The sequence below is a fragment of the Apium graveolens genome, chromosome 4 (genome assembly GCF_009905375.1).
Source record: "Apium graveolens cultivar Ventura chromosome 4, ASM990537v1, whole genome shotgun sequence".
In the NCBI taxonomy this organism is placed as follows: domain Eukaryota; kingdom Viridiplantae; phylum Streptophyta; class Magnoliopsida; order Apiales; family Apiaceae; genus Apium; species Apium graveolens.
The window spans coordinates 297,977,836-298,049,924 of record NC_133650.1 but is presented as its reverse complement, the minus strand read 5'-3'; the positions used below and the strand labels follow the sequence as shown (position 1 = coordinate 298,049,924).

The 72,089-nt window shown below is 33.8% G+C and overlaps 4 protein-coding genes across 4 annotated transcripts; 1 reads left to right on the top strand and 3 right to left on the bottom strand.

Moving 5' to 3' along the window:
- Window positions 1-15,440: 15,440 nt before the first annotated feature.
- LOC141719882 (GDSL esterase/lipase At5g55050-like) lies at window positions 15,441-17,891 on the bottom strand. The gene is made up of 5 exons (XM_074522246.1): window positions 17,615-17,891; window positions 16,580-16,713; window positions 16,215-16,448; window positions 15,856-16,105; window positions 15,441-15,658 (listed from the first exon to the last, which is right to left on the bottom strand). The coding sequence occupies exons 1-5, from the start codon at window positions 17,889-17,891 to the stop codon at window positions 15,441-15,443; spliced, it is 1,113 nt and encodes a 370-aa protein (XP_074378347.1).
- Window positions 17,892-37,910: 20,019 nt separating this feature from the next.
- Window positions 37,911-40,087, bottom strand: LOC141721317 (GDSL esterase/lipase At5g55050-like). The gene is made up of 5 exons (XM_074524181.1): window positions 39,666-40,087; window positions 39,440-39,573; window positions 39,086-39,322; window positions 38,722-38,971; window positions 37,911-38,623 (listed from the first exon to the last, which is right to left on the bottom strand). Exons 1-5 carry the CDS (start codon window positions 39,919-39,921, stop codon window positions 38,406-38,408), a joined length of 1,095 nt encoding a protein of 364 aa, XP_074380282.1. The 5' UTR covers window positions 39,922-40,087; the 3' UTR covers window positions 37,911-38,405.
- Window positions 40,088-40,385: 298 nt separating this feature from the next.
- On the bottom strand, window positions 40,386-43,955 carry LOC141721316 (GDSL esterase/lipase At5g55050). The gene is made up of 5 exons (XM_074524180.1): window positions 43,502-43,955; window positions 43,259-43,398; window positions 42,286-42,522; window positions 41,654-41,903; window positions 40,386-40,778 (listed from the first exon to the last, which is right to left on the bottom strand). The coding sequence occupies exons 1-5, from the start codon at window positions 43,770-43,772 to the stop codon at window positions 40,561-40,563; spliced, it is 1,116 nt and encodes a 371-aa protein (XP_074380281.1). The 5' UTR covers window positions 43,773-43,955; the 3' UTR covers window positions 40,386-40,560.
- Window positions 43,956-54,461: 10,506 nt separating this feature from the next.
- On the top strand, window positions 54,462-55,298 carry LOC141719881 (uncharacterized). Its single transcript, XM_074522245.1, has one exon. The coding sequence runs from the start codon at window positions 54,462-54,464 to the stop codon at window positions 55,296-55,298; it is 837 nt and encodes a 278-aa protein (XP_074378346.1).
- Window positions 55,299-72,089: the final 16,791 nt, after the last annotated feature.

The window sequence follows — 72,089 nt, the reverse complement described above, 5'->3', positions numbered from 1 at the left end:
TCAACTAAGGGGGAGAAGAAAGGGAGTAGTGCCAAAGGGAAGGAAAAAGATACCTCTGCTGGAAACAAAGGAAAGGCTGATGATGTCTACTACAGTGGAGAACAGGATGACTTTGACATTTTTGACATTCCCACTGAACCAGTTCAGGAAGATAAAGATGGGTTATTTGAAGCTGAAGAGGAAAGTGATTTTGAAGATTGGGAAGAAGAAGATACAGTGGATCCTATGTTTGAGAAAGAATTTCAGAAAGAGCAGTCAGAGATGCTAAGAAAAGAAGCTGAACTTAAGAAGGTCTCTCAGATCATTGACAGGAGGAAAGACATACAAAGAACAGAAACTCTTCAAAAGCAACGTCTTCATGACATTAAGGCTCAAGAAAGGAGAAGAGATGTCAGACTAAAGATTGGTGAAAAATGGGATGAAGCTAGGAGAGTACTCGATATGCCTCAGCTAAGCACTAACAATGATAGGCAGTTTTTACATCTTCTTGACAAGCTGGAAATCTCAAATCCTAACAATGACATGTACATGAATGTTATCAAGACTGAAGTCTCAAGGATCACAGCTGCTTTTGATAGATCCCTAAATGAGATGAGCATTTTTGTATATTGTCAGAGTGAAGGATCATTCAAGGTGTCACTTCATCTATTTGAGAATCGTTCTTTGTCAGAGATTTGGGTTCTTTTAAACAAAGTCAAAAGAAGCTCAGAATTGAATGAAGTTCTTCGAGAAAGGCTTAAAGAGTTTGCCAGCAGGGCTAGTCCTCAAGTGGTCAACAATCCTCATCAGGTGAGATTCTTTAAGTCTGATTGTCTTCAAATCTATCAGCTAGATGTACAATCTCTTAAAGACTACTCAGCTAAGCATCTGGTCTGGATGGAACATCATTTGAGAACTGCTGGATATTCATCCATGTTGAAGACTCAAGCTGCTGACTTGATTCAAGCTTATTGTGAAAAGAATGTTAAAAGGTACAATCAACTCAAGAATAAGCTGAAGTCAGTTGGAGTTCAACCAGTCAGACCAGCAAGCTTCACTTCAGAAAAGGATCGTGTCTTTGACAAGGAATTGCTTCAAGATTTAGAAGAAGGTGAAGTCAGAAGAGAAGACAACTGAAGTCAATTAGCTCAAAACTCAATGTAATATGATTAGAGCTTTATGAATCAAGATAGACTAATGTAGTTATATGTTCAGGCTAGAGGAACATCTATCTTGTATTCACTTGTAAATTTCATTTGGAATCTGGAAAATGTTAAATATAATCCAGAACTTTTCTGCTATTTACTTTACATTACTGTTTATATCTTTTTCTTATTTGTTAGTTGAGTTATCCTCTAGGTATTTGTTGTTATTGTCTAACAAGCAAATAGGGGGAGATTGAAAGGCATATGTCATAGCCTACTCGTTTATTCGAGTATTTAACTCAACTCAAATAAGAATGTAATAAGTAAATAGTGGATCAATCATCAGAGAGATCTCACAATGTAACATCTGTCAAAGAATAAAGAAACATTGTTCATCTGCAGACTTGAAGATTCACTGGAAGAAGTTCAAGAATTTGATCATGCCTCAGTGATATAAATCAAGATCATGGATTTAATCAAGTGATAGAGATCTCGTCAAGGTATCATTTATTACAAGGATTTAATCAGAACATCAAAGTCAAGACATGAAGAAACGTCACGAAAGTTAGTCACTCATGAACCAGACAGTACATCGAGTGTCAGCATTGAAGTGGCGGAATTGATTCATAAGTCTCAGTGACTTTCAGAAGATTGTCAGAAGAATGGATGCTGCTCAGGGTTAGTATTAATTCTCTATTAATTAATTAAGTCATATAATTTAATTATGAAAATAAATTATATCTGCAAAGATTAATTTATTTGATTAATTAAATTAATTGATTAATTAATTCTGAATTAATATTAAGGTTTTTCAGAATTTTAATTGGTTAAAGTCTGTTTTAATTCTAAAAAGACAACTGATTGTACTAGTATGACAATCGGTATGACAATTGATAGTCATACCGAATGTCATGCTAATTCAGTTGATTGTCTTGATAAAATTATTATTTAGATTAAAATCACTTATTTATTCAGTAAAACAATTTCATTTGAACTAATATGATAATCGGTATGACAATCAATAGTCATACCGAAAGTCTTGCTAGTTCATTTTAATTGTCTTGCTAGCTCTAATAGATTGTCACACCGAAAGTATTATTGGACAAAGGATTGTCATACCAGTTCATTGATCTCGGCTGTGTTGATTAAAAAGAAGCAGAAGCATCCAATTTACTTACTTACACAGAAAAGCAGTCAAACAGAAGCCAAGAACAAAACAGAGAACAAGCAGCCAAATATTTCATCTTATCTGCTAATTCAAGATCACAATTTCTAGCTTGTAAAGTTAAATCCAATCAACTAGAAATCACTCTCTTGTTCTTGTGTAACAATCTAGCGGATCAAAATCCCTAGAACTTAATCTCAAATCGCATTTAGCATTTGATCTTTTAATTATAAAAATAGAAAAAGTTCATGTCGAATTTATTCTAAATTTGTAATAATTGATTTGAGATTAATCCCTTGTAACCGATACCGTAGTTGTAACACCTTTCAAGTTTAATAAAAGTTTTATTTAACTTGAATTTTGTTTCACAATTTTATTCCGCATTTTATTCGACTAAACGGTATTGTTTGCATTCAACCCCCCCTTCTACAAACAAATTGGGACCTAACAGATAGTTTCTTGTGCCATAACCAACTTTCATCCTGACTTGCTTTGCTGAGAAGACAAGTAACAGATTATGCATTTGATGAGTTGAAGTCAGCTAGGTACACATTTCCTTTCCTCACACCAGTGAGAACCACTTTGTTGCTTCTTTTGTTAGTCACAACACAGGCTTCTGAGTTGAAGGTTACTAAATTGCCTTTGTCACACAGCTGGCTGATACTCAATAGATTGTGTTTAAGACCATCTACTAATGCAACCTCCCCAATGATGACATTTTCCTTTGAAATCAAGCCATATCCCACAGTATAACCCTTGCTGTCATCTCCAAAAGTGATACTTGGGTCAGCTCTCTCCTTGAACTCTGTGAGCAGGGTAGAATCACCAGTCATGTGTCTTGAACAGCCACTATCCAAGTACCATAGATTTTTGTTGTTTCCCTGTACACATCAAAATCAAATCAAGTTGATTTTGGTACCCAAGTTTCCTTGGGTCCTGCCTTGTTAGCTTTCTTTTTCTGTTTCTTAGGCTTTATTTCATTTGACTTGGGGATATCAGATTCATCCTTAGTCATTTGAGTTGGGCCTTTGAAACCATTCATTGCAACAGAATTATCATGCATATTATAATTAACAGGGAATGGCACGCTATTAGTGAACATGTTATTCCAGTAAGTCATGCTAAATGACATTTGTGGCATACTAAATGCAGCATAATAAGAATTAGGTGCAAATGGCATATTAGCAAACTGTGCATTCATATTCTATATAGACATAGCATTCATAGGCATGTGAGGCATGACATTTATGTTGGGGAAGTGAGGTGGCACAGACATGGAAGTAGGCATGGCAGATTTGCAATCAACAGACAAATGGTTTACACTACCACACTTGACACAGATTTTTCTAGGAGCATATTTATCAGGTGTGTAGTTATTGTGTTTGTTAATCCCTACTTTACCATTTCTATTATTTTTCTTTTTAGCCTCTGTTTTCACCTCAATCTTTTCAAGTCTGTCACTTAATTGTTTGACAGACATGTGACCAACATTAGCCTTTTTCCCTTTCTTAACTTGACTCGATTCTCCTGGAACAAATTTCTTAGAAACAGATCCATACTTTTCATTCAACTTAACAAGTTTGGCTTTACTAATAGGCTTGCTTACAGCCGACGGATGAGGATTTTCATCAGTCGACGGATAACCCTTTTGGTTATCCGACGGATGACCCTCATCATCCGTCGAGTCTACATCTGTTAGCACTCCATCCACCAAATTTGGTTCTAGTTTCTCCTTGTTCTTTTTCCAGGCTACATCACAAAAAGACTGAATTCCTTGAACTTTGGTGATTTGAGCATGGACATCTCTAGATGATTTCCATGCCTTAATCACCTCCTGTTCACGATCAAGCTACTTCTTCAAAATTTCTTCTTTCTTCAAGGACTCAGTTAATTCCTCATTGGCAATCTTACACTCAATTCTCAATTTTTCAAATTCAATGAACTGAGACTCTAACACATTATTCCTCTCACTAAAAAACAAATTATTTTCTTTAAGTTTAGGATTTTCTTTAGTGAGTGACTTAAGTGTAACACGCAAATGATATAATTCAATAGAGATGTCATTTATTGCATCATTACACTCAGCTTTAGATAAATGTGCTAGGTTTGTTATAATTACATGATTACTTGAAGAACATGTTTCCGTCTCATCAGACTTGGCCATTAGGGCTAGATTGACATAGCTGACATCTTCATCTTCATCTAAACCATCAGCTGCCCAGTCATTCTCTTGAGTAATGAAAGCCATTTCCTTTTGTTTGAGCAATTCAAAATATTTCTGTTTATAATCCACAGGCTCAAACTTTTTCTTGTTGAAAACAGACTTTCTACACTCACTTGTAAAATGCCCTGCTAAGCCATATTTGAAACATTTAAATTTTGATTTATCCACCATGTTTCTATTTGTCTTAGCTGCTCCAAAGTTCTTCTTGAACTTGAGCTTGGCAAATCTTCTTGAAAGGAATGCTAGGTGTTCATCAATGTCATCCATGTCATCTTGGCTCAAAGAATCTTCATTTTCTGCAACCATCCCCTTGCCCTTGTCTTCACAGACCCTTGAAGTTGACTCAACAACTTCCATCTTCACTTCCCTCTCTTTCTCCAACTCAGCAACTAGTGCAATGGAACCTCCTTTCTTTCTCCCTTTCTCCATTCTTTCATCTTGCTCTATTTCAAGCTCATATGTCTTAAGAATGCCATACAGTCTCTCTAGTGTAAAATCCTTGTATTCTTGTGAGTTTCTCAAGGAGACTGTCATTGGTTTCCATTCTTTTGGTAGGGATCTTAGAAATTTGAGGTTAGAGTCTTTGGTTTGATGAACTCTTCCATGCAACTTTAGAGCATTTAGTAGTTTTTGAAATCTACTAAAAATATCAGTGAGGTTTTCACCTTCTTCAAAGTGGAATTGCTCATATTGCTGAATCAGTAGCTGCATCTTATTTTCTCTAACTTGTTCAGTGCCATCACAGATAATCTGAATAGTATCCCAAACTTCCTTGGCAGTTTTGCAATTGATGATGTTGTCAAATATATCACCATCAACTCCATTAAACAGAATTTTCATGGTCTTCTTGTCCTTCCTGACTTGTTCAATGTCAGAATCTGACCATTCATGCCTTGGCTTGGCAACTGATGGATCATTCCCAGATGCAGCTCTAATTGGTACATGAGGGCCTCTCTCTATGCAATCTACATAGGCCTCATCTTGAGAAGGCAAATGAAGATGCATTTTTACCTTCCAATGATGGTAATTGTCTTTATCCAGAAAAGGGATCTTGACTCCAACATCCTTCTTGTTCATCTTGCAGTTTGTTGTGATCTTTAAACTCTTTGTTCTTCAAGAGCTTGCTCTGATACCAATTATTAGTCCCTTAACAATATAACAAGAATTACAGAAGGGGGGTTGAATGGAATTCTTGAAACTTTTTCTTGAATAAAACTTGTTCTAACTCAAATATATATATCAGTGAGAGTTGATTAGCAGAATGCGGAATAATCACTTGAAATGAATCAAAACATAAGTAATTAAAAACAAGAGTCTTTAAAAACTTTCTGGTGGATTTGAATGTATCCACCAGAGATATATATTATATATCGAGAGAACTCTGTGTGCAAAAAGCTCACAATGTGACTTACAGAATCTATGTACAATTAGTCAACCTATCTGCATATCTAGTTAAAGTCAATATGACTTGAGTACTACTTACAGAATCTAAACAATGTGTATGCAGAAATGTGCTACAGACTTATTGTTACATAAGCTACTCACTCGATGGATAATAAATCATCATCCGTCGGGACTATATTGAGTCATCCGTCGGGACTATAATCCTTATCCGTCGAGTTTTACATTTTTCACTAAGTAAAATCTACCAAGGTGTTTTGTTAAAGAAATCATCAAGTACACAACATATACACAACAGGTACCTTACATCAATGTGCGCAGTTCTAGAATGATTACCTGGATTAGCAACAATAGATATGGCACTAGTATTGTCACACATGATTGGAATTTTGTGTAACACTAGGCCATAGTCCATAAGTCGATTTCTAATCCAAAGCACTTGAGCATAACAACTTCCTGCAACTATATATTCATCCTCAGTTGTAGAAGTCAACACAAATTGTTATTTCTTACTTTACCAAGATACAAGTCTTTGACCAAGGAATTGACAGCTTCCACTAATACTCTTCCTGTAAACCCTGCATCCAGCAAAATCTGCATATGTGTATCCAACAGCTTCAAAACCAGTTCCCTTAGGATACCACAATCCCAAGTTTGTTGTTTCCTTTAAATATCTGAAAATTCTCTTTACTGCCATCAAATGTAATTTTTTGGGATTTGCTTGAAATCTAGCACACAGACATGTTACAAGTATGATGTATGATCTACTAACATTTAAGTATAACAAAGATCCAATCATTTCTCTATAGCCAAATATGTCTACACTTTTTCCTTTCTTATCTTCATCCAACTTGGTAGTTGTAGACATTGGTGTAGATGCAGGTGAGCAGTCAACCATTCCAAACTTCTTCAATAAATTTTTAACATATTTAGTTTGACTGATGAAAATGCCATCACTTCTTTGACTAACTTGAAGGCCAATGAAGTAACTGAGCTCTCCCATCATGCTCATCTCATATTCACTCTGCATGAGTCTTAAAAATCTTTGACATAACTTTTCATTAGTAGAACAAAAAATGATATCATTCACATAGATTTGAACTAGGATAATATCACCACCATGCTGCTTGTAGAATAGAGACTTATCAATTGTGCCTCCTGTGAATCCATATTTGATTAAGAATTTTGACAACGTGCCATACCATGCTCTAGGTGCTTGCTTCAATCCATTAAGAGCCTTCAACAGTTTGTAAATAAATTCTGGAGATTCTGGATCTTTAAAGTAAGGTGGTTGTTGCACATAGACTTCTTCTTCCAATTCACCATTAAGGAATGCACTCTTTATATCCATTTGATACACCTTGAAATTTGAATATGCAGCAAATGCAAGAAGGATCCTTATTTCTTCAAGTCTTGCAATTGGAGCAAAAGTTTCATCATAATCAATTCATTTTTCTTGTGAGTAGCCTTTGGCAACCAGTCTTGCTTTATTCCTTGTCACAATTCCATTTTCATCCATTTTGTTCATGTACACGCACTTTGTTCGAATGATACTTCTGTTCTTTGGTGCAAAAACCAATTCCCAAACTTTATTTCTCTCAAATTGATTTAGTTCTTCCTGTATGGAAGTTATTCAATCAGGATCAAGTAGAACTTCCTCAGTTTTCTTAGGCTCAATTTGTGAAAGAAAGCATGCATGCAAGCATTCATTTGCAGTTGCACTCCTAGTCCTCATTCCAGCATTTGGATCACCTATTATAGCATCTCTTGTGTGACTCCTGTCCCATTTCCTGGTGTGATTGTTTACTAGAATTGTTTGTATTTTCTTCATTGTTAGCATGACTTGCAGAACCACCATCTCCCCCCCCCCCGAGTTTGTGCCATCAAACTCATGTGAAAATATTTCTTGATAAGAATTTTAATTTCCATGGATTACTTGATCAGTTGTTTCTTGCTCCATTCTATTTTTTGTGTTGATCTCATCATCCTCAGAATCACTGTCAATATTGAGATTTTCAAACTTCAAAGCTTCAGCTTCATTTTCATCAAGGCATTCCAAGCCTGAACACTTGTCATCATCAAAAGTTACATCTGTGCTTTCAATAATTTTCTTCTGTTCAAGAACATAAACTCTGTAGGCAGTTCACTCTGATGAATATCCCAGAAAAATTGCTTCAAAAACCTTGGAGTTAAATTTTCCCATATATTCAGAATTGTCCTTGAGCACAAAGCATTTGCTTTCAAACACATGCAGATGCTTCACAGTAGGATTCCTTTTTGATAAAATTGAGTAAGGTAATTTGCCAAGGTTTTTGTTAATCAAATATCTATTTTGAGTATAGCATGCAGTGTTCACAACCTCTTCCCAAAACCTTGTTGGCAGATTGGCATCTTGCAGCATTGTTCTGGCATCTTCAACTAAAGTTCTATTTTTCCTCTCAATAACACCATTTTGTTGAGGTATTCTTGTAGCTGAAAATTCTTGAACAATGCCTTTGTCTTTGCATAATTCACTCAATGCTGCATTTCTGAATTCTGTTTCATTATCACTTCTTAATCTTTTTACACAATTTTGATCTTCAGTCTGCTTTTTAATTTTTTTTATGTGTTCAATAATGATGTGTGGAGTTTCATGTAATATATAATAGATGATGTCAAAGATTACTGGAGCTAACAATGTCATTAGCATCTATGATCTGAGTAGAAGATTAATGAATAGTTATTTTCAGTAATCAGTTAAGCTTGGGGTCAACCCTAAGTTAGTTGTATTGTTATCTAAATTTGTATTATGTACTTGTAACACTTAAAGTCTGTAAAAATGCAAAGGAGCAGACCGGAGTCTTTTTCCTAAAACAGTATCAAGCCTAAGGATTCTATCTGGAAGAAGATCAAGAATATCATGCCTCAGAAGAATTTTGAAGAAGCTTGGAGTTGAATAAATCTGTTTGGAGAAAAATGTTCTAAGTCAAGATCTCTACAAGTCACAGATTTAATGTTATAGAGAAATCATTCGAGAACTCTAGAATGACTTATCGAGAAGTCATTCAAACTCTAGAGAGTACCGACGGATAAGCAATATCTACTCGACGGATGAGCTATATATCCACTCGATGGATGAATAACATCTACTCGACGGATGAGCAATATCTACTTGACGGATAAGCTATATATCTACTCGACGGATGAGCAATATCTACTCAACGGATAAGCAATATCCACCGGGAGTAGAGAAGTCAGGAAAGCTACTCGAGAACTCAAAAAGATATCGACAAGTCATTCTTTCACTAGAGAACTCAGAGTTATCGACAAGTCTATATCCATTCGAGAACTCAGAGATATCTACAAGTCAAGTGAAGTTATGAAGACTAGAGATCTCGATGAGCTGAAGACCTCTACAAGTCAAACTTATTATGGAAAACTAGAGATCTCGATAAGCCTTTATACTTATCGAGATATCAAGTGTTCAAATGAATCAAACTGGAGATCTCGAAGTACAGTCTCAAAGTACAGAATTGCAGATCAGTTTAATATCCAAGATAAACAATCAACAAACAATCCAACAGCTGGATTGACAAGTCTACAAAAAGCAGCTTAAAGTGTGTACAAGATTAATGGCAAAGATTAACTGACAGCGGAAGATTAAAGTAAACACGGGATACTAAAGATATGCTAAGCCATAAATGGAAGATTTGTTTTTCTATAAATAGAAATGACAAATGACAGTTTAGAAAAGCTAATAGCATGTTTATTATCCACTGTGTAAACCAGCAGTTAACTGAACTATAAAGTTAACACTGGTCCTCTAGTTAGAAGTAACAATTTAGATCAAAATTCTTGTAACACTCTCGAGAAGAAGCTGAGCTCTTTAACTTCGAAGAGCTTAGAAATTTTGTAGCAAAGCATCTTAATTTTTAATACAAAAATTAAGTGAGTTTTGAAGATCTGTGTTCTTTATTTTGTGCAAGTTTAATTTCTGCATGAACACTTTTCTATACAAGATTTAATTTACTTTGTTCAACCATTATCTTTCAAGAAAAGCCTAAAATCAGAAAAACACATTCACCCCCTCCCCCTCTGTGTATTATTCATTAGCTAACATTTCATCATTTGAATGTATAAATTCTACCCAAGTATACCTTGATTAGTCATCCACCATCACCAGTGCATATTTCTTTGTAGAAATAGATAAGACATTAACTGGTCCAAACAGGTCCATGTGAAAAAGTTGCAATGGTGCACTTATGGAGTTCACAGTTTTGCTCTTATGACTGGACCTCTTCATTTTGCCTTTCTGACAAGCCTCACAGACTTCATCTTGTGCAAATTCCAAATTTGGCATGTCTCTCACTAATTCCTTTTTCACCAAGGTATTAATTGCTTTGTAATTCAGGTGAGAAAGTTTCTTGTGCCACAACTAGCTTTGCTCAATGGATGCCTTGGTATAGAAGCATCAATTTCATCCTTGTTTGCTGAACTTAGATCTGCAACAAACAAGCTTCCTTTTCTTACTCCTTTCAGAGCAATTTCACCAGTCTTCTTGCTGATAATTGAGCAGTCTTCTTTTTCAAAATTCACCTTGAATCCCTTGTCATTAAATTGAATGACACTTAGAAGATTTACTTCAAGTCCAGCAACTAGTGCTACATCATCTATGACAACATTTCCTGAAACTAGCTTGCCATATCCCATTGTGAATCCTTTGTTGTTGTCTCCAAAATTCACCAATGGGCCAGCCATCCCCTCAAATTATGATAGCAGGGACTTTTCACCTGTCATATATCTGGAGCATCCACTATCAGTGATCCATATGTCTCTCTTCATCTTGCCCTGCACACAATGAGGAATAAGTGTGTTTAACTACCCAAAAGGTGTTGGGTACTTTCTTCTTTTTCACAGAAGTTGCAGAAGTAGAATTTGATGATTCAAAAAGAACAGGGTTCATTGATTGATTTGCATTTTCCTTTTTAGCTATAGATCCAAGATTAACTTCTTTGAGATCTACTCTCAATTTATGACAACTTGTCATCACTTTCATATTACAAGAAATACAATCAAATTTGTCACGGAATGAATAGGGATCTTCAGTCAATGCCTCATTGTATTTGCAAGCTCTCAACTTTGGCTCACTAACAGTCTTTTTACAAAGGTGAGTTAGGTGATTTGTTGAGCCACATTTTTGAAACTGCTTCCTGGGAGCATCTACAACAAAAACATAGTTGTTGCTCTTGTTCACACCTATCTTTCCATTCTTGTTCTTTTTTTCCCAGCATTCTCAGTTTTGACCTCCTTGGTTGGTGTTTTGATAACTTGATTGACTATTGGCTTCTTTTCAGTTTCATTTATTATAGTGGTTTCTGCATTCTTCTTTTCACTGTCTTCATCTGCAAGTTCTTGCTTGATGACCAACTCAACCTCACTGAAATTAACCTCACATGCTTTGAACAAAGGTGCATTTACTTTTCTCAGCACAACTGGGACATCTTGATCTGCAATTTCTTTTCCTTTGTCACCTTCATTTTTCTTGTTTTTGTTCAAGGCATCATAGTCCAAACCAATAGCTATATTAGAAACATGGTTTGTTTTTCTCATGGTATTGTCCTACCAACTGAGATGCATTTTTAAAGGACTTCAATTTTACTTCATTCTTTTCCAATTTTTCCATCAGCACTGTTTCAATTTCACTTGCACACTTGAGCTTGTTTTTAAGATATTCATTATCTTGCTTGACTGTTTCAAGCTCAACAAGTTGCAGCTCCAACTCTTATGTTTCAATCTCAAGCTTCTCATTGATTTTTGATAGTTTACTAACTTTCTCAGTAACTGCCACCATGCTTGTGTGGATGTGAAACATCTATACACTCATCTTTTCAATAGTTTCTTTATATTGGCTTGTATTTATCAATTGTGGTTAGAGTTGGTACCTCTGATTTTGATGTGAATTATTCTCCTTGCTCTAAAGCCATGAGTGCATAATTTCTAAATTCTTCATTATCATCATCTTCATCAGTGTCATCCCAACTCTTGCCTTCAGCTATGTAAGCCTTTCCCTATTATTTTCTCAAAAGAGCTTCATACTTTGCTTCCAATTCCAAGTAGGTTTTGTCCTTCTTCACTTTTTTTGGCTTCCTACACTCAGTTGTAAAGTGGCCCAACTCATCACAGTTGTAGCATCTAATTTTTGATTTGTCAACATATCCAGTTTTGTAGCCACCTTTTCCACCTAAGTTGTACTGAGTTTTTCCTTTCCAGTTGTTTTTGTTTGAGGTTTGTCCCTTGTTCTTAAAGTACTTTGGCTTTTTCATCCTAATGTTAGAAAATTTTCTAGCAAGGTAATCCATTGATTGATCCATCTCATCTAGTTTTTCAAGGGTGTAATATTCATCATCTTCTAGCTCCAATATGACTTGTTTCTGGGGCTCCATGTTCTTTTGCTCAACAACATGAGTGACTGGAGTTTGAGCTTCTTATTCATCTTCAAGCATTGAACTGTCATTGACCATTAAGGCACTAGATCCATCAACCACATATTTTTGGTTTGCCTTCAATGACTTTCTTTGCAACATCTCGAGATTATATGTTTTCAAAATCCCATATAAGACCTCCAATATCATTCTTCTTAAGTCTCTTCCTTCTCTAATAGCAGATATCTTTTGTTCAAGATGGTTAAGAAGGGTAAACAAAAATTTTAGGTTAACCTCCTCAGCTTCATAATATTTATCATGAAGTTGCAAGTCATTAATCAATTTGTTAAATCTTTCAAAAACTTCAGAAATTCCTTCTTTAGGTTTAGCCATAAAACCCTCATACTGAGACACCATTATTCTCCTTTGATTTGATCTGACTTCCTCTGTACCCTCACACATAATTTCATTTTTCTCCCAGATCTAGTTAGCAGATTCACAGTTGATAATATTATTGTACATCACATTATCAAGTGACTCAATTAGTATGAGCTGTAAACTACTATCCAGTGCAACCTTTTCCTTTTCAGGCTCTGTGTATGTTGAGGGATCTTTAGGTGCATAATGAGCTGGTATGACCATATCTCCATCAGTGACTTCTGGAACCCTTTCCATAGGTATGAATGGTCCATTTTTAAGGATTTGAATATACATGGGATTGGCCATCCTTATGAACATCATCATTTTCTTTTCCATAAATTATAGTTGGTCTTGTCAAAGACTGGTATCTTAATACTGCTTAATTTTTTAGCACTCATCCTTCCAAGATCTTTATCTGTTTACTTTCAGATTTTACTTCCAAGACTGGTATCTTAATCCGTTTTCTTGAAAATTAAGAACTCGGCTTCTATCTTGAGAGAATACAAGAAAATCTAGATCTGTTTATTACTTCAAAACTAAGGACCTGTGCATGCTTTATAGACTGGCAAAACGGGTTTACAAAACTTGAACTAAAAATATACTAAAGCAATTTATAAAGCAACCTTGTCTATTTCCTTTTCTGGTCTTAGTAAATCTGTGCAGAATCTTATAGGTTTGTGACAACCCTTCGTTCAGTGAATCTTGGCCCTTGATCTTGTATTCTTTAAGCTACTTGTGTAGACTTTCCAATTCAGTGAATGAATTATTTATTGACTGGTAATCTTGAACTTGCCTGTATTTTGAATTTGAGATAGTATGTCGAGATCTCCAATTGTTCTATAGTGAAGTGACATATCGATAAGTATAATGACTTATCGATATCTTGAGTTCTCTATAGGCATATTTGACTTGTAGAGGTCTCCAGTTTTCCATATGTGAAATGACTTTTCTATATCTCTGGGATCTCTACATGTAGAGGTGACTTGTCGATATCTCTGAGATCTCTATATACACCATTTGACTTATCAATATCTCTAAGATCTCTATATGAGAAATTGACTTGCCGATATCTCTAAGATCTCTGCATGCAGAATTGACTTGCCGATATCTATAAGATCTCTACATCCAAAATTTACTTATCGATATCTCCAGTTCTCAACATCTTCATTTGACTTGTCAAAATCTCCAGTTCTCTACATCTTCATTTGGCTTGTCGATATCTCTGAGACTTCTCTATAAGTCATTTTGGACTTCTCTACAAGTCATTCTGGAACGATTTCTCTACAAGTCATTTTGAACTTCTCGATATACCTTGATATGTGACTTGTCGATATCTTAACTTAGAACATTTTTCATAGAACAACATTATTCAACTCCAAGCTTCTACATCTTTTCTCTGGGGCATGATCATGACTTGATCTTCTTCCAGAGTTTATTCCTTAGCTTGAAACTTTTCACAGAAAAATTCCCCAGACTAATTTACTAATCATTTTTACAGACTCAAGGAATACAATTAAAGAATACAAATATTGATTATGATACAAATTAATCTTAGGGCTGTCAATATGACTTGGTTTTGTTATTATACATGCATGTCTTGCACATCAATATGTATATATATTATAATATGTAGATCTATAGATAGATTGCAGTTATTAATAGTATTAACATTTGATATAATTCTTGATAATTTAAATTCATAAATTTGAGATGCGTATCATTTTTTTAATTAGCTAGAAATGTTCGTATTTTGAAATAGGTAGGAGGTTGTAGTTTAGTTTTTGTAGTGAATAAATATTTAAATATTGCAACTCATTTGGAGATTTACTTTCTGTCTATTTTAATACACATCCTCTTTTAATACACATTTAGTGAAAGAAAAAAATTAATAAAATAATTATGTAACATTTTGTAAAGTTCAAATAATTTATTAATAATTGAGTGATTGAACATATATTATTTTATTACTTAATAATTTTAAATTCGAAACTTAAAGAATCTTTTAATTATTAGTTATATTTGTAGATTTTATTTTTGAATTTTAAATTTTGAAAAATGTTGTTAAATATCTGTTATGTATTCGTGTTATATTTGGTGACTTTTTTGTGTATGCGTGACTCGTGTCATATATGTTGATTCTTATGTATAGTTGATGGAAATTTTTTGCCACATTAGGCGACTCTCATTAGTTTTAACATATTTGTTAATATATAGTAACAAGTTAATTAGTATTCTAAATGCTTATTCATATCATAAGTTACATACATAACATCATGATGCATTTACAACCTTATTTTACATATTTCAAATTTAATTCAAATAAACTTGATACAGATAAAGTGACGTACCCGGGTGTGAAAATGTCAATTTGATAAATTTGGAATTCGCATCTATCAAATTAAAAAATGAATAATTTACTATATTATTTTATTTGAATATTAAAGCCACCTTTTAAACATGTTAATATCATTTTTTCCTCTTAAATTGTATGACCCATGCTAAGGTATACGCAAGATATGAGTATTATATAAATTATAACGTGCAATTTTTATTAGATCTTTACTCTAACAATGCTCATGTTTTCATGAATCCAACTAAAATAGCATACACACATCAAGTCTCCGTCTTTCCAGTATTACTATAAAAGCGACTGAAATTTTGCGAGGATGGTTTAAAAATTTCATGTTGTTAATATTACAATGGTATTAAAGAGAAACTAGTTGGCTTATGTTGGTAGAAGTTACATATTGTGAAGCATTATAAAACATGTCGATGAACATGCTAACAGTCTTTTGTGTTGGATGATAAAGATCCCAAAAAACGTGGTCATCCCTGTTTGGACAATATTCTGATATTGGTAGGCATGCCACATTGGCTCTTAACTTTCCAAGCCCACAACAAGCAGATTGTGCCTCTGTAAAACCTGAAAAATATTTAATTACATGCATACTTATTATTATTATTCGACGAAAATAAGTTAAACTAGTGATGTTTACACATTCTTCTTCTTGATATTAATTAATTAAAAATTAGTATTTGAATCTTATCGGACATGAATGTTTAGATTTTTGTCATAATTTTTATGAAGGAAATGATAAATGAATAAGGTGTAAAAAGTACCATATTTATCTGGATTTTGAATAAAGTCAGCCAAAGCACTGTATGTATCAAAGTAAGAATAGTTTGTATCATTGAACTCAGACTTGAACATCTCCAATGAAGACTTAAGGCCATTGTTGTACTTTATAACCCAAAAATTCAGTTCTTCGTGACATGTTAATTTTTCATTTTGAATCCTTTCCTTTGGAGTGCATCCTACCACTGGAACTCCAGCAAGTATAAACTTACGTGCACTAAGGCCATATAATTGCTAACACATTGAAAAATTCACATGGTAAGCTATAAGTGGTTATAAAATTTTAGAATAACGAATTTAAAATTTTGTATTATGTATATTTTTAAATACTAATTTTATTTACCTTTAAAATTTCATTGATACTTGAAATCATGGAGTCTACATAGGCTTGTGGTGTAATAGTCTTACTAATTCCAGAGTCGTAGAAATACCTCTTTAAATCATTGCTTCTGATGACAATGATAAAAAGAGACTTTGATAAATGTTGCTGAGTGGCATCAGATCCCAGTTCTTGTATTAAGATTTTATATACATTTGTGTAGTAATCCACTTGTTTTGACAAAGAAATGGCTTGTCTCTGTCATTTATGCCCACAAATATTTAATACATCAGTGTATACGATATAAGAAGTCTAAGAAATTTTAAATCTATGCATGCAACTGAGACACATGTAACTATTAAAAAATAGTAGATGACATAACATCTTACCAAAGTTGAATATGTGCCATTGAGAATACCAGCTCCTCCGGAGGCAAAACTAACACCGGTGAGTATTGTCTTGTTGATATTGGGATCAGATAACGATAAATATGCTGGAGGACTTGGCAAACCCAGTTTTTCAGCTGCAAGGAGAATCATATTTTTCTATTTATATTACATATTTAAATAATTTGAGTTATTCATAAAAAACTTAAAGACATCTATAAAAATAAAACACCTTTTCCAACAAAATTCACTAATACTTTCAATTTTTTGGGTAAAAAGTAGATGAATATTTAACCATGCAACAATAAATTTAAAGAAAGTAGAATTTTCAACACGTATACAAGAGTTATAACTTATTATAACTACAACAATCTAATCTAAATAATAATATCCAAAAAGAAATAAAAAAAGTATTTCAGTCTATACCAATATCAAACATTTAATCACAAAGAAGCAAATTTAAAATAATGTTGAAGGGAAAGTAAATAAATTATTAATGCTTTGCGGGCCCTTTCAACTAATTTGTATTTTAGTGTTTTTGGTCAAACTAAAGATATATATATATATATATATATATTACTCATTAATAAGGAATTATTTAAGGTAATTAAAATTTAAACATTGTTTCTAATTATTAATTAAATATAAATTTTAATATATAATTTATCTCAATTTCATTTTATGTATTATTAAAAATATGTAATTTAATTAAAAAAAATCAAATAAGAATATGCTAGAAGGATAACGAGAGACATGCAAGTCGATTCGCCATTCTCACTCTCTTTTCTCTAGAGTTCACTAGATATTCAATGTCATAAATCAACAAGAACCATTTTCCCATCATTTGTACACCTCTTTTAATTTTAAAATACAACAATTTATACATATTTTTGACCAATAATCGGTGACCAAAAAATATAATTTTAACATCATTCGAGTTAAAGATAAAAGTTAACACGGGCATTGAATCCTAACTTCATATTAGCATATAAATTTATAAGACATGTGTGTGTGTGTGTGGGCGCGCGTGTCAGTTACCTATAAAATCAGCAGTATTTTTTCCATTGCTAAAACGACCAGTAGGTCCGGTTGGAAAATCGATGCCATTATGAGAAAAGTCGGCTTTATCAAGGGATAACCGTAGGTAATTGTTGTTGCCCACATCTACTAAGGAATCACCTAGCACGTACATAGCGGGTATCGAATTGTTAACATACTCGTTTCTACGTTGAGCTTTAGATGTGTATGAGATTGAAGAATATATTATGATTGTAATAAGTATATATAGATTTGTATATACTTTTATATTACTCATGGCTATGCACCACACACCACTTCTTTGTCAATTCTTTCTCTCTTTTTTTTCCTATGAAATGATTACAATTTTTTAATATGGGTTCTTATAAAGATTTCAGATGTACATTGTATATTCTGATATATATTTAGTAAGATTTCTTATCGAAAGATAATAGATATCTTAAATATTTAGTCAATGATATCAGTATCTCGTAAGATTTTTGATTTTTGATATCTTGAATATCTAGTAGTATTTTGATTTTTGTCTAGGATAATTGATATTTTGATATCTAACTAGAAAGAAACTAGTTGATATAAATTTATAGGGGTTACATATGAGAACCCATTATAGATTATATCAATGAAAATGCTAGAAATTTTATATGCTGTAAAAGAGAGATCCCAAAAAATGTGACCATCTCCTTTTGAACAATATAAAATTGGATAAAGTAAGAATTTTGAAGCGATTTACGATCTAACTAATTTTGACTATATTTGTTAAGATGTCCAATAATAACATTGTAGATATTAAAAAAATAGTCATCTTATTCATATTTTTTATAAAGAAACAAAATTAATAATAAGATACACATCTATTAAAATTGGATATGATTACTTCAATCCCTTTAAAAATCTCTACCTTATTTTGCATTTATCAGTTGCGTAAATTATAAATAAGAAATTATAAGAAAAGCTCAAATCACCCTATTATGAATCATGGTATTATAATAGTTTGAATTGTCAATTATGTTTTGTTATATAAGGTTCTCAGTTTTAATTTAAGTCAACATTTTTACGAAGATTTGCTTAAATTTTACCCTTGTGAGATTCCCAAAGAGATGTATAGTTCAATTTGGTTGTAGAACTTCCAGTTTATTAATTAATTTTTTTATATAATGAACTAAATAAATAAGTGCATGAAGAGAGAGATATACCCAGCTTATTTTCAAAATTGTCATTCTACATTGGGTGAAAGTCCAAATTGTCTTTTTTTTTCAAATCGAAAACCCAAAATACCTATTAGCACGGTTGGCCGCCCAAAATTGCTACTGAATACGTATTTTATGAATGTGTGGCCGAGAATATGAATGAAATAGTGCATGTAGTGTGCACCTGAGATACAATATTTCATTATTTTTAAAGTATATGCATTGTTACCGTGCATATACATTTAGACTGCGCATTAAGTACATGCTTAAGGGTCTTATACTCGTGAGTAACACGTGTACAGTTCATATTACTTTTTATATTACCTTTCATTGCTTTTATTTTAATACATTAATATAGTTACTATTAAGTTATTAACTTAAAATATGGATTTACTGTTTTCCTGGTCATGCCTGAAACCCATTCAGTCATATTTTTTATGCAGATTTGCACGTGAACACATATAAAGTGCGGCCCAATCTTTGTATATGATGATATACTCGAAAGTGCAGTCCAAACTAGCCATCACACAGAACAATACAATACATCGTAGAGTATACACATATTAACGATGCGTGTATAGTGGGTATTTTGGACGAATTTCCCGCTCGTAGGAATTTTGGGTATAACGCATTCAAATATCTGGTAATTTGGTCATTTTTTCGACCACACTATGTAACTAGAATTCTGAATGATTTTTTGGATTTAAAAAATAAAGATGTTTAAGATAATATGTGTTTTTAATTGAAATTTGAATATTTATTCAAATTTGATAAAATTTAATTAGGATTTCAAAAAATTAATTAATATTTAACGATATTCAGTCAATAAATTTAAATTTGAAGACTTTTTAGATTTTGGAAAATAATGAATTTTAATAAATTTCTTATTTTTATAAATTTTTAAATTCTGTGAATTCTGGAAAGTAAGGTTGTTCACGAATAGGGCTGTTCACGAACAGGGCTGTTCGCGAACAAGTTCGAGCCGAGCTTTTATATGTTCGGCTCGAACTCGCTCGACTCGAGCTCGGCTCGTTAAAATTTGAAAAAAATACATCATTTTTAGAATATTTTGATAAGAATTATAGCCACAAGATACTTACATACAAAATCAGCCTTATATGTTCGACTCGAACTCGTTCGACTCGAGCTCGGCTCGTTAAAACTCGAAAAGAATACAACATTTTCAGAATATTTTGATAAGAATTATAGCCACAGATACATACATACAAAATCAGCCTTACTTTCCGACCTCCAGAGTAGTGCTCGTTACCGAGCCTTACTTTCCCACCGAAAATATCACCAAAACACCAACTAAGACGAGCAGCCAGAATCCAAAATCAAATCTCACATATATATATATATATATATATATATACAAAACTCACCACACAATATACATACAAAACTCATCATTAAAATAAAAAAATATAACAAACAAGAGATTAGGAATTTATTTTACTAAATCAAATGGGATTTAGGAATTTAGGGTTTTTGGAGATATGAAAGGGGGCTAAAGAGATTAGGAGAGAATGGACGGTATGATTTCAACCTAAATATATTTTGATAATTAGGCTAAATAAGTTGGGTTGGGCCAACAAAGGTTGAATTTTTTTAAATTTTTAACTAGCTGCTCGGTTACAACTCGGTTCGGCTCATTTTTGTTCGCGAACAAGCTCGTGTTCAGCTTGTTAGTTAACGGGCTCGAGCTTGAACAAAATTTTATGTTCGATAAGAAAGCTAGGCTTGGCTCGATTCGTCAGAAAAAATAAAGCTCGACTCGATTCGGTCAAAACTCGGCTCGACTCGGTTCGTGAACAGCCCTACTGGAAAGTCTTGTCGGAAAATTAACTTAAATCAACCAAATTAAAATCAACTTTCCGAGATTTTACCTCAACTATGCCACACCCGATGCAGAATTAAAAATTAAAACAATCTTCAAAAATTTCCAAATAATTATTAATTAATAGGAATATATTAAAATTCAGGGTACTCGTCATTTTGGCAAAATTAATTGAAAAGTCCAAAATAGTACATATAGAAAGTTTGGCCCTACATTAGCAAACGAGTAATGCATTTGAAGAATGGGCTAGCATGACATACAACTCAAATCTTTCCAAACTATTTTAATAAAGTAATGTTTGTCTAGCGCTCTGTATACATGCATTGTTCGAAAAAGCGAGCTTAAAATGCTGTTATCTTTGGACTCCGTGAGTATTAGTTGTGTTAACTGCTGGTGCATTGAAGGTATCAATATTCTCATTCGGTTAAACTGATAAAATATTATATAGGACCCATCTAATAAACCACAACATGCATTTACACAGTGGGGACCTCATATGTTTTCATTGTTATTCACAAAATTGTTCGTGTTTCTACCCTAAAAATAACACTATTACGTTTTAGTTTAAGATATTTGGATTATTAATGTTTGTGTTCTATCGATTATTCATTGGATAATCTATTATGTCTTAGTCTACTATGATATAAATGTTAGATTAATAAATATCTTTGGAATATGTTATGCATTATATATCTCTAAGTACGTGACTTAGAAATGAGATTATGAGAATAGTATCAATATTTCTAAAGATCAATGATCGAGTGTTATTATTATTAAGGGACAATAATAATGGATTAATACTAGTGTGTTTGTTGACTGATGATGATATCTCTTTGATCATAGGTATAGTGATACTAAATTAAAAAAATACATGCACATTTAAATATACATGGTGCTGAATAGACCCAATGTGAGATTTCACATGTTTGTAGTGTCATATGTAATTCTCATAGTGATAATAATGTAATGGTCCTTAGACTTAAAACCATTATATTGTTATACGAAAATTAAATGTACTTTGATTACATTAAAAGTTATATTTGACCTGGTAATAATAAAAGTTTACTTCAGGTATATTACGAATTATATGAGAAATATGAATGATCTATAAAGGATTTAACACTCCTAATTTTAGAAATGATGTTATTGGCCTTTTTTTAGCTGGACAATGAAATGTCTGACCACGCTCAAATATTGATTTCTAATGATAGTCTACTCATTGATCAACAAAACCGAGATTATACTATGATGAGGATGACACGTTATATGACTCTAGTTTAATCAATAATATATGGTTAAAGAGATTATATTACACTATACATTATTTACGAAAAATTTAATCGATTACCGATTTAATTATTATTACACGGGCAGCAATGATGTATTACTAGATTCTGCTTATTGTTTATAATTTTAATTTGAGATAATAAAATTATTTTTAACGTAATAATAACCTATAGGGTCACACAAAAAAAGCTTGGAAGAATATTTAATATTTATTCGGATTTGAATTCAATAGAAAATTGAAATTATTCATTATTAATTAAGTTGGACTTAATTAATGGGATAAATGAATTTCGAATTTTTATATTATTAAATTAAAAATTCAATTGTTATTTGATAATTGAGTTAGACTTAATTATTAAATAAACATAATTTCGGATTTTATAAAACTCTAACTTGGATTACGGTTAGGACCGTTTGGGCTTTTTATATAAGAATCTTTTAAGCCTAAAATTAAGGTTATGTTTTTATAGATAAAAACAAAAAAATCCTAACAATTTAAGATGAGAGAGAGAGAGAGAGGGAGGGAGGGAGGGAGAGAGAGAGAGAGAGAGAGAGAGAGAGAGAGGGAGGGAGGGAGAGAGCATGTCCGAATTTTGGCACTTGTACACGCCTTCTCCGTTCAAGCTTCCGTATGGATACCTCTACGGTAAAGATCGCTCAAGGAGGGATGGGATACGTGGTGATCGAGATTAAAGTTAGGATCTTCAGTAATCAACCAATTCGTAAAAATCAAAAGGTAAACATATGTTCTACGAATTAAATATATATTTTTTGCATGGATCCTGTGTAGGATTTTGAAAAATCTTATTTTATACATTTTAATCACAGTTTCTGTTGTGTTTTATGCCTCGAAACCCTTCAATGACATTAGATCTACTTACGAAAAGTGTTTAATTTATTTATGTGTTTACTGATTTTATGATGATATCATATATACAATCTGCCATGACCCTTATGTATGTGTTTTTGCATGTTAAACATGTTATTTTGTATAAACTGTGAACACAATTTGTTGATGGTGAACAGTCTATATGTATTAGATACATGATACAGGGAGGCAAAAACGATCAGATTCAGTTTCAAAATTATTCCGATAGTTTTCTATTTTACATAAAGATACGGAAATAATAAAAAGGTACTAGTATAATTAAAACCTCCCGGACTCCATTTTGGGCCCATAATAACTTTTCGAAAAGGGAATCGCGCCACGATTCAGATTGAGTGCTTTTTAGTAACCCTTGATTTACCATTTTTATTATAATATTCTGAATATTCTGATTTTTCTCATCTTCGATTTTTATGATTAGATCAAGAAAGCTATGATAGGTTAAGATCAAATCACGTGTTTTAACATGTTCTTGAGTGATAATTGAACATTGTGGATGGTTATGACTTATGACCCTTAGGTTAATGATTTTCAAATACGGTTTGAATGTCAGTTTTGATATTTTAATTGATAAATCTCGAATGTAACTCGAGTTATTATTGTGAGTTCATTAGATTAGTTTTTATATTTCATTAATGTAATTTACATGAAGACATGAAGACTTAAAGATCAAGGAAGCGCAGTCCCATGGAGGTCATTTAAGGAAGCAATACAAAGGAGACATCTCAAGAAAGAAGATATGTAATAATTAGCTTGTATTTAATTTTATTACCTTAGATTGACTCAGATCTTTTTTATTAGCTTGATGAAGATCACATAGGATGAAGCCATAACTAACCATGTTACTTTATTGCACTATACAAACACACACATGTCATGAATGTATGTGTATAGTAGTTTTTATGATGCATGTTTAATTAGATTAATGATGTATTTATTAAATACGACACCCGTGCCATGCCTGCTAAATAAGATAAAATTTGAAATGACTCAAGATTTTAAAATCAACAAACGATCATGAGAATCTCTTGTTTAAGAAACACTGAATAAAATATGATTTTTTTTCTGCATGAGGCAATTTTGTCAAAAGCTAGTTCATCGAACTTGTAATGTTGTGGTTTTTCAGCGAGACCAATGTGACTTCTTCACATGGAAATCAAACCATTGATGAATATTGATTTGAAGTATTTTATTCAATGAAAGCCTGGGAATCTCTTTATGATGGTATCATTATCGTTATAATAATAACAAAACCCTAAATATAATATTAAGTTGTTTGGATGACTTCCAATGTGTCCATGCATCAACACCCAAATCGATAAGAAGTGGGTTCGTCAAAGTGAAGGGCTACCATCTATTGTGGGAAGGCGTGTTGAAGTATAGTGACACTTTTTGACTATTGTAAACTTAGAGGCATGAAATTTAGAAAGATTTATTAGATATATATGAATAAATGTTGTTCCACCAAACTATTCAAGAGTTATATAGTTGAGATAATTGACAAAAATGGCCTACCTAAATAATCATGTTTTATGAGTAAAGCCAAAGATGAACTAAGACGTGGTGAAATATGGATCTTGACTCACTACAAATGATATAGAAGATATTTTTTCCGAATTAATAATTAGGGTTATTGATTTGATAAAAATAGTGGGAGACATATATTGTGAATAGATATGAATAATTACTTAAACATAATTTAATGATTATCCGTAGACTAATTCATTTTATGCACTTTAACATTATATATATCAAATGAAAAATGACTCAAATAACTTTTATATGAGATCAGTACTTGACAATGATAAGTTGACAGGAACAAACTTCCTCGATTGAAAAAGGAACCCGAGGATAGTCCTTGGACAGGAGCGAAAGCTCCATGTATGCATCATGTACTCAACAGAATGCTTATCAGAAGAATATTGATGATGACACAGATGTCACTTATTCGATGCTAGTGAATTTGAGTCCTGAGCTTCAGAAGCAAAATGATCATATGAATTCTTATGTTATGATTGAGCACCTTAAACATATTTTTGAAGTATAGGATCATCATGAAAGGTTCGATGCAAGCAAATCTTTATATGCTTGCAAACAGGGTGATCGTGATCTGGTTGGACCGCATGTCGTAAAGATGATTGGATATATGGAGTACTTTGCTACTTTGGGTTCCGCGATTGGTCTGGAAGCCCATATAGATCTATCTTGCAATCTTTGAACAACAACTAAGAAATATTTGAACAATAGCTAAGTAATCTTTGAACAACTGCTATGCTCAATTTGTAATGAATTACAACATGGATGATATAGACACTCTCTGAAGGATGAGAACCAATAGACACATACCAAAATGTTGGCTATGTTGATAACTGTCGAGACCAACATTCAGAAGGCATCCTATGCTTCCATTATGATGGTGACTAAGGGGAGTGCCAAAGAAAAGGGTAAATGAAAAGATAAGAAAAGGATGAGATCTGAATCAGGTCATTGGAAGATAAACTATCACACTTTTTTGAGGATCTGATTCAAGTATTTACGTTATAGAAGTCAATTTTTCTAATTCTACAACATGGGTCTTAGATACTAGATGTGGTTCACACATTAGTATAAATATTCAGGAATCGTAGGGACGTAAGACATTGGCAAAGGGAGAAGTCGACTTACGCGTTGACAATGGAGCAAAGGTCGTTATTTTGGCTGCATGGACTTATCATTTATCGTAGCCCACCTGGCTTATTTTAGAACTTGAGAACTGTTTTTGCGTGTCTACAATTTGTAGGTTTCTTGTTTGGACAAAAAAGGATCTTCGTTCTTGATTAAGATCAATAGTTTTTCCTTTTCTTTGAATAATGTTACCTATGGGATTGCACATTTATTTAATGGTTTATATGTTTTTTGATCTTAATACTCATGGCTATAATGTAAATAGAAATAAATGTATTAAGATGACTGACTCAAATCAAACATACTTCGTACATTGTCGTTTATGCCACATAAATGAGAAACACATTTCCAAGTTATATCAAGATGGTTATTTGCATATTTTTGTTTTTGAATCATACGAAGAATGCAAGTCTTGTCTCATTGGAAAAATGGTGAGAATTCATTTTTACGGATAAGGTGAAAGGGCCATCGAACAATTAGGAATTATACATAGTGATTTATGTGGTTCAATGTGTACGATGGTAAGGGGTGGATTTTACTACTTCATAACATTTATCGATAGATATGGATATGTGTATCTTATGAAGAACAAATCCGATTCTTTTAAAATGTTCAAAGAATATAAGGCCGAAGTAGAAAATTAAAAAGGATAAAGTATAAAAGTTCTACGATCAGACCGTGGAGGAGAATACTTAAGCCTCAAATTTAAAGGTTTTTTTGAAGGAGTGTGGTATTGTATCACAGATTACTCCTCCTAGAACCCCCTCAATGGAGCGAAGTTTCTGAGAAGAGAAATCGTACCTTGTTGGACATGGTATGGATGATGAGTCTAGCGGAGAACGTAGTTTCTTGGGGAACAAGAAACCTACACTATACACCCCAGTCTCATATCGAGGAGATTTGGGACTTTAGTTCAGTTTATAAGGCAAAGTACTACTACTATGGGCACCAACAAATCATGAATCTTTTGGGGGCCTGTGGTGGGCTTATTGTTTACCCAAGTTGGTTATATTTGGGCCAGTAGGTTTCGGCTTATTTCGGACTCGGATTCGGGACTTGACCCGAATTCAAAAAATGCTCGGGATTTGACTCAGGTTATCACATATGGTATCAAGGTCGACTCTCGAAAGCTTGATGCGTCAAGTTGCCGGAGGAGGGGACACGAAGTCTTGGTATTATCCCACAATGGACACACATCCGAAGGTTGGGATACATAGCCAACCGGTATTATCTCATAATGGCTAGAGAGGAACGATTCAGACCTATGGGCTGTTTGTTCAGTCTTGACGAGGACGTCTGAAGTTTAATTGGGGGAGTTTGTAACACCTCAGTCCCACATCGAGAAGATTTGGGTCTTTTGTTCAGTTTATAGGGAAAAGTACTATTACTATGTGCATCAACAAATCATGATCTTTTGGGGGCCTGTGGTAGGCTTGTTATTTATCCAAGTTGGCTGCATTTGGGCTAGTAGGCTTCAGGTTATTTCAGAATCAGGACTTGACCCGGTTTCAAAAAGGCTCTGAATTTGACCCAGGTTATCACATATACGGGTTAGGTTTCCCATTCCGAGGTCCGTTATGAGAATCTAATAAACTGAGTTCGACTAGCTTTAGGTACGTCCGACGATGAGGCCTAGTCACAAAGGTACAAGGCTTAACTACAGTTTAGGGACTTCATAGATATGGCATCGACCCACCCTAGGAGCCGACACTAACCGCTTCCAACTGTCTCCTTGACCAAAGTAGTTGCCGGTATTGTCATGACTTACCCCAAATGTGGGACGCGTCCTTCTCCTCCAAATCAGAAGCACCCACCAAATAGCAGGACAACTAGGGGAGAGCGCGGGGCGGATCAGTTCAATTTTAGGCTAAAATCGAAACCGCGTACCCTCGGTTTTTAAAATCTAAAACCAAAACCGCAACCGCAACCATCAGTTTGGTTTTGGTTATAAAAATATCGGATCGGTTATTATCGGTTCAGTTTCGGTTCTAAAACTGCGTCAATTATAAATAACAAAATTTGAGTAAAATTTGGCACAACATATTTTTTTGATTAAAAAGGTATTAAACATATATTATATATTAATGTTTGTTATATTAAAATTTCCTAAGCTACATGAAAGGTGAGAACTAGTCTATTGTCTCTGCATGTTTCCCCAGATACAAATGCAAAACAGGGTACAGTAGTCTCGGGAAAAACAAGCAAAATAATACACATTGGACAATGTACATACTTGGCAAACACAGACCGTATAACCTGTGTTAGGCCTAAACAAAAATATTTATGTAAGATAAATTATAATATATATATATATTTATATATAAGTTGACATAAATTATATAAAAAAAGTAGTTAATAAATATATTTCAAGTATCGGATCAGTTCGCATTTTTTCAGTTCAATTTCCGCTTATAATCGAAACCGAAATCGATATTCAGTTTCGGTTTTTAGTTTTTCGATTTTGGTTGTGGTTCGGTTTTTTACGGATCGATTTTTAACGGTTTTTAGCATATTCGATTTCGGTTTCAGATTTAAACGGTTTTTTGCACTGCCCTAAGGACAAATGATCTCATGCTTTTGGGTGCAAAGTGCAAGATTACTCTGAAATTCCCTAATGAGACTCATGTTGATAGCAGGGACAGAAGTCCCATAACACACACCATAATTCACCCAACATTCTCAATGAAGCCACCCATTGACTATAAAAGGAGAACTTCAATACATAGAATTACCCCTGAAGGCTTTCAACAATGGAAACCACCCTCCCAGCGTTTATCCCAATAAGGAGTTCTTTAATCATAATGTAAACCCCTAAAGGCCTTCGATAGAGGACTCGTCTTTTTTCCAGAGAGGTACAAGACAACATCTTTACTCTTCAACCATAGATATCCCCCCTCCCAAAGTATGTCCTGGGAGGGAATTCTTCTAATAATCTTACATATCATATGAAAATAATATTAATAGTCTATAAAGAAAACAATCCCTGATGGCTTTCCACAAAGGATACAGCCGAGTAATCTCGAAAAGAAAATGGACAGACAAGTCAAGCACTACTTCAGTTTCAGCCAATCGATGCGAAATCATCAGAGGTAACAGTCGGTAATTTCAAGTATGATCATGTTAAAATGAGAAAAATTATTTCTCATTATATTTTAGTAAATGAATTACCGTTTAGACATGTCGAGAGTTTTATGTTTGATAAAGTTATGCGAACAGCTACTTCGTTTTGGAAGAAAATTAGTAGGCATGCTGTGAGGAAAGATTGTTTCAGTACTTATAAAATTGAGAAAAAAAAAGGTAAGAGAAATGTTTAAATATATTAGAAAGATTAATATAACAACTGATATGTGGACTTCCTCACATCAGAAAATTGGTTATATGGTTGTCAAGGGTCATTGGATTGATTCCAATTGGAATTTGAACATGAGGGTCCTTAATTTTTGTAATGTCCCTCCCCCACATAGCGGATTTATAATTTCAGAAGCTTTGTTTAAGTGTTTGGGTGAATGGGGGATTATTGATAAAATTGGGACATTGACGGTAGATAATGCAGCTACGAATGATGTCGCTTTACGGTATTTAAAATAAACTTTTAGTGCTAGAAGGTCATTGTCTATTGAGGGAAAGATGTTTCACGTTCGTTGTTGCGCACACATATTGAACTTATGTGTGTAAGATGGTTTAAACCCAACTGAAGATATAGTTGATAAAGTTAGGGATGGGGTTAAGTATATAGCAGCCTCGAAAAGTCGCAGAATTAAGTTTGCTGAAATTTCTAAGTCATTAGGTTTGAAATGTAAGAAGCTGATTCTGGATGTTTCTACACTCTCGAATTCAACATATAATATGTTGGAATGTGCTATTCAGTTCAAGAATGTTTTTCTTATATATAGCACATCTGATCCAGGCTTTGATCCAGTCTTTAAAGAGTATGTACCAGGTGCGGAGGACTGAGAGCAAGTTGAAGGAGTGTGCTCCTTTTTTAAGGTATTTTCTGATGTCACGAAGGTTGTTTCTGGAACAGGTTATTCAACTTTGAATTTGTTTTTATCAGAGATAAGAAGGTTCAAGCATATAATAGACAAAAAGGCCATTGATCCAAATATGCATGTTCGAGAGATGGCGCGAAAAATGGAATTGAAATTTGAGAAATATTGGGGGGAAACTAACTTGGTAATGTCAATTGGTGTCGTCATGGATCCGCGGTTTAAAATGAAACTTTCAGCTTTTTGTTTTCCTACTCTTTATCCGATTGCAAGTGATGCTAAAACAAATCTGTCTTATTTATCGAATGTCTTGAATGATTTGTATTTTGACTATTGCAGGGAAGAAAAGGATGATAATAAAGAAAGGAATGAATCTGGGGTGTCTTCTTCTGATGCTAATTTTATTATTGAACAAAGTGAAACACCTCAAGGAATCAATGATTATGAGAGTTTTATTCGAGAGAGTGGCGGTATACTTGAGCCTACAAAGTCAGAACTGGAGGAGTACTTGAGTGAGAAAATTATCGCTCCAAGTTCAAAATTTAATGTTCTTGGTGGAAAGAAAACTCAGCAAAATATCCAATTCTGTCCAAAATGACATCTGATGTGTTGAGTATTCCTATTAGCACGATATCTTCAGAGTCGACCTTCAGCGCTGGTGGTAGAGTGATTGAACCGCATCGCTCTTGGTTAAAACCTGAAATAGTAGAAGTTTTGTTGTACGGAGCAGACTGGGTTCGTGAATTGTATGGACTGAAAAAATTGAAACAGGTGAACTTGTATTCCTTATAATTTAAATGAGTTTGAATGAATAATAAAAATGTTTTTAGTCTAACATGCTTCCATTTGAACTTTTCAAATGTTCACAGGAGGAGGACAAGGAGATTATTATACAATTGGATTAAAGGATAAGGGTATGTAGCATTTTATTTTTTGTTTGTGCTGTATCTGATCACATATAATAGGTCTGTTATTTTTTGCTTCCTTATCTCAGCCACTGCACTAACTCGGTGGCTTGATTAATACACCTGATTCGCTTGAGCTATTTTAAAGAGATAAAGTATTTCCTTAAATCAAGCTGCGTAAACTGTACATTTATTTATTTATTCCTACAGGCGGCATATCTTTTGTACATTGCTTATTAGGAGCTTGCTAGCAGTATGGCTGAGGACCAAAAGGTCAGTAGCTTTTACTATCATTTTTTGTAGTTCATTTTTCATTGCATGCACAGTTTCCTAGTTATGATTGAACTATGAGCAATTTACCTAGTTAAATTCAGTTCCATGTAGTAGATTGTTTATCAGTACTTTAAAAAGTGGAATGCTTATCAGTATTTTTATTTTGGATTTAATTATCCCCATGCTTAGCTCAATAACTATTGTGATCACACTGCATTTTTCCCTGCTAGTTAATTAGTAGCTATGGCATTTTTAGCATGTTGGTTCAAATTGTGCTTCTATTATTACACCATTTTTTTTCTTTTCAGACTTTTAACAGTGTAGTTGATTTATATTAATAACCACATAAATGACATATAACACCGGGGATTATTACTCAATAAAATGATCCTGTTGTTGAGTCTAGCAACAGTGTTGCGTAATGGCACTGCCCATCCTAATTATTTTGTGATGCAGTTAAGAGTTGGAGAATGCACTGCTTGTGTGGTTCACGCATATCCACTTATCATTTAGAATAACAAATTTTAAGGATTTTCTCGTCAAGATATTTCTATTTATGTTGCAACATTTCATAGCACCCTATTTTTTTTTAATTTGTTTATCCGTACTTTAAAAAGTGGAATGCTTATATCAATTGAGGAATTGAAGGGTATTTGAAACATGTATTATACTTTGATCCAGTTTATTCTAGTTTATAATTTTTGTTTTATTTATTTGATTTTTAAATGATGCACAGGTTGATGAAGTTCATGTTGGAGGTGGGATCAAGCTGCTGCAACTTGCTATGAAAATTTATTTTCGTTTTAAATTTTTTGTAATGTAATCTAAAAGCATCGAAAGAATGTTGATAGTTGGAGATATTTTATGTATCTTTTTGGCAGTTGCTTAAGACCTTTATTTATATTTGTAATGGTCTTTATCAAAAAAATATTAGAAACGGGGCAATGGTTATTAAAATATTCTGAAAATATTACATTTTCGACTTTTAACGAGCCGAACTCGAGCCGAACACGACGAACATATTCAAAGCTCGACTCGAGCTAACGAACAAATTTATATGTTCGAGTTCGAGGTCGAGTTCTTAACGAATCGAGCTCTTCTTGTTCGCCCTGTTCGTGAACATCCCCCAGCTTTTCACAAAGGATACGGCATCTGCCTAATGACGCGTCCTTATGGTCCAGTATCAACCAATCTTGTTTATCAACCTCCAATTATTGATGCATCCTCTTGATAATGTTGCATCCTTAGACCAACAACCCTTCCATCAAACCTTGATTTAACTCAATAATCTTCCTCAATTTTGGCCCCATCACCAAAAACCTAATAAAAAATACACATGTCGAGTTTTGGTCATAACAGTAGTTGCAGAAGTTTTGGACATGCTGATTTAGATTATTTTTTTCCCCGATCCAAGGGTAAAATTATATATTTTCAGTACTCTAAGAGAAGAAACGTTTTTGAATCACATGAGCTAATGGTTACATTGATGCAAATTTGAAGACTAAAAAAGATCATTAAGCCTTAAAAGTAATGATCAAGATATTTATTTCTGAGAAGCAGATGAGGAAACTACATTCGATTTGTTTGCGAAGATGCTCGAGAAGGAGGAATGGCTTAAGAATTACTGGAGCGTTATAGTATATGCAGTTAGGAGTGTTCAATTAACCTCTTTTGGCTCACTTTTCAACATTGAAAAATCTCAGAAAAGATCATTATCGGAGCATGCCTTGAGGGGGTCAGCTCATGGGGTTATTAAGGTAGACTGATGGACACCATGGTGGAGACATCGAAGGCGTTTGGATGCATCATGGGAATGAGAATCGTGAATGGGAATGGAGGGTATGAGAATGAGAATGAAATGGAAACCAAGGGGTATGGTGGGTTTGATTTACCTACCAAGATCCCCACCACTAAATTATGAACAACACTCATATTATGTCACCATTAAAGCTGTGTTTACAAGCTTAGAGAAGAAGGAATGTAAAATATGTATTGATTCAGTTAAGTTGTTACAATGCCAGACTGTTTATTCTATATATATAGTACAATTATGCATCACTACTTCTATACAAGCCATGCTTAGTTGTCATACTCATAAGGCTTTATTTGGCTAAAGGCTAATCTAAGTTTATGTTGCATAGGTTGTGCTGTTTTAGCTGAAGCTGCTAATTGTGTCTTAATACTCCCCCCTTTGTGAGAACCAGAGGCATCATCTGTGTCGTCTAGTAAGCCTGTCGTGTTAGCCCCCCCACAAATTGGAGACGAATGGAAGCAAGTAAGTCCCAATTTGGAGCAACAAGTCCAATGAGGCACTTTACCAAGACCTTTAGTTAAAATGTCTGCAGAGTTAAGCATGGATACAACAGGAAGAACTCTCACTAAACCAAGAGCAATTTTTTCTCGAATGAAATGACAATCAATTTCAATGTGTTTGGTACGAGAATGATAAACTGGATTAGCAGCCAAGTCGAGAGCAGATTTGTTATCACAAAACAAATCAATAGGACCAGTCATGGGTAGAGTTAATTCAGTTAATAATTGCTTGAGCCATATGACTTCACAGGATGCATCAGCAAGAGCCCGATACTCTGCTTCAGTAGAGCTACGAGAGGTTAAGGCCTGTTTCTTAGACCGCCATGAGATAACAACTGGGCCTAAGGTAAAAGCATAACCACCAACTGATCGACGATCAAGAGGACAAGCTCCCCAATCGCTATCAGAGAATCCTTAAAAGTGTAAAGGATTATTCGAAGGAAAGAATAAGCCATGTGACATAGTCAGCTTCAAATAGCGAAGAACACGATGAACAGCTTCCATGTGTTTAACACAAGGGGCATGTAGAAACTGACTCAACAATTGTACCGGGAAAGCAACATATGGTCGTGTTGTGGTGAGATACAGAAGCTTTCCAATCAGTGCACGATAAGACGTAGCATTAGAAAGAAGAGCACCAGACTCATCTGTATCATATAATTTGATATGGGGATCAATGGGAATAGAAAGAGAATTAGCTTGAGACAAATTAGCAACTGAAAGTAGATCACTAATAAACTTTTGTTGACTAAGAAAAATCCCTTTGGAATTGCGTTTAACCTCCAAGCCAAGATAATACTTAACAGGACCAAGATCCTTTATAGTAAACTGCTGATGGAGAAGGTCCTTCAACTGTTGTATGGATGACATATCATTACCAGCAATTAGAATATCATCGACATACACAACGACTGCCAAATAAATGGGTCCCTTTCGAAATGTGAAAAGCGAAGGATCAAGAAGAGATTGTGTATAATCAGCAGCAATAAGGGAAGTAGTGAGTTTAGTGAACCATTCTTGTAAAGATTATTTTAGACCATAAATTGGTTTCGTTAGTTTGCAGACTAACCGAGTGCCAGGTACAACTTTATAGTCTAAAGGAAGTTGCATATACACATCCTCGGAGAGGTCACCGTGCAAAAAGGCATTGTTGATATCTAATTGTTCAACAAACCAATTTTTGGCAGCTGCAATGGCAAGAACACTTCGAACTGTCACTAGTTTAACAACGGGCGCGAATGTATCATTGTAGTCTTCTCCAGCAGATTGAGTGTATCCTTTTGCCACAAGACGTGCTTTGTATCTCTCGATTTGACCATTTGGTAAGTATTTTACTTTAAAAACCCATTTGCATCCAACATATTTCTTTCCCGGAGGTAGTGTAGTAAGTGTCCAGGTACTATTTGTTTCCAGGGCAATGAGTTCTTTTTCCATGGCTTGAACCCAAAGAGGATCTTTAACATCCTGATAATAGTGGGTAGGCTCAATGACTGAAGCGGAATAAGCATGGAGAACTTGATCATCAGGGTCATAGGCTCCATGATCAATCAATGCAAAATTTGCGAAGGCTGGAGATGATATATGGTAATCGTTCCACCAACTAGGTACAACCTTATTTCGAGTAGACTGTCGAACAGGTAATGTCACAGGATGAGAAGCACACTGAGGAGCAGGAGGTGATGATGCAACCGAGTCACCATGAATAGGTGAAGTAGCGTCTGAAGATTCTGATGACACGAGAGAACCCGTAAGAGAAGTATTGACGTCATTTGATGTAACGGAGGTGTCGAGAGAAGAAGAAGTATCTAACCAATTCAAAAAAGAATAAGAATCATATGGCGTCACTTCTGTAGATTTCGGATCATCTGTCACACTATGAAATGGAAAAATATGTTCCAGAAATTTCACATGTCGACTTACAAAGACTGTATGATTATCCAGTCTTAGTAATTTGTAACCCTTTTGCTGAAAAGGATACCCGAGAAACACACATTTGATAGCACGATTATTGAACTTATCTGTGGAATGATAGGAAGCATAACATAAACACCCAAAGCATTTGAGAGTACTATAATCAGGAGCTCGGTTATGTAATATTTCATAGGGACTTTTGTTCTTGAGTAAAGGTGTAGGCAACAAATTGATAATATAGGTTGCAGCTAAAACACAGTCACCCCAATATCGTCGAGGAAGTCCAGATTGCAATCTAAAAGCCCTTGCTACCTTAAGTAAATGCCTGTGCTTACGCTCAACTCTGGCGTTTTGCTGGGGAGTGTAGGTGCAGGCAGTTTGATGAACTATTCCAAGACTTGATATAAATTGAGAAAACTGATGATTAATGAATTCACTACCATTATTTGTGCGAACAATCTTGATTTGTGTCTTATACTGATTATTCACATACATAGAAAAAGCTTTAAAATGTTGGAACACATCAGACTTACTAGGCATAAGAAAAGTCCAAGTTGCTCGTGAACAATCATCAACTATCGTTAAAAAATATTTGCAACCATGAGTAGTGGTAACATGATATGGACCCCAGACATCCATATGTATGAGTTCAAAAATTTGACTAGCATGACTATCACTTCGAGAGAATGATAACATAGATTGCTTAGAATTGGGACAAACTGGACATTCATTGCAAGCAATTGAGTGTTTTACACAAGGAATAAAACTCAATACAGTTTGAGATGCATGTCCTAAACGCAAGTGCCACAATTTTGAAGTATTTGAACTAGTTTGAGCAACAGAAGTAGGAACATAGGAATTACAGGTAGTAATATGTAAAGCACTACTTATTACAGATGTAGGAGCACAAGGAAAGTAATAAAGGCCGCCATATTCAACACCAGTTGCCAAGATATGCAACTGGTCCTGAACCTGGATCAGACAATTAGAGGAGGTGAAGATGAGTCTAACATTAGACTGTTGAGTAAGTTTACTAACTGAAAGCAGATTGCAATGAAAAGATGGTATGAAGAGTACATCCTTGATAAACAGTGTGGGAGTAAGATGCACATTACCAACTTTGTGGACAAGTATAGAATGGCTGTTAGGTAAAGCAACATGTATGGGTTTGGGAAGTAAGGAAATATCAGTCATAAGGTTAATGTTACAACACATATGACTAGAAGCACCACTGTCCATAATCCACAAATTATTAAAATTTGCAGGAATATAAGACATCATAGAGAATGCCAAACCTGCAATAGGAGATACATGATCTTCTGGAGTAACATTTCCTACAGGAGTAGCAGCAGGACTTGCCAAATTAGAAACCATTTGACTGATTCTAGCCATCTGTTGTTGAATCTGTTCCAGAGAAAGTTGAGGAGATGAACTAACAGATTGATGAACATTGTTAGCTTGCTGATTAGTCTGCATTTGTGCAGAATGAGTTCGAAAACCTCCTTGAACCCCACTAAATTTTCCCTTGCCACGGCCTCTCGGAGGATATCCAATGAGCTTGAAGCAATTCTCTTTGGTATGTCCCTCCTTATGACAGTAATTGCATCTTAATCCTTGCCTTTTAGAATTCAGTGTACCATTGGAAGCAGTGTTTGCATTAGCAATTGTAGAGGCTGTTGATGCATCAATTTTAACATTGCCAAGAAAAGCATTAGAAGAAACATAGCCTTGCCTTTGTTTCTCTTCTTGTTTAATGAGGGAGAAAGCCTGTGCAATTGAGGGCAATGGATTCATCATAAGTATTTGTCCCCTTGCTGCTGAGAAGCTATCATTAAGGCCCATAAGAAACTGCAACAAACGCTTTCTTTGTTCCCTTTCATCAAGTAACTTGTGAGAATCACACTTGCAATTACATTTGCAAGTCACAGTTGGTTCTAAAGCCACATATTCATCCCAAAGATTTTTCATCTTATGATAGTAAAACTCAACAGATTTATCACCTTGCTCAAAAGCATGGAGATCCTTGAGAATTTGGTAGACTCGATGACCGTCAATACTAGAGAATTGGCCAACTAACTCCTCCCAGACTTCTTGAGCAGTGTTCACAAAATCCATACCATTACTAATGTCCTCTGAAACAGTGTTCAAAATCCAGTTTATCACCATATCATTAACACGCTCCCATTGAGCTCGAATAGGTGAATCTTCATCAGGTTTTGGTACGGTGCCATTGATAAGCCCTAGCTTATTTTTGGCTGACAAAGCTATGCTTAATGAGCGCTTCCAAGGACCATAATTCTCTGTGCCAGTTAGCTTCTTAGAGATTAACACCAAACCAGGATGATCAATATTTTGCAAGTACATAGGATGAAGATTAGATGTAATGGCTGATATATCATCAAGATCTCCAAATTTCGGAGCCAGAATCTCAACATCAGATGAATTCTTGCTAGAATTAGTGCTAGATTCACCTTTCTCAGAATTCACATTAGTTCCATTAAGAACAACATTCGCATAAGTTGTTTTCCTCATTTTAATGAGTTTTTGATGAACAAAGATGAAATTCACACAAAATCGAAGAAATATATGAAATCGAGATTAAAACAACAAGACAATAGCACGATGAATTACAGGAAACACAATCTGTAATCGATATCGATGTGAAAACACAGAAATCGAAATCGAGAAAGAAATAAGCGTAAAATACAAATCTGAGAAGAGATCTGAAAAGAAATTACTAATTGTTCTAGAGGATAACAATCGTGCGGAAGAGATTGAGCATTGAGAATCTTTGCTCTGATACCATATGAACAACACTCATATTATGTCACCATTAAAGCTGTGTTTACAAGCTTAGAGAAGAAGGAATGTAAAATATGTATTGATTCAGTTAAGTTGTTACAATGCCAGACTGTTTATTCTATATATATATTACAATTATGCATCACTACTTCTATACAAACCATGCTTAGCTGTCATACTCATAAGGCTTTGTTTGGCTAAAGGCTAATATAAGTATTGTTACATAGGTTGTGCTGTTTTAGCTGAAGCTGCTAATTGTGTCTTAATATAAATTGATAATCCAAATACTATCATTTGGGTTTAAGGTTCCGATCCCGTTAACCGGGCAGATTAACCATAAACCAAACACCCCGTGTTGTCAAGAGGGTATTTAAAGTTTTATTGTTATATGTGCGACACACTTGATTACCAAATGATATATGTTTAATGTTTGATCCTGGAAATTCGTTTGCATATGGTGTTATCTTGGTGAAGTTTATTGTTGCTACAATGGATGAGCATAGCAGTTTAATTGATGATACCAGTGGGACGCCAGTTAAGTTGCAAAAGTCTATGCTACTTGAAAGGCTTGCTTTCTCGGAGCTTGGAGAAACAATGGATAAGTTCATACAAACCGAGATTAGCTATGCTTGATATATAATCATTGTTATTCCGCTAGTGTTGGAGAAGTAGCTGATCTCAGGTTGCTTACGTTATAATCTTCATATATTTTGAATTGATCCATTAAAACTTTTGTATTAAAGAGAAACTAGCTGACTTAGACTGATAGGAGTTACATATTGGGAACCATTGTAGAACATGTCAATGAATATGCTAGAAGTCTTCTGTGTCGGATGATAGAAATCCCAATAAATGTGATTATCTCGATTTAAACAATATTGTGCTGTTGGTATGCACGGTGAATTAGCTCTCAACTCCCCACTTCCACAGCAAGCAGCCCGAATCTCCGTAAATCCTAAAAAATTAAGGCATACAAACACATTATTACGTTTACTAGTTATAATTAAAACTAGTTAATAACTAATCTTTTACCAGTAAATGGACAAAATGTACCGTATTTATTTGGATTCTGAATGAACTCAGCCACAGCACCATAGGTATCAAGGTAGGAATAGTTTGTATTATTGAACTTAGACTTGAATGCTTGTAATGCAGATGCAAGGCCATAGTTGTATTTTCTTGCCCAAAAATTCAACACTTTGTTGCAAGCTAATGTTGTACTTTTAACTCTCTGCTCTGGTATGCATCCCAGTGCCGGAACTCCAGTAATCACGAATTTACGTGCACCGAGGCCATACAGTTGCTAACAAATTGAGAAGCAGGCAAATAGTATGATCCAGTTAATTGCTAAATATTCAAATTTAGCATTCTTATCATATATATAAGTATGTTTCTTTTCTACTGAATTCGTTTTTACCTTTAGAATCTCACTCATAGATGACACCATTGAGTTCACGTAATTTTGTGGCGTAATGTTTGTACGAATGCTTGAGTTAGCTTTGAAATGCCCATATAGATCATTGCTTCCGATTACAATCGCGAAAAGAGACTTCGATAAATGGTTTCGAGCAGCATCAGATCCCAGTTCTTGCACTAGTATCTTATATACACTCGAGTAAAACTCTACTTGTTTTGACAAGGAAATACATCGTTTCTGTCATTTGTATACCAGCACACTTTCAGTACATATGTAAGATCACATAAATAAAAATTTATGCACAGGTTCCAAATCTTACAAAAATGTTGGTTGATTAAGGAATAAAAATCTTACTGGAGTATCATACGAGCCCCTAAGGATTCCCGAACCTCCAGAAGCAAAACTAACACCGGTAAGTATCGTCTTTTTGTAATCAAATTTCAGAATCGATAAATATGGCAGGGGACTTGGTAAATCCAGTTTATCAGCTACATAATTTTTTGAAAGATAATTAGCATGTATAATGCATATAACGTCGTGCTAATAAGTGAAGTTGTACCAAAAATAGATAAATATTTACCAATAAGATCAGCAGCATTTTTGCCATTGCTGAAACGTCCGGTAGCTCCGGTCGGAAAATCGATGCCATTGTGAGGGAAATTAGACTTATAGGGGGAGGAGTTGATGTAATTGTTGTTCCCCACATCTGCTAAAGAGTCTCCGAAAACATACATAGCAGGTACACTACTAGTAGCTTCATATGTATAAATATTAGACGAGAACATTACAGCAAAGACATTTAGATATAGATAGAAATATATTTTAGCATTCCTCATGAGTCTAGAAACCAAACACCACCACCTCTGTTTCAGTTGGCTTGTTTTTGAGCTTCTGATTAGGGAGGTTTTTATACAGTAAGAAAGGATTTTGAGATGATTTTGGTAATTAAAACTATATCTATAGTAAGATTTCAAACGGTTACATTGTGTAGATATCTAAATTTTGTTATTACATGATTAATGTTTTGTTGAATTATAGATAATTTTTTAGATCATTTGGATTCAGAATTGAATACCCAACAAGATTTCAAAGATATATAGACTTTTTACGCTGAATTCACGTAGAGATAAAGCATTTAAAACAGTAAACATATAGACAAAATTAAAAAAATGCTTAAGTCTCTGAAATTGTTCTCAAAATCGTTTTCAAATGTTGAGTTATCCGCATATCTATTTTATATAGAACCCCTCTTACGTACTTATGACTCTCTTACACAAGTCCTACAAATAAAAACAGGTCGTCTAGAAATATTTTTTGATATGTAGTATTGCTCTCAAAACTCTGTTTCCAGCAACATGAAACTTGTAAACCAACAATAGTGTAAATTACATTCATAACTACTGTATGTGTGTGTGTATTTCTTGTGATATGTATATAAACTATAAAACATAAAGGAGATAGTTAATGAAGTGTTGTTACACAGCAACCAGCTGATTTACATTCATGGGAGTTACATATTTGGAACCTTGAAAGATGATGTCAACAAACAAACCAGCAGCCTTTTGGGTGGGATGGTAAAGATCCCAAAATAAATGATCATTTCTATTGGGGCAATATGTTGAAATGGGTATGCATGGTACTTTTGCTTTTAGCTGGCCCAGCCCACAACATGCAGCTTTAACCTCCGTAAAACCTGCATATAAAAAACCAATCTATTAGGGGTGTATTCAATTGGGATTTTGAAGGATTTTTATGGATTTTAGAAATTATGGGGTATTCAATTTAGATTTTAAATAATCCTTTAAAATCTGAAGGTATTTAACAAGAATTGAAAAAAGTGTTTTAAAATTTTAGTATATTCAATTTGAATTTTAAAAAATCAATCAAAATTTGGTGATATTCAATTGGGATTTTAAAAAGTACATCAAAATCTGATGGTATTCAAAAGTTCAAGAATTTTCTTTTATTTAAAAAAGTTGTGGATTTTGATGGATTTGCTAGTACATTTTTACTATCTTGAAATCTCTTCAAAATACATGAGATTTTGATGGATTTCTAAAAAACTCCACAAAATCCACGAGAGACTCTACAAGATTTTGGATCAACTCTATCAAAATCTACGAAGAATTAAAATCAACGAAAATCTTTTAAAATCTATAGATTATTAACAATCTTTTAAAATCTGAAATGAATACACCCCCTTAGACTAATTAAAAATGTTCTTGAACAGAGCATCGATTCTCGCTCACCCAATTTGATGTCTATAGCCTTTTTCTTTATTTTATAAATAGTTGGGAATAGAAAAGTGTATGATTAAACGTTGCTATTAGTCCAAACGTGACGTAATGAAGCTAGCATGAATAGTAATTATAAATTGATATCAATTGACCTTTCTTTAATCTTTAGTCAAGTGTCTCAAATTTGAAAAATGCAGGCAAAATTATGTGTGTGAATCCTCACTATTTTTGTTTTCACTTGAGAATTACATTAAACTAATAGAAGACGACTGTTAAAAGCTACTCCATTTTATATTAGATAGTAAGATGAAGTTAAGGGGGTGAGATGTACCGTAAGTAGATGGATTCTGAATGAAGTCGACAAAAACGCTGTATGCGTCAAAATAAGAGTAGTTTATATCCTTGAATTCTGATTTGAACGCCTTTAGTACAGAAGTAAGGCCATCGTTGTATTTCTTGGCCCAGAAATTTACTTGTTCATTGCAGACTTCACTTTTGTTCTGAACCCTCTGCGACGGAGTGCATCCTATTGCTCCGATTCCGACTATCATAAATTTACGTGCACCAAGATCTCGTAATCTCTGTTCATTGTTCAACACCATTATTATTTGATAAAACATCCATGCATGATTAGCTTTTATGTTATGCCTTGAAAATGTTGAACAATACTTGAAAAAATAGTAGAATAGTTGTTCTCATCTGAACCCATAATACATTTAGGGTCATGATCCTGATCCTCACCATCGATGATTGTAACCATCTGTCTGCGGTTAAAAAATGCCGATTGTTCTAAAACAAGAAATTTATGTGAATACAAGATCACGTCACTCTATCTTAAATTTTTATTTTAAGACTTCTTCTTATCTGCGAAAATTTTCCGCGAATAGATTATTTGTCAATCATCGATGGATGTGAACGAGCTCGTGAAAATGTATATGTGTGGGTAGAACATTTAGATTTTACCTTTAAGACAACGTTGACAGCTGCCACCATGGAGTCGACATACTGTTGTGGGGTATTCTTTTTACTAACGTCCGAGCCGGATTTGAAGAAGCCAAACAAGTCATTGCTTCCTATCACAATTGGGAAAATAGACTTGGACAAGTGTTGCTCAGCAGCACCCAACCCCATTTCTTGTACTAGTTCATTATAAACCAGCGTATAAAATTCTACTTGCTTTGTCAATGGAACTGATTGTTTCTGTCATTTTATCACACAGACTTTCAGTTTATAATATAGGTACAAATACAAATAAGGTCATGCATGTCACCATGTGATTTGGTTCTACCTCTACATCTTACTTTTATTTCCCATTTAACTTTTAAAAGCTAAGCATCTAATTATATTTGGAGCTTGGATTATCTAGACTAAACTAGTTAAATATTTCAGTGAAAGGAAACATGTCTTGTGTGGTGGTGGGGAGGGGGCTCTGGACCCTGAAGGAACTGTTGGGAGTTGATAAGTTCAAAAATACGAGGTCTTTAACGTGCCCAAAAACATATTCATGCGAGCTTGGTCTAAATCAGACAATATCATACGATTGTGTAGTTATGCGTGTTTAGCAAGCCAAGAGGGATACGCGGGTGTTTTGTCAAGATGGTGGGGGAGAGAATCTGTCTTTATATTGCACTAGCTAGCATGTATGACAATTTGGTGGTCATTCTACAAAAAGCTACTCTACTGATTTATATGCAAATATGTGCTCCACACGGTTTCATTAAATTCTAAATATTAGTCACTGTCAAGCTACATTCTAAAGTTGCAATGAATACGATTCTGATATTGTTTCTTTGCATTGATGCCACATTAATGATCGACTTCTATAAGTAATCACTTCATTGTTAGTGTACTAATTATAATCACTTTACTAATCGCATACTCAATTGTGTATGAATAATGATTAGCACTAATAGTTTAATAATTAGGATAATCTTACAAAAAGTTCATCTGTGCCATTGAAGACTCCTGCGCCTCCAGAAGCAAAACTAACGCCACTAATCAACGCATTTGTATTCTGAGATAAGGATTTCTTTATGGAGAGATATGGTACTGCTGTTGGCAACCCAAGTTTTGCAGCTGCAGAACAGATAATATAACATCAAGATATGCAGTAAAATCAAAATGCGCTAAACTTATAAAATTTAGCGCTTAGTGGTGTGCCAGAATTTAATAATATTACCAACAAAATCAGCAGCATTTTTGCCGTTGCTGAAGCGTCCAGTAGCTTTTCCGGTGGGGAAGTCGACACCGTTATGCGGAAAATTGGCCTTAGCAAGGGAGACCTTGAGGTAATTGTTGTTGCCCACATCGACTAAGGAATCACCAAACACATACATGGCGGTTGCTTTACCAGGACTACTACTATCCTGAGCCTTGGAAAAATATGTGACACTAGTGAAACTGATCAAGAAGATCAACAGACATGGACTGACAACTAGTTTACCTCCCATTACTACTGATTAGGCTAAAGCTAGAACCTCCTTGCTCACAGCGTATTGTTCCTCTCTACTTGTGTGAGAGCTGTAATGAATGTTGGGGAGAGAAGTGAGGGTTTTATAGTGGAATTTCCGCGGATATCTATTTAGTTATATGGGACGTACGTGTGTAAGCGTTTGATGGAGGACAAGTTAGAAGTCCAGTGCATGGTGTAAAAGCAATGTGTGAATGGTAGAAAACATGGAACGCGAGTAATGATTTTATTTTTGCAAAAATATTTCTCCTGTCAATTTCTCTGAATAAGAATGTGGCCATATATATATATATATATATATATATGTCGTCTTAGTTTTGACTTTCCAGAAAAGCTACGTTAATCATAGCTACTGTAAGTGGAGCGTTAATCTGTCATTAAGGAGTTATTACAAATTCGGAATTTACTTAATTAGGTCTATTATATTAACCAATGTATTGCTCTCTTCATGGGAATAATTAGAGTGACCATAACAAATAGGTTTATCTCAATCCAGGTAAATTTTGCTGGTGCAATACATCCCGGCTCTGTTATCTTTTCTTTCTCATGTGTGTCTGCGTACATCTCCGGTCGGGTGCTAAATCAAGATTGTCAATATTGTCAACTCATTAATAATATTATTATATTATTGTCATTTTCTTCGCTTGTACTTTTCACATCATTTTTATCAAAATTTCTCTAATAATTAGCACTCAAAATTATCAAACTATTCACGTACAAATATAATTTAAAATAAATATGAAAATACATATTTTTTAATATATATAACATTGTTTTAATTTTAGACGGTTGCCAAAAAAAATATTGTTTTAATTGATACATCTAAAGTCTTCAACGAGTAGTCAACCAAAGTGTCATAGGAACACTCTTTTTGTCACCCCATTAGATATGCTCTGGATAGTTTAGACCTTATAGAAAAGCTACGTTATTTAGTTATTTAGGGGTGTACAGACGAACCGTTCAACCGCATTCAACCGCTCAACCGCTTGTAACCAAACCACATTTTACGGATAATCGCGAAACGTGGGTTGGTTGTGGATTTAAATTTTAAAAACCGCTCATTTGCGGTTTGGATGCGGTTTTAAATTTCTGAAAATCGCAAAATCGTAACCGCAACTCGCTAACATACATTTATAATAAAATATATTTCCAATAATGGAGTTGATATTATATAAATTAATAAGTATACATATTTATTAACTAATTTTAGATTATTTTAAAGACTTCGTTCATAAGATTCACAATCATTACAAGATATATAACCAAAATAAATGGAAAATGTAATCAACATATAATTTTAGTTTTATCCTTTTCTTTTTTCTTTTCTCTCACCTCCATATTTTTGAATGTTTTTAATATCCTTACTCCACACGGATCATTAGTTTGTATTTTATTTTTGAATATAAATTTATCATGTAACTTAAACTTGAATTTATTAATATTCTGAATTTATATTTTTGCAAATTATTAATTATTTTAAAATAAATGGTTGAACCGCAAACAGATCCGCAATAACCGCAAATTCGCAATCGTAATTGACGCGGTTAACCGCAACCGCAAATGTAGTTGTGGATGACAATTTTTTAAAACCGCTCTTCGCTATTTAGTTCGACTTTTACCCTAAAACCGATCTGATTCGAATCACATACACCCATAATGTCAATCATAACTAGCTACTCTAAGTGGAGTCAGATTGTTAATCTGTCACTTGCATTACTATGGTTTCTTCTAAATTTTGTAATTAACGTAGTTAGGTGTATTAAGTGCTCGTTCAGGAAATCTTAAAATAAGTAACTTATAACTTAAAATGAACAGTTAGGAATATATTGTGTACTTTATGGTAAGTTAAACAAAACACCTTAATAGATTTAACTTAGTGATTTTATGGCTTTCAACGGGTGATCACTTTAACATCCGTTGAAAGGGTAGTTTATGTATTAATAAGTTTAGTAGCACATTTTTGTATATTGTAATGCCTTAGAGAACTAGATGTTGTAGAATGTTTTAAGTCATGTTAACTACTAGATTGATATGCAAGATAGGTTGACTAACTGTAAATATTAGATGTCTTGTAATCTTGTATAAGTAAAATAGAGTTAACTGCTATGAAGATGCTCTCAACGGATGTTCCACAAGATTTCAACGGATGATCAAGTAGAGCTTCAACGGATGATCAACCAAACTCTCAACGGATGATCAATTAAAGTCTCAACGGATGATCAAATTCAAAAGCAGTTGATAGTGACTTGACAGTCACATGCGTTGATTGTATACAAATGGAATGTGACAGCCTATTTGCAGATTTTAGAGAATAAAAAAGCATTTCCATTTCCATTTTCATGCTAAACTGAAGATATTCAAAGATGCTGAATAGAGAAATGAAGAAGCATGAAATTAGACTAAGAAATATTTTATCTTATTTGTTTGTCTTTTTATCATGCAACTTGGTGATATATAAACCAAGTGTAGCAAGTAGAACACTTATCGAAGTTAGTAAGCAATTACCAGAGAAATAGATTAGGCAATATATGTAAAGAATTTTTCTGTTCTTTGTAAGTTCAACTTGTAAGCAGCTATGTGCAAATCTTGCATCACAAAATTCTCAAATTTATATATATCTCTGTTGGAAAAGTTCAATCCATCAGAAAATTTTAAATACTTATTTAATTACTTTGTGTTTGATTTCTTCAATACTTTCATTCCGCACCTTAGCTAAATCAAACATAGTTATATATTCAAGGTAGAACAATTCTTAAAATTTAAAAAGTAGCCAGAATTACATTCAACCCCCCTTCTGTAATTCTTTGTTAGATTGTTTGGGAATAACATGAAGAAGTGACTTATAAGTGGTAAGTAAATAAATACTTATAAGTTACGTAAGTTTTTGGATAATTTTATTTACAAGCGAGATTTTTTTTTACTTAAATGAACTTAAACTAAATAATTTTTAAATTTAATTATTTTAATTCGTGAAATTTATATTAGATTAATATTTATAAATATATTTTTTAAAACTAAAATTAATAAAAAACAAAAAATCATAATAAGTTGAGAAAAAATACGTTGTTGCGAACATTCAACTTATCAGCTTATAAGTTGTAAATTCAACTTATAAGTTGGGTCGACAAACAGTCGTTGATAAGCTGTTACGGGCTTATAAGTTATAAGTTGACTTATAAGCTTTAGTTGACTTATAAGCTGGAGACAAACAGGCCCCGTATCAACCAATGTACTCCCTCCGTCCCGGCCAATTGTTTACATTTGGTTTGGGCACAGAGGTTAAGAAATATGTATAAAGTAGTGAAAAAAGAGAAAGAAAAGTGAGTGAAGCCGTGTGACTCATCTATTACTATTATATAAAAGACGAAACATTGAAAATTTTGGTACGGTACCTGTTTTTTGGTACACGCTGAATTTACTGAATTATCCTTATTTTACTTAAAAGTTTTATTAGCCTTAGGAATCGAATTATAACAGAAAAAGAAATAAAAATCATTTTCAATTATAACACGTTACCTTTTTTATTTTTCTAAATTAAAACAATTTATGTAAATATCACACCCTTAGTAATCGAATTATAATAGGAAAAAAAAATAAAAGTCGTTATCAACTATAAAACGTTACCTTTTTATTTCTCTCAATTAAAACAACTTCTCTAAATATCATAGACAAGTTTATTTAATAAAATAGAATAATAATTTTTTTTATCGTAGGTAACCCGCAACCGCTACCCTTCGGGTGCGCACTGGGTAAACCCTACAGACTCACGCAATAGCCTACAAACCACGTGAACCAAGGTAAACCGCGTTTAAGCGACATGCTCCGACTCAGGAGGCATAATCATAAATTCTCCTCCTGTGGAATTTATTAATGTAAAGACAAATATACTTAAAGCAAGTATTATCTTACAATTCAATTACATAAACAAAATAGGAAAAAAAATATTTGATTTTTGAAGTCGAATTATTTATCTATCTATATTATTATATTAAATACGAAACTTTACGGTACTTCCTTCAATTACATAATTTCCATTTTTTAAATTTTTTTTAGTATTTTACTCAAATGCCCTTACTTAATTAATATCTATCTAATTACCTTTATAAGTAAAATGCGTTACTTTTTTATTTTCACCAACTAAAACAGCTCTTTCTCTACAAATATTTTAGACAATTCTTTTTAATCTATACCTTTTTTAAATAAAACATGTTCTCTTTTCTATTTTCTTCAAATAAAACAAATCTTTCTCTAAAAATATTATGCACAATTCTTTTAAATATATGCTGATTATCTATCTATTAATCTATCTATCTTCTATATTGTCTATACTATTATATTAAAGACGAAACAATCTAAGTTTTGTTGGTAGTCGGCCTGGTCACCATAATTATAGTATTATTTAAAATAAAACACTTTCATAAATAGAAAAATATTCATTACAAAATTATAATATGTCTAATGATTTTTGTTAAAACAAAAATAAAATATAAAATTCAACCGATCGGGCTAAACAAAATTATACTATTGATCAAATTTTAAATAAAATATTAAAAAAATTACATATAGTTAGTTGTATTTGAAGAATCGGGCTAAAATAAAATAATAAATATTATTGATCCCACTAAAAATATTATATTATTGGACCAGACCTTAACAAGAATAAAAATTTGAAAGAAAATTTGTGGGGTCGATATAATGTCATCAAATTAAAACAAAATAATACATATTATCCATTCGGTCTAAAATAAAATAATAATCACCCTGAACTAAAATAAAAATAAAAATAAAATAGTAAATATAATTAGCTGGATTTGGTTAATATTACGGGACTCAAACTAACATAAATTTTTTGACATTGATACATAAAATTTTAACATGGATTCGGGTTTTAACTTATTAAACAAATATAAATCTGAATATAGTTAGTTGGATTTGATCGGTGAACAGAGTAATGACAGTTCGTATACTATTGATATCAGCTAAAATTTACCTTTTAATTAAATATAATAATTTTTCGTAAACGCGCTTATAACTATCAATAAAAATATAAATTTCAATCATTAAATTATTTTTAAAACTGTAATGTCACTAACGTATACAACTATGTGTATATTAATAAGCATTATCAATTCATATTATTAAAATTTCAAATAAATAAGTTTCAAAACTTAAAATTTTTACTTCAAATTATATTCAAAACAATTATATAATATTAAAAATAATTCGTGCATCGCACGGGTTTTAGGCTAGTTGATTTTTAATGTATAAAAAAGAGATAGTAGAGTAAAAGTAGTGTGAAAAGGAAAAAAAGTGGGAAAGTAGTGAGACTCATTTACTATCTTTGGTAAATTTTGAAATATAAAGAATTAGATGAGAAATTCCAATGGAAAGTGTAAAGAAATGGTTAGGACAAAAGGGAGGGGAGTATATTATTGGTCCCTTTTCATAGTAATATTTAGTGATTATAATTTATAAGTAGGTTTATCTCAACCCAGCTAATTTTACTGGTGCAATACAGCCGAGCTCTGTTTTCTCTCTTTCTCCTTTGTGTATAATGCGCCTTTATTTGTTTTTACTATTATTTTTTTTAAAAAAAAAAAAAGCAAAAGATTAGTACTACTATTAATTGACCTTTATCCAGTTAACTTTAAGACAACGCGGACGGCAAAAACTAAAGGACACATGCATGTGTTGAAGCAAGGTGCTTTCAAAGAGCCAGTATTTTCTTCTTCTTTTTCTTTGGAATACCATATTTTTTCTTAATATAGTCGGTTCCTGTTTTATGCATTGTTACTTTTTCCTGAATCTAAAACACTCGAGAAGCCAGAGCCACAATATCTAAAGTAAAAGCACTTAAATTTCTAGTAGCATGGGTTGTAAAAGCGGGGAATCCAAATTTATTGAATGGTGTAGGTACTTGGGGATTAATTGAAAAATTAGAGATTGACCGAAATAGAAATTGAATATATTTTAATATTTTAATTATATAACGTATTACCCTCACTATATTTATAACCCGTACGATGCACGAGTCTTTATTAATATTTTTATATTATTTAAAATTATGATAAATTTCTCTCTATCATTACCTTATTAGTATATTTATAAATAATAATATAAATATTTGTTGTTGGCGGGATTTGGACCTGAATCTTTGGTAGTGTATAAATAATAATATAAATATTTATTGTTGGTAAGGTTTGAACCTGAGAGTTTTAGTACTGTATAAATAATAATATAAATATTTGTTGTTGGCGAGTTTCGAACCCGGGAGCTCAAACAGTGTATGTTCTTTTAGTATTTGAATCTAACAGTCCCGATCACTTGATTAAAAAGATCTAACAGTCATAAACGGGGATAACCAAAACAACCAAAAAACAAACCAAGTTATACCTCATTTCGGTTATTATAGTATTATATAATAATATATAGTAAAAGAACAAAAAATATCATTCAATCTTCTTTAATGATTAACCAAATTTTAAAAATTGAACCTGCCAATTTTTTTCTGAATTAATCACATGAATTTTAAAAAAAGGGAGGACTTTTAGAACACATTTAGTAGTAGTAAAATTTCAATGTGATTAGTTATATTTTAGTTCATTATTTTACTAAAATAAGTAATACTGTTTGCCGTAAAAAATGTCAAAAAAAGTTATTCTGCAAAATTCTGCGTATAAATCTTGAAAAGTTTTTTTTTTGTCGGTCAGATATAAAATCTCGAAACATAGATTGTACTGACATACAAAATAAAGAAAGGAGTTTCTTTCATACAATAAAATTTATCATCTAAACAAAGGTCATGCATGATGGCCCCGGAAACTTAGACAATAACGCCTTAAGGTCTGAAGAGAGAACACCTGAATAAGTAAAAGAAAAGTATGATCACTTATCTGAAGTATATGCTCAAGCAGACTACTTGTAGATTAATCTAATTCTCCGACTTTCGAATCTAGTCCAGCTAACATCCTGCTCAAAGACCATACCTGAATAAGATAACAAAAAATTTCGGTCACTTAAATAATTTCAGTCAAAGATGTAAATTCAATTAATACATAAATTCAATTTGATAACATAATTATAAGATAGATAGAATTATTAACATTATGTAAAAATGTAACCAAAGGGAATTCCTTTGGTTAGATACATGAAAATATTTGAAATATGTTTTAAAATATTAATATATTTCAACTTTCGTGACGCTCGAACAATATTAAATACTGACATAAGTTTAACCTATAAATTGCTTATTATAAAATAAAACAATTTTTTAAATTATAAGTTCGATATGCCCACTGCCATAATATACAATGGCATATGTCATCAAACCCAATTTGATACAATATAACCTTCGAAAGGCACCAGACAATGGTATACACCACCAAACCTAATTTTGTACAATAATACCTCTTACAAGGCACAAGACAATGATATACACCATCAAACCCAATTTGATACAATATTACCTCTTAAAAGGCACAAGACAGTGATATATAGGGGTGTGCATTCGGTTCTAAATCCAAAAACCGAACTGAATAACCAAAATAATTTTGGTTCGGTTAACCAAATTGTAAAATTCGGTTCAGTTTTCAGTAGTAGAATTCCTGAAATTCGGTTTTCCGGTAATTCGGTTTTTAATCGCGGTTAACCGAATAAATAATCGAAGTTCTATATAGTGTACAAAATATTAATACTTTAACATACAATTATACATATCATTATTACATACTCCAAACTTCCAATCTCTCCGTCTCTCTGTCTCATTCTCTCAGCAACTCGCATACGATTCATCACTCTAGTTCAACTTTGTCTTCTATTGTATAAGCTGCCTGTATGTATATATAAAAACTATAATCACTTTGTCTTCCATTGACCTTTTGTTGCAGTTTCAACTTTGTTTGAAGCTTTAGAGTTGCTTGCAATGTGTTTGACCAAATGTGTAGGAGAAAATGCTATATTAAGGAATTGTGTTGCAAATGTATGATAATGTTATGTGCTAATAAGATTTTTGGGTATGAGTCTTTTATTGTAGTAGAGCATGAACAGAGAGCAGTAAAGCACTGCAGCCAAGCATTTCCTGGAAATTTTAATTTTAGACTTATTATGTCATTTATATTAGCCAAGTGTTGGCCTGTGAACTTGAATGTTGTTATGTTGGCATGTAAACTTAAATATGTTAGTTCATGATGTTTGAATTTGCTGACCGAGTGACTGTAAACTTTATTTATGTTTCTTTTTTGCAATTTCTGGTTTTCTGATTTTTTTTTATTAAGTTCGGTTTTAAAATCCGGTTTCCGGTTATAACCGAAATATTTAGTTCGGTTTCGGTTTAAAACTGAATACAATTCGGTTCGGTTTTCGGTAGCGGGTTTTCCACAATTTCGGTTTCGGTTACCCGAAAAAAATTCGGTTTCGGTTAACCGAATGCACACCCCTAGTGATATACACCATCAAACCCAATTTGGCACGACTTTACCTCTTAAAAGGTATAAGACAATAAATTAAATATGTATATATGACTCCATAAATCTTGAATAGTTAATTGATTGGAGTAATAAAGAAAATCAGTTGAGTACCTTGCTTGATCTCATACTTCGACATTTTTATGTTCAATTTTCTATAAAAATTAAAGTCAAGCAAGATGCTAGGTGCCCTGATATTAGCTGTCAATCATTGCTTTTAACTTATTGTTCTTTAGAATCTTTTCATACATTGTTCATCTCTTTTTTAAAAAGAGATTACATTCATGGTTCACACAATGTTTTACTAATAATATATGATTTGTTTGTAATAGTTTTTAACTTAAAATTACAATATTTCTAAACTAAATTTTAGTATATTAAGAGCTCTAATTCATTAAAATATGCAATTTTTATTTTATAAAAAGGCATTTGAATAAATTAATTAAAAAACTAATGATGTCTAACTTATGCATCCTGTGAAAATTGTGAAAGATTGTGAAAGATTATCTAAAACATCTTTAGGTAAAAAAAATCAGACTTAGAGAGTTTTTCCTTTGTTGTTAGGATTGGTTGCGCTCATTTCGATTTGTTAAATAAATTGATGTTACTAGTTGGTGTATAAAAGATATCTAAAAAATAATGCACTTGAACATCTAACTAAAAATGTTCTTAACTTGTAAGAATGTGAAAATACTGTAGTTGACAACCAACCATGGAGATAGTCATCAGATAATGGTTAAAAATCTTCTAAAATACACTTTTTCTATCTTATTTAATTATATGCGGTTTTTTTAAGTCCACTCTCAATTCTTTAGTGACTAAAATTCACTTTGCATCCCACAATTTTGGCTTAAAATCAAATTTGTATCAATACATTTGATAAATACACATCACATCCCAAATATTATTTAAAGTTTTCAGTGTCCATCCCTTTGGCTCTACCCCGTTAAAAATTGTCGTTACCGTTTATCCTCATAAAAGGTATAACTGGAAATCCCCCCCCCAAAATAATTGAAGTCTCATACTGATTTGTCTTCTATTCACAAAAATAAATAGTAATTGTCTCTTCTTCACGTTCTTATCTAAAACCCTATTTATGCAATTAAGCATCGCCTTCAACCTTCATTTAAAGCCATAACTCAGTCTTAAAAAAATATGAGAGGTCGTTTAAGATTTGTACATGAAACAATAAATGATGATCGTGCAATTTGTCTGAGGGGCCTGAACTTCCTGACTATGGAGGTACCATTTTCAAATTTTAAATATAATTTTAGTTGTTTATATACCTATTTTTTGGTGATACAGACATGTGATGTTAAGTGTATGTCTTTCTTTAATAGTGCGGTCTCCGACTTTATTTGCCCTAATTTAAAATTAAGTTGGATAGTGATGTGGTCCCAAGTATCTGTTTTTTATGACCTAATTTTTCTCTAAATATTCTATACAGTTGAATCTCCATAGTTTACATTAAAAGTTTATTTTAAGGGTGAATTTGATGAGAAGCGCGAACATTATCTTGGGGGTAAAATTGCTTATTTTGACATGTGCACACCTGAGAAGATGACACTTTCGGAGATTTATGCTATGTTGGTACAATTAAGGTTGCTGGAAGGTTCATTTGATTTGTGGTCGTTATTACCGGACGTGAAATTGAGTAGTGATTGTTTACGATCAGTAAAGACTAACAATGATGTTGATATGATGATGGAGTTACTAATTTACACGAAGTTGTTAGTAGTGTATGCCACAACCAGGCAAGTTAGTAGTACTATATGCCACAATGATTTTACAGACTCATTTTTACAAGATATGAGCATGAAGGATGACGATTATAATGCAGAATATGGTAGTCTTAATGAAGATTGGCTTGATTTTTCTTTTACGCAGCTCAAGGAGGATGAAAGAGAAAGAGTAATAGATGAGATTAAGGAGGAAGTTGATTGTGAGTTGGAAGATAAATTGGTTAGAAAACAGGAAGTTGATCGCAATGTTGAAGGGGACATGCTAAGTTTCCATGGAGATTCCTCAAATTTAGATTCAAGTGATGGTGAACTTTTACCATCTTTAATGAATGAAGATGCAAAGTTGAAATAGGGTTGGATTGTGAAAGCTCAGAAGGCAGTTATGATAGTGATGATGAAAGGCTGGCTCTGTCATCATGTGATGAGCAGGAGATACAATACCCGGAATTTAATGAACTAACAGGGATGGAGGATCCTAAATTTTCATTGGGAATGTTGTTCACAAGTGGTGTGTTTTTAGAGCTGCTGTCTGAACATGCAATTCTGCATCAAAGGCCCATTAAATTAAAGAAAAAATTGGCAGACAAAATCAAATGGGTCTGCACAGAGGGGTGCAAGTGGAAATGCTATGGTTTAAGGCAGCAAAGGTCAACTGATATTCAGATAAAAACATTTCATGGGGTGCATACATGTAACCCTGCATGGAAACAACGACAACTCAACTCAACATGGATTGCCAAAGCTTATGAAGATAAAATTCACATAAATCCAACATGGCCAGTTGACGCATTTCATTCAAAGGTAATCAATGACTTAAAATGCCATGTCTCACATTCAATGATATATAGAGCAATGAGAAAAGCAAAAGAAAATATCAAGGGAAAACATGAAGAAGAATTTGGAAAATTGTATAATTATGGTAATGAGTTGAAAAAGGCCATGCCGACGTCAACCATCAAGCTAATGACAGAACCTGCTGAATTTGGGGTCGAGGGAAGAAGATTCAAAAGGTTTTACGTTTGTTTAGGCCCCTTGAAAGCTGGTTTTATGGATGGTTGTAGACGTCTCCTAGGATTAAATGGGTGTCATCTTAAGGGCCCTTTTGGAGGTATCCTTCTAAGCGCAGTTGCTACGAATCCCAATGATGAGATGTATCCGGTAGCATGGGCTCAAGTAGAGGCAAAAAACAATAGCAGCTGGGATTGGTTCTTATCTTTACTCAAAGATGACTTAAGAATTCACAACACAGGAAGCTACACATTCATCTCCGATAGACAAAAGGTGCTTCTTCACTTTGTTTAGTTATTTTTGCTTTTAATATATTTGATATGATTAACCAATGATTGTGTTTTGGTACAGGACCTAGTAAATGCTCTAGAGAAACATTTTCCAGAGTCTGAACACCGTTTTTGTGTCATACACCTGTGGAATAATATTTTTAAAAAAATATAAAGGCAAGGGAGTAAGGGGTCAATTATGGTGTGCTGCCAAGGCCACTACAGATTACTACTTTAATATGCACATGGAGATACTTAAAAAGGTAATCGTTTTATGTATATTTTAATTCATTCTAATTCCTTATAAATGTCAACTCATTTGTCTCTTAAATTTGTAACAGTTGAGCATGAGAGCTTATACTTGGCTATTTGCTAAACCACGAAGTCAGTGGAGTAGGTCATCTTTCAGAGAATTGTGCAAATCAGATGTTTTCGTTAACAATAATTGTGAAATATTCAATAATGCTATAAACAAGTTTAGAGATATGGGGATTGTCACCTGTAGGATTTTATCTATCACGGAAGCATGGTAAAACAATTTTTACGATATAAAATCCATATAATACGCATATAGATCATGAATTAAATCGAGGGATCGATTTCTAACCTTTAAAAGCGATCCAAAACAACGAGCGGAGATCATTAGCAGCTGCTCCTTAAGTGTGAAGCACTCCACCGGTATCCACCAAGAAAACGATGTAATGAAGGAGGAGGAGGTGGAGAGAATTAGGGTTTTGTAAATCTTTTTGGGTTGAGGCAAAAATAGGGTTTATAATGGTATATTTATAGGCAAAAATTTTAGCTGAAAATTTCCCATAAAATATTATTATTATTAACCCTTTATTATTCTGACTAATAATTAAAACACCTTTTAATTATTAATTCTTTTTCTAAACACTTTAGAAATAATTCTCTCTCTTGATTTAATTTCCAAAAATTAAATTCTTAATTAATAATATTAAGAACTTTTCTTAATTAATTTATAATCAATTAAATCTCATTTAATCAATTATTAAATTTGCCAATAATTTATTTATTTCATAAATAAATAATTATCAGCCATTATTAATTAATTCCTCCACCATTAAATCATTCTCTTTTATCCCTGTAGGTTCAATATTAAGCTGGTAGTAGAAATAAATAATAATAAAACTATTTTATCATTATTTATATAAATTCTCTAATTCATTAAATATGATTAATTAATTAATCATATTTATTCTACATCGTGAGGGATACTTCTCAGCATATCGCGACTATCCGGATAATACGAATTTACTGCTTAGAATACCAAGAACCTATTCACTGAGTAGTTATCGTACAATCAATTCCTTCTACCCTGCAATGTCATGATTAAATACAAGGCATGAAACTTGTGTCAAGCCTATCTTATTTAATCACTTGCCTTCCCATTCACTATGCTTAGATCTATTTAATGTAAATTAGAAATCCCTTTCTAATTTCGTTCACTCTGGCCAGAGATTCCTGAACTAGCATAAGTGGATCAGCATTGAACATTCTCTTCCTTCACTGGAAGGGGTAGATCCTCTATTGATCATACACTATCTTCGTGTACAAATTTCTATACCCAGTAGAGCCCTTATAATTGTCCCTGGAGACTAAGAACTAAACCAAAGCATAGTTCAGTGTACACAAGATGACTATGATGACCTCAAGTCTAAGGATACTTGTACAACTATCACTATGTGAACAACTGCTGACACGTGGGTGAACTCCATCAGTTGTTCAGTTGTGTGAGTCATGTTGAGTGAACTTATTCTATAATAAGCACCTACATACTAGCTATAGTTTCACCACACAAATGTCTATGAGAACAGACATCCTTCATAATGAAGCAAGCATAGTATTTACCGATCTTTACGGATTATTAATTACCAGTTAGTAATCCTATGACCAGGAACTATTTAAGTTTAGAGTTATCATCTTTTAGGTCTCATTATTATGATCTCATCACAATCCATAAAAAGCTTTACTCTAAACTGTGGTATATCTTATTTAAACACTTAAAATAGATAGAGCCCGCAACAAAATAAGTCTTTTATTGATATCAATGAAATCAAAACAAATTACATAAAAGTTATTCCTAAATCCTCATACATGATTGGACTTAGGACATATCTCTTTCAATCTCCCACTTGTACTAAAGTCAATCACTCTGGTATCTAATACCCATCTTGTCTTTATGACGATCAAAGTGACTTTGAGAAAGTGGCTTTGTTAAAGGGTCTGCTATGTTGTTATGTGTGTCAACTCTCTCGACGTTGACATCTCCTCTTTCAACAATCTCCCTAATCAGATGAAAGCGCCGCATGACATGTTTGGAACTTTTATGAGACCTAGGTTCTTTGGCTTGTGCTATTGCTGCGTTGTTATCACAATACAACACAATAGGCTCTTCAACTCTAGGAACAACTCCCAACTCATAAACAAATTTCCTCATCCAAACGGCTTCTTTTGCAGCCTCACTTGCAGCTATATATTCTGCTTCCGCTGTGGATTCAGCCGTTGTAGACTGTTTGGAAATCTTCCAACTTCTCGCACCACCATTTAGAGTAAACATGTACCCTGACATGGATTTGCTATCACTTTCTGATTGAAAACTAGAGTCAGTATAACCCTCTATTTTCAACTCAGATTCACCACCAAAAACAAGAAAAATGTCCTGAGTCCTTCGCAAGTACTTAAGGATGTTTTTCACTGCTTTCCAGTAGTCTTCACCTGGATTGGACTGATATCTGCTCGTCACACTAATTGAATAAGAAACATCAGGCCTTGTACATAACATCGCGTACATGATAGATCATATTGCTGAAGCATAAGGAATCTTACTCATACGCTCTCTTTCCTCAGGTGTCTTAGGAGACATTTTTTCAGAAAGGGACACTCCATGGCTCATCGGTATGAGACCTCTTTTGGAGTTTTCCATGCTAAACCTTTTAAGCACTTTCTGGATGTATGTACCCTGGGTAAGACCTATCATTCTTCTAGATCTATCTCTATAGATCTTCATACCGAGAATGTAGGATGCTTCTCCCAAGTCCTTCATGGTGAAGTTCTTTGATAGCCATACTTTGACTGATTATAGCATCGGTATATCATTTCCTATAAGAAGTATGTCATCCATATACAATACAAGAAATGTTACCGCGCTCCCACTAACCTTCTTGTAGACACATGGTTCATCTATGTTTTTGATAAAACCAAACTCTTTGATTGTCTCATCAAAACGGATGTTCCATCTACGAGAAGCTTGCCTTAAACCATATATGGTTCACAACAGCTTACACACTAGGTGTTCATTTCCCTTGGAAAGAAAACCCTCTGGCTGTGTCATATACACTTCCTCCTCAAGTTCCCCATTGAGGAAGGTCGTTTTCACGTCCATTTGCCAAATCTCATAGTCGTAGTAAGCAGCAATCGCAAGCAAAATCCGAATTTATTTTAACAGGGCTACAGGCGAAAAAGTTTCATCAAAGTCAATCCCTTGCCTTTGTTTAAATCCTTTTGCCACGAGTCTGGCCTTATAGGTCTCCACCTGGCCATCTGCTCCAACCTTTCTTTTGTATACCCACTTGCACCCAATAGGCTTAACACCTTCAGGCGCCTCAACCAGAGTCCATACTTGGTTGGTATACATAGATTCCATTTCGGATTTCATGGCACTATGCCATTTCTCTGAGTCAACACTACTCATAGCCTCAGTATAGGTCACAGGGTCGTCATCATCAATGATTGACAACTCATTGCCATTCTCAATGACAAGGCCATAATACCTCTCAGGTTGGCGAGACACTCTCCCTGTCCTACGAATGGGTTGTTTCACAGAAGGTTGTTCAGTTTGAACAGGTGTTTCCACTTGATCCGTAGTAGTTTGTGCTTCTTGAACTTCATCAAGTTCAATTTTGCTCCCACTGTTTCCTTCAAGGATAAACTCCTTTTCCAAGAAGGTAGCATGTCTGGAGACAAACACCCGATGATCGGTGTAAAATTAATACCCCAAAATCTCTTTAGAATATCCCATAAAATTACATTTTACGGATCGAGATTCCAGCTTATCTGGGTCAACTTTCTTGACATAAGTTGGACATCCCCAAATCTTAACGTGTTTAAGACTCGGTTTCCTTTCTTTCCATATCTCATATGGAGTTTGAGGAATAGATTTGGAAGGCACCTTATTCAGTAAATATGTTGAGGTTTCCAAATGCATAACCCCATAGGAATACTGGAAGATTCGCATAGCTCATCATGGACCGAACCATGTCTAACAAAGTTCGATTTCTCCTTTCAGATACCCCATTTAACTGTGGAGTATATGGAGGAGTCCACTAGGAGACTATATCATTTTCTTTGAGATAATCTAGAAACTATCCATTCAAGTATTCACCACCTCGATCTGATCGAAGATTTATAATACTATGTTTGGTTTGTTTCTCCACTTCATGTTTATATTCTTTGAACTTTTCAAAGGCTTCAGACTTGTGTTTCATCAAATACACATATCTGAATCTAGATTTATCATCTATGAAAGTAATGAAGTACGAAAATCCACCCATGGCTTGCGTAGACATTGGTCCACATACATCTGTGTGTACCAATCCTAGCAAATCTATAGCCCTCTCTCCATGTCCACTAAATGGATATTTGGTCATTTTACCCAATAGACAAAACTCGCATGTAGGATATGATTCAAAATCAAAGGGGTCAAGTAACCCTTCCTTATGCAATGTCCGCAGTCTATTTTCACTAATATGACCTAGCCTACAGTGCCATAAATAGGTCAGATTTTCATCATCTCGTTTTTTTGTTAGTTTGTTCAATCTGAAGTAAATCATGTTCTACGTCACATACATACAGACCATTATTTAAAATTCCACGTCCATAAAGAACATTATCTCTAAGAATGCAACATTCATTATTCTTAATAATAAATGAAAACCATCCAAATCCAACATAGGAATAGAAATAATATTCCTCACTATTGAGGGAACGTAATAATAATTATTCAAAATAATAGTCTTGCCTGTAGGCATATGTAAACTAAATGATCCTACAGATATGGCAGCAACCCTTGCTCCATTGCCCATACGTAGAATCACCTCATCCTTTTCAAGAGTCCTACTTCCCTTTAGTCCTTGCAATGAATTGCAAATATGTGAACCACAGGCGGTATCTAATACCCAAGTAGAAATTTGACCTAGTGACATATTAACTTCGATCATGAACATGCCTGAATCAGAAACGGTAGTCTCACTACCCTTCTTCTTCTTCAATTCTGCAAGGTAAACCTTGCAGTTCCTCTTCCAGTGCCCCAACTTGTTACAGTGAAAACAAACAACTAAATTTGGACCAGTCAACTTGTGAGCATCTAGTATGCTCCGGAGTGATAGTGCAGAAGACATAACGAATATAGTAAATCTGTAAATGATAAACACATAACAACACTTAGCAAATCTTCAATTTCATTTCAAAACACTATATGAATCAGGTCTTTATTCATAAGTGGATCCCACTATTTTTATCTAATTTATACAACCCCTAAGTGAAAATTAAGCATTCATAATGCTAGTGGGAATAGGGATCCTACATTCCATCACAAAACCTCGGCTGTAGCACGAAACGTCATGTGATGTTCAATAGGCAGACAACTCTTATCAATTACATCTTATGTTATTCCCTAATATAACTTTAGCCTCTTGAATAATTGAGTCACGGCTGTGGCACGACAAACTCAATATTCTAAGTCAAGTCTAACTCAACATTTCGTACAATTGAATCAGTCTCCAACGGCCCACGGCTGTGGCACGTAATGACCTTTAGATTCTAATTCAATGTACACATCTCTATATAATAGACAAGTATTTCTTATTTCGAAATCAAAGCCCTCGGCTGTGGCATGAAACGACAATGATTTAAAAATAAGAACCACTTTCTATCATGTTGGAAGGCTATGACCGACACAAGCCCGTTGTGTCATTGGCCAATTACTACTTGATATTATTTAATTTTAGAGGGTTTATATTATGTTACAATCATAATCATATTATAAAGAGATTCTTCCTTTTAAATTAAATATTTCAAATCAATAATTGATAATCAGATGATTCCCAGATCAGGTGGAGCATTGTCAAGAGGCGTCACTTAATAACCCTTTCTTACAGATAGAAATCTGTTGTTGACAAAATCATCCTTTCTCTCAATATTGAAAATTCATATTCAATTATGTGTTTCATAAACACAAGAATCTCATGATCGTATTCATAATATTTATATTAAGGCAAGAAACGATTCATATTCTAGATTTTCTAGAGCACGCCTTATATTGATTTAAGTTCACCTAAATATATCATCGCATGGTAAACATAGGCATATATCTCATATATAAAAATAAATAAACAAGTAAACATGCAAGCAATTATCATGTCACACATTGATATAATGATGTACTAATTTATTATGGCATTTAAAAGCAATTAAAACATGCTTTAAAACACTATCGGGAATATAAACAGTTCAAAACTATTATATAAAAATTATTTGACAATTCCATTAGATCCGTCTCGGAAAAACGAATCCAACGATATATTGTACGCCCAAAACGGAGTTACGAAACTCCCAGAAAATCAAATTTAATGTGGACAGTCGGGATGTAACGCATTACAAGAACGCGTTACAAGGGCTGTAACGCATTCCGGTAATGCGTTACAACACATTTGAGCCTTTAACGCATTCCGTAAATGCGCGACACAGTGTAATGCATTCACGGAATGTGCAACCCCCTTTCCCCAGCAACTGCGCTTCACGCGCTAAGCACAGCACACCGTAAAAAAAAACTGTTTGAGCAGCCGCCGCCGCCGTTTGCACCGAACTCCGTGCCGCCAACATCAACATCAGTACAGCAGAATAACAGTACATGCTTTACTTTATTCTTCATCAAAACAAATATATATATATACTATATATACATATATTTTAATTACGAATTTTAATTGAAACAACTTCAAAAATTCATAACAATTAATCCATACATCATAAAATTATGAAAAAAATACCCAGACGATCTACAACACTTGTAGAACCCAGATCTACAGTCAAAATAATTCTGAGAAACGATTTCTAATCAGTCATAAATAATCCATGATATAACTTGTAAAAATCATAATTAATTCATACAAGCATATAAAATTCTGAAATTTTTATCACAGATCTATATGCATACAACCTATGCTCTGATACTATTGTACGATTTTATCTATCACTGAAGCATGGTAAAATAATTTTTACGATATAAAATCCATATAATACGCATACAGATCATGAATTAAATCGAGGGATCGATTTCTAACCTTTAAAAGCGATCCAAAACAACGAGCGGAGATCCTTAGCAGCTGCTCCTCAAGTGTGAAGCACTCCACCGGTATCCACCAAGAAAACGATGTAATGAAGGAGGATGAGATGGAGAGAATTAGGGTTTTGTAAATCTTTTTGGGTTGAGGCAAAAATAGGGTTTATAATGGTATATTTATAGGCAAAATTTTTAGCTGAAAATTTCCCATAAAATATTATAATTATTAACCCTTTATTATTCTCACTAATAATTAAAACACTTTTAATTATTAATTCTTTTTCTAAACACTTTAGAAATAATTCTCTCTCTTGATTTAATTTCCAAAAATTAAATTCTTAATTAATAATATTAAGAACTTTTCTTAATTAATTTATAATCAATTAAATCTCATTTAATCAATTATTAAATTTGCCAATTAATTATTTATTTCATAAATAAATAATTATCAGCCATTATTAATTAATTCCTCCACCATTAAATCATTCTCTTTTATGGTGTGACCCTGTAGGTTCAATATTAAGCCGGTAGTAGAAATATATAATAATAAAACTATTTTAACATTATTTTAACCATACCAGGACGCGTCTATGTTTAAAGAAGAAATGATACTGAAAATAGTAAAAGAGAAAGTTAAAAAATAATAAAGGAACCCGGTATGAAGATGCGTCTTTGGTAGGTGACGCGTCCTGGTATGGTCGCGTGACCTTGATTTCTATGCAGTAGACAGGCACTAGGGCGCGTCCTATCATACGACGCGTCCTGGTATGACAGTGCGTCTTTTCTATGTGTTAAAAATAGTCGTTTAGCTTACCACAGAAAGCAGGACGCGCCCACGGAGGTAGATGCGTCTCAAAACTATTACGATGCAGTGGAATTATAATCGGTAATAATCAATTTGGGGGAAATTCAGTTAAAACCCTAAAAACGTTTAATTCAAAATCAAAAGAAAGCAAACCATGATGTTTTTGCATATACATACACATATACATACAGAAGAAAATGAAGAACAATTCATAGAAGAATGAGGTACATGAAAGATTTTTCGCCCATTACAGTCGATTGGCTTAGTGAAATTAAGAAATAATGAAGGATCTACATACCTTGTGAGTTGGGAGTTCGATTGAGCTAAGAAAATCGGAAAATGAGCGGAGAAGTCGCCGGAATTTTGGACTTCAAATTTTTGCTTCAATGGCGGCGACGGCGGTTGTTGAGAGAATAAAGTGATGATGTAAGTTCTGTCTTGGGGGTATTTATAGCAAAGTAGGTGGATGATATAACGACTCGTATATTTCTGTAATATTTAAATATGTAATTATTGTGTAGTTAATTAATAAAGAAGTTTATATCACTCATGGTCTCTGTGTTTACTTATCATCGTTTATATGCGATTGTTGGATTGCGTAGTGTGTTTTATAATTAGCTGGTGCACAGCGTTATTTTTGGTTTCATTTTTTTTAAAGTGATTTTATGATAATTTTATTTCCGAAATTATTTGGGTTGTCTCCAAAATTGTTTTTATGATTTTATAACCTTGCTAATTATTTTAGGGATTTTACAAAATTTACAAATCAATATTATGTCATTTATTTATTCTTCAATGATTTTCTGAATTCATTTTAATTGTAAATTCAATATTTAATTCTTGGATTCTTCAAAAATTATGAAACTCATATTTTATTATGTTTACAATATTCTGAGAATTTTGAAAATATTTTGGGAATTTTCGGGAATCGTTTCACCCACGCGTCGTTTCGTTATCTATTAAAAAGCGGGTACAAAGCACACCTTAAAAAGTGTTTTAAAAATTTTAAAAATTATGTCTTTGTAAGCTTCAGGATATTTATGACATTTCAAAATTATCTTCGCAATTTTCTGAAATTATTTTTCGTGCGCTCAAATTCGTTAATTTCAAAGTTGTGGGGCAAATCGAGCCGCAAAAACCAGCGTAATTATCCTAAATGCTACGTGTCCACTTTATATTCATCACAGGACACGTGTTAACAGGAGATTAAGGAAGGAATTTGTTTTTATTATAACAAAACCCCCTGTAACCAGCTCTCTCTTCCTCGGCTTCGTTTGTTTTTTTTCTCCCGACCTTACAATCTCTCACAGTCTCTTCCTCCCTCTCTCGCTACTCTCTCTCTGTTTTTTTTTCTCCTCTCCTGTTCTTCCCTTCTTCGATTATATCTGTTCCTGGCGATTTTCCTCTCGCCGCCGTTTTGGTTTCCGATTTCTCCGGTGAATACTCCGACCTAGTTCCGTTTATTGATCTGCATGCATATATATGTGCTTATCTATGTATATATATGTGTCTGTGTGTGTGTGTTTAAGGGTGTGTGAGTGGTGGTGGAAGGTGGAGGTGCCGCCTGTGTTCGTGTCTCTGTTTTGTTAGTTTGGTGGCGCGTTCGCGCGTGTTGGCTGTGCGGTTTTGTTTTCGTTTGATTCATATTCTGTTTTTGCAGATTGTGAATTTGAATATTATAATAATTTTTAGCAATTTTTCTGCAGGATTTTACTTGAGTAATTTCGTGATATTAATTATTGTTTCATGCAGGAAATTGTTAATACTTAATCGGCGAAGTTTCGTGTTGGAAACCCGAGAATTAATCGGGTACCCGCGAAATTTTGCCGCCGTACCGCGATGACTTGTTACGAGCGGACGGTGGACGGGGATGATATAACTCTGAGTCCTAAATATTTTAATAAATAAAATTTGTATAAATTATGTTCAGGACTAAAATTTAGTTATGTGACGATTCAAATTGATTTTGTTGGAATTTGACGTCGATTGATGTTTCGACGGGTAGACCTATAAACAGAGGAGTCGCTGTCCAATTTTTCTAAAAATTACCTTAAATTATAAATTGAGTTAATATATCTCGTTTAATACAAATTAAACTCTGATTGTTATGTGCACCATTATTAAGTATATGTTATTGATATTAATATGCTTACGAGTCGAAAATTATAGCGTTGGGTAATTAGTTAGTGAGGAAAAGTCAAACATAATCAGTTGTCTAACCTAGGATGTTTCGATTTCGTAGGTTCGAGTCAACGGACCTGGTAGTTCAAGTCAATTAGAGTTAAGCCAAAGTTAGTGCAAAGCTTCGCAAGGCAAGTACCCCTGAACTAATCTTTTACAGTTCAGTATATATGAATAGTTGTTGATTTAAAATATGTACTGGAACAGAACGTTTTAAGTTACGTATTCCCCGTATTTAAATATGTTTTATTAACTGATGTTTTGGGGAAAAAGTAACTTCTGAAAATGCCTATCTCTAGATTATGATTAAAATTAAAAAGGGATTTTTAGAATGTGTGCTGTAATGGTTTAAAAAGAGATAGGTGTAAATGGTTTTGGAAACTGGATAAACATAAATCAGATATTGGATGGTCAGTTGGCGTAAGAGGTTCGTTATTAGGTAACGGTCCAGCGTGGTTGCGTAAGAGGCTAAGTTGGATGCGCGCACTGGTAGGCCGCTTAGTCCAGCATGACAGAGACCTAGCTAGTCTCGGAGTTCCAGAACGAAATTTGTGGTGGGATAGACTGCTCTGCTGTCCCTAGAATTCATCTTCTTTTATATATCTGATAAAGGTTGAATAGTTTATAGTCCCCGTAACGGGACCGGTGATTTATTGGTCCAGCAATGGATAATGATTTTGGAAAGGAAATAGCATGCTAAAATTGAACTTTGGTATTTTTACACAGCACACTACAGATGATGTTATTTTCAAAGCATGCTAGTTTTGATATCCAGTTTATACCTGTTTTATGGATTTCTCGTATATCAGTTTAATATTTGTTCATATATTGTTTTATACAACCTGTTACTGGTTATTCATATAGAGGTAATGTTGAGCAATGGATTGCTCACCCTTGCAGCTTGTTTTATATTTATTTATTGCAGATGTCTAGAAGACCAGGTCAGCGTAGAGTGTCAGCCTCCGGTCTCGGCTCCTCTGAGGTAGTTTGTATCAGGCCCTGAGGTCTGATGAGTTGCTGTAATAAGTGAGAGTGTCTAGTTTTGAATAAGTTAGTGTGTGTTGTAACCTAAATAATACTTGAACCAGTTTCGGCTCCTGGTTGGGGTCGTGTATTATAATAAAGTTTATTTAGTAGTTTTTATTATAATTTATCATATTTTTGGTGACGTCAGCCCCTGACCCCGGGGTTGAGGCCGTCACAGATGACGTGTGCGCCAGCTGTCACGTAACGGTCAGTTTTGTGAATAAAAACCTTGGGCGCGTCCAGGAGTTAGGACGCGTCCAAATGCTTAGCAAGGGGGCAATCCAAATTTTGCTTATGGTTTTAAGTAAAATTCCAATTTAGTTTTCAAACTGCAAATGGAATTTGTGGGGTAGTTATTATACCCAAAATTTGGTATTGGATCAATGTGGATCAAATGCGGACTACTTACAGTCAAACTCGGTGTTGTGTTGAATAAGATTAGGACGCGTCCGCATTTTTGCGGGAGTATTTATTAAGGATGTTGTAGATATGTTGTGAACTTGATGATTTCATTAACAAAACACCTTAGTAGATTTAACTTAGTGAAAAATGTAGCACTCGACGGATAAGCAATTATAGTCCCGACAGATGACTCATTATAGTCCCGACGGTTCACTCATTATACTCCCGACGGATGACTCATTATAGTCCCGACGGATAATGAATTGTTATCCATCGAGTGAGTAGCTTATATAATAATAAGTATGTAGCACATTTCTGCATACATCTTTGTATAGATTCTGTAGTAGCATATAAGTCATGTTGACTTTAATTAGATATGCAGAATAGGTTGATTAATTGTACATAGATGATGTTTTGTAATTCTGCATAAATGAAATGAAGTCAACGGCCAGATTGCTACTCGACGGATGATCAACAAAGCTACTCGACGGATGATCAACAAGACAACTCGACGGATGATCGTGTACTCAACGGATGATCAATTCAAATATCCGTTGACAGTGACAACACAATCACATGCGTCGAGTGTATGCAAAAGGAATGTGGAAGCCTATTCAACTGGGTTTTAGTGAACAAAGAAGCATTACCATTTCCATGCTATTATGAAGATATTTAAAGATGCTGGAATAGAGTAATGAAGCAGCAGAGTATTAGACTTGATAGGTTTTGTTTTATTATCATTTCTTATTACTTTGTAATCTTAGTGATATATAAACCAAGAAGTAGCAAATAGAACAACAAGAAGAACACTAAGCAAGAAAATTCTTAGAGAAACATTTGTAAGCTGAATTTTGAGCATTTCTCTGAAAACTTAGTTGTTCATATTTGTAAGCAGCTGTGAGCTAATTTAGCTACACAGAGTTCTCTTGATATAATATATATCTCTGGTGGATACATTCAAATCCACCATAAAGTTTTTAAAGACTTTTATTTTTAATTACTTATGTTTTGATTCATTCAAAGTTATTATTCCGCACTTTGCAAATCAATTCACACAGATATAAATTTTAAGTTAGAACACTTTTAAACCAAGAAAAAGTTTCAAGAATTCCATTAAACCCCCTTCTGTAATTATTGTTGCATTGTTAGGGACTAACAATTGGTATCAGAGCAAGCTCTTGATAAATAAAGAGTTTAAAGATCACAACAAAATAGCAAGATGAACAAGAAGGATGTTGGAGTCATGATTCCTTTTCTGGATAAAGATAATTACCATCACTGGAAGGTTAAAATGCATCTTCATTTACTTTCTCAAGATGAGGCCTATGTAGATTGCATAGAAAGAGGCCCTCATGTACCAATGAGATCTGCAACTGGAAATGAGCCATCTGTCCCCAACCCAAGGCATGAATGGTCTGATCCTGATATTGAACAAGTCAGGAAGGATAAGAAGGCCATGAATATTCTGTTCAATGGAGTTGATGGTGACATGTTTGACAACATCATAAATTGCAAAACTGCCAAGGAAGTTTGGGATACTATACAAATTATATGTGATGGGACTGAACAAGTTAGAGAAAACAAGATGCAGCTGCTAATTCAGCAATTGAGCACTTTCATAGTGAAGACAGTGAGTCTCTCACTGACATTTTTAGTAGATTTCAAAAACTACTAAATGCTCTGAAGTTGCATGGAAGGGTTTATCAGACAAAAGACTCCAATCTTAAGATCCTTAGATCTCTTCCAAAGGAATGGAAACCTATGACAGTCTCATCGAGAAACTCTGAAGATTACAAGGAGTTTACTTTGGAGAGACTGTATGGCATTCTGAAAACTTATGAGCTTGAAATAGAGCAAGATGAGAGGATGGAGAGAGGAAATAAGAAAGGAGGATCCATTGCACTAGTTGCTGAGTTAGAGAAAGAGAAGGAGATGAAGATGGAAGTTGTTGAATCAACTTCAAAGGTCTGTGAAAACAAGGGCAAGGGGCTGGTAGTAGAAAATGAAGATTCTTTGAGCTAAGATGACATGGAAGATATTGATGAACATCTAGCATTTCTTTGCAGAAGATTTGCCAAGCTCAAGTTCAAGAAGAACTTTGGAGCAGCTAAGCCAAATAGAAACATGGTGGATAAATCAAAATTCAAATGTTTCAAATGTGGCTTGGCAGGGCACTTTGCCAGTGAGTGTAGAAAGTCAGATTCCAACAAGAAAAAGTTTGAGCCTGTGGATTATAAACAGAAATACTTTGAGTTGATCAAATAAAAGGAAATGGGTTTCATTACACAAGAGAATGACTGGGCAGTAGATGGTCTGGATGAGGATGAGGATGTCAGTTATGTCAATCTAGCCCTAATGGCCAAGTCTGATGAAACAGAGACAAGTTCTTCAAGTAATCAGGTAATCACCACTAATCTTGCATATTTATCTAAAGCCGAGTGTAATGATGTAATAAATGACATGTCTACAAAATTATATCATTTGCGCGTTACACTTAAGTCTCTTACTAAGGAAAATGCTAAAATCAAAGAAAATAATTTGTTTTTAAGTGAGAGGAATAATGTGTTAGAGTCTCAGCTCATTGAATTTGAAAAATAAAGAATTGAGTGTAAAACTGCTAAGGATGAATTAACTGAGTCCTTGAAGATAGAAGAGATCTTGAAGAAGCAACTTGAACGGGAACAAGAGGTGATTAAGGCATGGAAAACATCTAGAGATGTTCATGCTCAAATCACCAAGTTCAAGGTATTGAGTCCTTTTGTGATGCAGCCTGGAAGAAGAATAGGGAGAAGCTGGAATCCAATTTGGTTGAAGGATTGCTTACAGATGTAGACTCGACGGATGATGGGGATCATCCGTCGGATAACAAAAAGGGTTATCCGTCGAGTGATATAAATCATCATCCGTCGATTGAGAGCAAGCCTGTGAGTAAAGCCAAACTTATCAAGTTAAATGAGAAATATGGATCAGTTGCCAAGAATTTTGTTCCAGGAGAATCCAGTCAAGTGAAGAAGGAGAAAAAGGCTAATGTTGGTCATATGACTGTCAAGCAATTGAGTGACAGACTGGAAAAGATTGATGTTAAAACAGAGGCTAAAAAGAAAAATAATAGAAATGGTAAAGTAAGAATTAAAAAGCATAACAACTACACACATGATAAATATGCTCCTAGAAAAATCTGTGTCAAGTGTGGTAGTGTAAATCATTTGTCTGTTAATTGCAAAACTGCCATGCCTGCTTCCATATATGTGCCACCTCATTTTCCCAACATGAATGTCATGCCTTCTATGCCTATAAATGTTATGTATGCACATAATATGAATGCACAATTTGCTAATATGCCATTTGCACCTAATCCTTATTATGCTGCATTTAGTATGCCACAAATGCCATTTAGCATGCCTTACTGGAATAACATGTTTACTAATAGCATGCCATTTCCTGTTAACCAAAATATGCATGATAATTTTGCTGTAATGAATGGTTTCAAAGGTCCAACTCAAATGACTAATGATGAATCTGATATTCCCAAGTCAAATGAGGTCAAACCTAAGAAACAGAAAAAGAAAGCTAACAAGGCAGGACCCAGGAAACTTGGGTACCAAAATTAACTTGATTTGATTTTGATGTGTGCAGGGAAACAGAAAGAATCTATGGTACTTGGATAGTGGCTATTCAAGACACATGACTGGTGATTCTACCCTGCTCACAGAGTTCAAGGAGAGAGCTGTCCCAAGTATTACTTTTGGAGATGACAGCAAGGGTTATATTATGGGATATGGCTTGATCTCAAAAGACAATGTCATCATTGAAGAGGTTGCCTTAGTGGATGGTCTCAAGCAAAATTTGTTGAGTATCAGCCAGCTTTGTGATAAAGGCAATTCAGTAACCTTCAACTCTGAAGCCTGTGTTGTGACAAACAAAAGAAGCAACAAAGTGGTTCTCACTGGAGTGAGAAAAGGAAATGTGTACCTAGCTGACTTCAACTCATCAAATGCAGAATCTGTTACTTGTCTTCTCAGTAAAGCAAGTCAGGATGGAAGTTGGCTATGGCACAAGAAGTTATCCCATCTAAAGTTCAAGACCATGAATGAACTTGTAAATAAAGAACTGGTTAGAGGCTTTCCTCAAGTGGAGTTTTCTAAGGATGGATTGTGTGATGCCTGCCAAAAGGGAAAGCAGATCAAAACATCATTCAGAAAGAAGCTTGATTCATCAAATGAAGAACCTTTGCAACTGTTACACATGGATTTGTTTGGACCAGTCAATGTATTGTCAATTTCAAGGAAAAGATTTTGCTTAGTAATTTGCTTAGTAATTGTTGATGATTTCTCAAAGTTCTCTTGGATATATTTCCTAAAGTTTAAAGATGAGGCTAGTGAAATCATTATCAATCACATAAGGTAAATCAATAATCATCCTGATTTCAAAGTTAGAAGAATCAGGAGTGACAATGGAACTGAGTTCAAGAATTCCACTATGAGAGCATTCTGTGAAGAAAATGGGATTATGCATGAGTTTTCAGCAGCAAGAACTCCGCAATAGAATGGAGTAGTAGAAAGGAAGAACGGATCACTTATTGAAGCTGCAAGGACAATGCTTGAAGAGTCTAAGTTACCAACATATTTCTGGGCTGAAGCTGTAAATACTGCATGCTACACTCAGAATATTTCTCTGGTTAATCAAGCAAAACGCATGACTCCCTATCAATTGTTCAAAAACAAGAAGCCAACTCTAAATTTTCTTCATGTCTTTGGTTGCAAATGTTATATCTTGAGAAATCAAACTGATCAGAATGGGAAGTTTGATGCTAAAGCAGATGAAGGAATTTTTGTTGGATATGTTGTTGGTAAAGCATACAGAGTCTACAATCTGAGAACCAACATTATTGTGGAATCAATACATGTTGTGTTCGATGACAAAAAGATTGAAGGACTACAAGATGGAGATTACAAAGCCACTGGATGAATCCACCTTTTCAAGGTTGGTAAGTGAGCTAGGTATGCTAAATTATTCTTAAAATTTTTACAGATATTCTG

Excerpts from the sequence above, each read along its gene's own strand:
- LOC141721316 (XM_074524180.1), bottom strand. The coding sequence starts at position 43,772 with ATGGGAGGTAAACTAGTTGTCAGTCCATGTCTGTTGATCTTCTTGATC. Across the intron at positions 43,399-43,501 it reads AAATGCTGCTGATTTTGTTG|CTGCAAAACTTGGGTTGCCA; the intron begins GTAATATTATTA and ends TCTGTTCTGCAG. Across the intron at positions 42,523-43,258 it reads ATGGCACAGATGAACTTTTT|AAACAATCAGTTCCATTGAC; the intron begins GTAAGATTATCC and ends ATAAAATGACAG.
- LOC141721317 (XM_074524181.1), bottom strand. The coding sequence starts at position 39,921 with ATGAGGAATGCTAAAATATATTTCTATCTATATCTAAATGTCTTTGCT. Across the intron at positions 39,323-39,439 it reads GGGGCTCGTATGATACTCCA|AAACGATGTATTTCCTTGTC; the intron begins GTAAGATTTTTA and ends TACAAATGACAG. Across the intron at positions 38,972-39,085 it reads CTATGAGTGAGATTCTAAAG|CAACTGTATGGCCTCGGTGC; the intron begins GTAAAAACGAAT and ends TCAATTTGTTAG.
- LOC141719881 (XM_074522245.1), top strand. The coding sequence starts at position 54,462 with ATGGAGGATCCTAAATTTTCATTGGGAATGTTGTTCACAAGTGGTGTG.
- LOC141719882 (XM_074522246.1), bottom strand. The coding sequence starts at position 17,891 with ATGAGTAATATAAAAGTATATACAAATCTATATATACTTATTACAATC. Across the intron at positions 16,449-16,579 it reads ATGGCACATATTCAACTTTG|AGACAAGCCATTTCTTTGTC; the intron begins GTAAGATGTTAT and ends CATAAATGACAG. Across the intron at positions 16,106-16,214 it reads GTATCAATGAAATTTTAAAG|CAATTATATGGCCTTAGTGC; the intron begins GTAAATAAAATT and ends TCAATGTGTTAG.